Source organism: Oncorhynchus tshawytscha, linkage group LG33 (genome assembly GCF_018296145.1).
Source record: "Oncorhynchus tshawytscha isolate Ot180627B linkage group LG33, Otsh_v2.0, whole genome shotgun sequence".
Taxonomy (NCBI): Eukaryota; Metazoa; Chordata; class Actinopteri; order Salmoniformes; family Salmonidae; genus Oncorhynchus; species Oncorhynchus tshawytscha.
In genome coordinates, this window is record NC_056461.1 from 8,349,412 (window position 1) to 8,421,500 (window position 72,089).

The 72,089-nt window shown below is 43.1% G+C and overlaps 1 protein-coding gene across 1 annotated transcript; it reads left to right on the plus strand.

Annotated features, from left to right (window-relative positions):
* The first annotated feature begins 22,510 nt into the window (after positions 1 to 22,510).
* Positions 22,511 to 46,290, plus strand: npy8ar (neuropeptide Y receptor Y8a). Its single transcript, XM_024397165.2, has 6 exons — positions 22,511 to 22,660; positions 42,781 to 43,395; positions 43,527 to 43,768; positions 43,842 to 43,988; positions 44,378 to 44,594; positions 44,785 to 46,290. Exons 2-6 carry the CDS (start codon positions 43,087 to 43,089, stop codon positions 44,998 to 45,000), a joined length of 1,131 nt encoding a protein of 376 aa, XP_024252933.1. The 5' UTR covers positions 22,511 to 22,660; positions 42,781 to 43,086; the 3' UTR covers positions 45,001 to 46,290.
* Positions 46,291 to 72,089: the final 25,799 nt, after the last annotated feature.

Below are 72,089 nucleotides of genomic sequence, written 5' to 3' on the forward strand. Positions count from 1 at the left end.
TGATTCTTCACAAAAAAATACAGTTTTATATCTTTATGTTTGAAGCCTGAAATGTGGCAAAAGGTCGCAAAGTTCAAGGGGGCCGAATACTTTCGCAAGGCACCGTATGAATAGCACTGCTATGCTGTAGAGATTTGCTGGTACACCCATTTCAGGTAAGCAGGCTTCTGTCAAATTGAATAGTGTGAGTTGGCATACAGTGCATTCGGAAGTATTCAGACCTCTTGAATTTTTCCACATTTTGTTACGTTATTAAAGCCTTATTCTAAATTGATTTTAAAAAAATAGTTACTTATCAATCTTCAAACGATACCCTGTAATTTTCGCAAATGTATTACAAATAAATACAGAAATATCACATTTACATAAGTCTTCAGACCCTTTCCTCAGTACATTGTTGAGGAACCTTTGGCAGTGTCTACAGCCTCGAGTCTTCTTGGGTATGACGCAACAAGCTTGACATGCCTGTATTTGGGGAGTTTCTCCCATTCTTCTTTGCAGATCCTCTCAAACTCTGTCAGGTTAGATGGGGAGTGTTGCTGCACAGCTATTTTCAGGTCTCTCCAAAGATATTAGATAGGGTTCAAGTCTGGGCTCTGGCTGGGCCACTCAAGGACATTCAGAGACTTGTCCCGAAGCCACTCCTGCATTGTCTTGGCTGCGTGCTTAGGATTGTTGTCCTGTTGGAAAGGGAACCTTCTCCCCCAGTCTGTGGTACTGAGCGCTCTGGAGCAGGTTTTCATCAAGGATCTCTCTGTACTTTGCTCTGTTCATCTTTCCCTCGAGCCTGACTACTCCCCCAGTCCCTGCCACTGAAAAACATCCCCACAGCATGATGCTGCCACCACCATGCTTCACCGTAGGCATGGTGACAGGTTTCCTCCAGAATTGACTCTTGGCATTCAGGCCAAACAGTTGAATCTTGGTTTAATCAGACCAGAGAATATTGTTTATTATGGTCTGAGAGTCCTTTACGTGCCATTTGGCAAACTCCAAGCTGGCTGTCATGTGTCTTTTACTGAGGAGTGGTTTTGGTCTGGCCATTCTACCATAAAGGCCTGATAAAGGCCTGATGGTTGTCCTTTTGGAAGGTTCTTCCATCTCCACAGAGGAACTCTGGAGCTCTGTCAGAGTGATCATCGGGTTCTTGGTCACCTCCCAGACCAAGGCCCTTCTCCCCCGATTGCTCAGTTTGGCCAGGTGGCCAGCTCTAGGAAGAGTCTTGGTGGTTCCAAAATTGTTCCATTTAAGAATGATGGAGGCCACTGTGTTCTTGGGGACCTTCAATGCTGCAGAATTCTTTTGGTACCCTTTCTGAGATGTGTGCCTTGACACAATTTTTTCTCTGAGCTCTTAGGACAATTCCTTCAAACCGCATGGTTTGGTTTTTGCTCTGACATGCACTGTCAACTGTGAGACCTTATAGACATGTGTGTGCCTTTCCAAATCATGTCCAATCAATTGAATTTACCGCAGGTGGACTCTAATCAAGTCGTAGAAACATCTCAAGGATGTTCAATGGAAACAGGAATCACCTAAGCTCAATTTCAAGTCTCATAGCGAAGGGTCTGAATACCTATATAAAAAAAGTTCAATCTGTTTTTCATTTTTAATAAATGAGCAAAAATGTTGAAACACCTGTTTTTGCTTTGTCATCATGGGGTATTGCGTGTAGATTGATGAGGAAAGCAATTAATTTCCTACATTTTAGAATAAGGCTGTAACGTAACAAAATGTGTAAAAAGGGAAGAGCTTTGATTACTTCCCGAATGTATGTTTGACATTTGAACGCGTGAACATCTTTCATCACAGATACCTTTATGAACTACTTTGAGCTTGGATAAAGAATCATCAAATATAGCATACTGTACATCTTAGATACTGTACATCTTAGATACTGTACATATTAGATACTGTACATCTTAGATACTGGATGTCTTAGATACTGGATGTCTTAGATACTGGATATCTTAGATACTGTACCTCTTAGATGTTCTCTATTCAAGTTTCAAGTTTTAATGTCACATGCACAAGCACAGTGAAATGCCTTTCTTGTCAACTATAAACCCAACAATGCAGTAATCAATAACAATGTAATACTAAACATAACACAAGGTAGAACAAAAACACACGAGAAATAGAAATATGAACACGAGAAAGTAAGTAAGCATACTATATACAGAATCAGTCAATTCCCGTACCAAATTTACAGTGCACAGGGATACTGCGGTGATAGAGGTAGATACTACAGTTGAAGTCGGAAGTTTACATACACTTTGGTTGGAGTCATTAAAACTCGTTTTTCAACCACTCCACAAATTTCTTGTGAACAAACTATAGTTTTGACAAGTCGGTTAGGACATTTACTTTGTGCATGACACAACTCATTTTCCAACAATTGTTTACAGACAGATTATTTCACTTATAATTCACTTACAATTATGTCATGGCTTTAGAAGCTTCTGATAAGCTAATTGACATAATTTGAGTCAATTGGAGGTGTACCTGTGGATGTATTTCAAGGCCTACCTTCAAAGTCAGTGCCTCTTTGCTTGACATCATGGGAAAATCAAAAGAGATCAGCCAAGACCTCAGAAAAAAAATGGTAGACCTCCACAAGTCTGGTTCGTCCTTGGGAGCAATTTCCAAACACCTGAATGTACCACATTCATCTGTATAAACAATAGTACGCAAGTATAAACACCATGGGACCACGCAGCCGTCATACCACTCAGGAAGGAGATACGTTCTGTCTCCTAGAGATTAACATATTTTGGTGCGAGAAGTGTAAATCAATCCCTGAACAACAGCAAAGGACCTTGTGAAGATGCTGGAGGAAACAGGTACAAAAGTATCTATATCCACAGTAAAACGAGTCCTATATCGACATAACCTGAAAGGCCGCTAAGCAAGGAAGAAGCCACTGCTCCAAAACTGCTATAAAAAAGCCAGACTACAGTTTGCAACTGCACATGGGGACATCGTGCTTTTTGGAGAAATGTCCTCTGGTCTGATGAAACAAAAATAGAAATGTTTGGTCAAAATGACCATTGTTGTGTTTGGAGGAAAAAGGGGGAGGCTTTGCAAGCCAAAGAACACCATCCCAACTGTGAAGCACGGGGGTGGCAGCATCATGTTGTGTGGGTGCTTTGCTGCAGGAGGGACTGGTGCACTTCACAAAATAGATGACATCATGAAGCAGGAAAATGATGTGGATATATTGAAGCAACATCTCAAGACATCAGTCAGGAAGTCAGGAAGCTTGGTCGCAAATGGGTCTTCCAAATGAACAATTACCCCAAGCATACTTCCAAAGTTGTGGCAAAATGGCTTAAGGACAACAAAGTCAAGGTATTGGAGTGGCCATTACAAAGCCCTGACCTCAATCCTATAGGCAATTTGTGGGCAGAACTGAAAAAGTGTGTGCGAGCAAGGAGGCTTTTTGTGGGAAGCTTGTGGAAGGCTACCCAAAACATTTGACTCAAGTTAAAAATTTAAGGCAATGCTACCAAACACTAATTGAGTGTATGTAAACTTCTGACCCACTAGGAATGTGATGTAAGACATAAAAGCTGAAATAAATCATTCTCTCTACTATTATTATGACATGTCACATTCTTAAAATAAAGTGGTGATCCTAACTGACCTAAAACAGGGTATTTTAACTAGGATTAAATGTCATGAATTGTGAAAAACTGGAGTTTACATCTATTTGTCTAAGGTGTATGTAAACTTCTGACTTCAACAGTATATGTATGGCATAGGCAACAGGATATATGATAAACAGAGTAGCAGCAGCGTATATGATGATTGTGTCTCTCTCTCGCTCTTTGTCTTTCTCTCTCTCTCTCTCTCTCTGAGAATCTCTAGCAGACTTTATAATGTTCCTCTGTATGATTCGAAATCTGCCTAAATCTCACTCTGACTCACTCTGTAAAAGTACATTTCCAGAAACGGGTGGCTATCGACCACAACAGAATCTCAATGTGAAAATCAAACCAAAGAAGCAATACAAAATAATGTTTGAAGTGTGTTCAGTTTAATGTTTATTTTTTTCCCGGCTTCATTTCACTCACCCACATGCACACAGCGTGGTTGGTAATGTTTAGAGGATGTTTATTTTATGAGCATGGATATCATATCAAATAGTCTGTGTAGACATTTTGTTGACTATTTAGTTATCTATTTATCAGTCTTATGGCTTAGAGATCGAAGCTGTAAAGGAGCCTGTTGGTGTCACCATTACCGCTTTCCGTGTGGAAGCAGAGAGAACATTCTATGGATTGGGTGGCTGGAGTCTTTAACGATGTTCTGGGCCTCACACCGCCTGATTTAGAAGTCCCCGTTGGCAGGGAGCTTGGCCAAGTGATGGACTTGGCTGTCTGCACCACCCTCTGTAGCGCCACGTTTTTGAGAGCGGTGCTATTGCCATGCCAAGTAGTGATGCAGCCAGTCAAGATGCTCTCTACGGTACCAGCTGTATACATTGTTGAGGTTTTGAGGGCCCATGCCAAACCTTTTCAACCTCCTGAGGGGGAAGAGGCATTGTTGCTCCATTTTCACAACTGTGCGTGTGTCGACTTTTTTAAGTCCTTATTGATTTGGACACAGAGAAACTTGAAGCTTTCGATCTCCTCCACTACAGACCCGTCGATGTGGATGGGGCGTGCTCGCCCCCCCCCCCCCATTTCTTGTCGTCCACGATCAGCTCCTTGGTCTTACTGACGTTGAGGGAGAGATTGTTTTTCCGTCACCACATTGCCAGGTCACTGACCTCCTTCCTCCATGTAGGCTGTCTCATCGTTGCCGGTGAACACTGTCGTGTCGTCAGCAAACTTGTTGCTGGGTTTGGAGTCGTGCATGGCCATGCAGTCATGGATAAAAAGGGAGTACAGGAGGGGACCAAGCACACACCCCTGTGGGGCCCACGTGTTGAGGGTCAGCATGGCAGAGGTGATATTGTCTATCCTCACCACCTGGGGTCGGCCCGTCTGGAAGTCCAGGATCCAGTTGCAGAGGGAGGTGTTAAGTCCCAGGGTCCTAAGAATTGGTGATGAACTTGGAAGGAAAAATGGTGTTAAACTCTGAGCTGTAGTCAATGAACAACATTCTCGCATAAGTATTCTTCTTATCTAGGTTCCGTGAAGGCCTTGTGAAGTGCAATTGAGGTTGCGTCGTCTATGGATCTGTTGGGACGGTATGTCAATTGGAGTGGGTCTAGGGCAGTGATTCCCAACCTTTTTTAGTTATTGTACCTACAACTGAACTTTGCTCTGCCCGAAGTTCCCCTGAAGTATCCCCTCATGTGCATTTTACCATAAAGCCTATAGTCTCATGAGTTTTCTCAATTACCCCCTGTGGATAGGCCAAGTACCTAGTCCTAGTATCCCTGGTTGGGAATCACCAGTCTCGGGTGTCTGGGATGATGGAGTGATGTGTGCCATAACCAGCCTCTCAAAGCACTTAATGATTACAGATGTGAGTGCTACAGGGGGATAGTTATTGTGGCATGAAACCTTAGCATTATTGGGAACAGGAATGATGGTGGGCATCTTAAAACATGGGGATGACAGACTGGGACAAGGAGAGGTTGAAAATTACCCTGAATATGCCTGCCAGCTGTTTTGCGCATGCTCTGAGAATGAGCCCTCAAATACTGTCGGGCCCCGCGGTTTTGCGAGTGTTGATCTGATTAAAGGCCTTACTCACGTTCGATCACCCAGTTGGTGACGGCCCTCACACTCTGCACGATGCTGTTATTGTCGAAGCGTGCATAAATTGTATTGAGTTCATCTGGTAGAGAGGCAGCGTTGGGCGGATCACGGCTGGGTCATGCTTTGTTATCTGTGATGGATCGTAGCCTCTGCAACATGCGGTGGGTGGCGGAGCCTGTGTAATATGATTCCACCTTATTCCTATATTGTTATTTTTCTCGTTTGATGACTCTGCGGAGGTCGTAGCGGGACTTCTTCTACTGTTCCTGTCTTCAGCCGTAGCCTCAGGGTTGTCTGTGATAGGCCTGTGGCAACCCTGTCCTTTAGTTTAGCACCAACCTCTGTGTTAATCCAGGGCTTTTGATTGGAGAAGCAGCAAACATTAACTGTGGGGACAAGGTCACCTATGCATTTCCTAATGAAGCCGGCGATTGAGGTGGTTATCTCGTCAATGTTATCGGTGGGGTATCGAAACATATTCTAATCAGCGCTAGCCAAGCAGTCCTGTAGTATACTCTCTGATTCTGGTGACAATTTCTCCATGGAGGGAATCACGGGTACTTACCACGCAGAGTAAGCAGTCATGATCTGATTTGCCAAATTGCGGATGAGGGAGGGCCTTGCTTGCTTGTGGGCAGAATAACACTGGTCTAGGAATTTATTGTGCCTATTGGCGAAGGAGACGTGTTGATAGAAGTTGGGCATCACTTGTCTTTGTGACGTGGAATTAACATCGCAGGCAACCAGAAAAGCAACCTCCGGATCTACATTTTGTTTAGCTTGTTTATAGCCTCGTACAGCTCTTGCCAGCATGTTATTTTTCTTGTCCTGGGGTGGAATATATACAGCAGTCACGATAACAGCTGAAAAGTCCCTCGGGTCGGCATTTGACCATCCGGTATTCCAAGACAGGTGATCAATGGGGCAACACTCCCACTGCACTTGATTCAGCACACCAGTTGTTGTTGATGAAGAGGCAAACCCCTCCTCTCAATTTCCGTAACTCCACTGTCCTGTCCGCACGGCGAATAGAGAATCCATTGAGTTGGAAAGCTATGGGGGGCAAATCAGAGAAAATTGCAGTTTTGAGAGTCCCGTTGATGGAAAATCCGCAATTGGAGGTCATCCATTATTATCCATTATTATTATCATGTGACTGTATATTGGCCAGTAGAATGGAGGGGAGAGGTGGCCACTTTTCCCTTCACCTTAATCTCACCAGCATCCCCATCTCTATTCTGTTAGGAGTGTAAAATGGACCTGGATGGCTAGTGTTTTTTCTCTCTCTGTTTCTCTCTCTCTCTCTCTCTCTCTCTCTCTCTCTCTCTCTCTCTCTCTCTCTCTCTCTCTCTCTCTCTCTCTCTCTCTGAGAATCTCTTGCAGACTTTATAATGTTCCTCTGTATAATTCGATATCTGCCTGAATCTCACTCTGACTCACTCTATAATAATCAATTTCCAGAAGTGGGTGGCTATCGACCAGCACAGAACCTCAATGTGAAAATCAAACCAAGTTATTTTTATTATTTTCACGCTTCATTTCACTCACCCACATGCACACAGCAGTGGCGGTTGGTAACGTTTCTTGTTGTTGTTATGAGCCTTATTTCTATTACAGCATATTGGATGACGGTCATTCCTATTCCATTCACCCAGCTCAATGTAACATCGATAGGTTTAGGCTACTACATGATACTAAAGTGTTCCCTGTACCCATCATGGGGTTGCTACAACCTATCATATGAATGAAAGTTTACAACTTAAGTGCACAGGTCGAGATCATTTTTTGTAATAAAGGTGACAAACAGTGACTCATTCAACACCACCTTGCACACTCTTGCCTGCATCTAGCTGATCTAGGGTGGAATCATTAGTTCAATATTTGCAAATGAGAGTTTCTATTGGACTAATTCAGGTATGTTTATTCCCGTTTCGTTTCGTTGGCTTCCATTTAAGAAACAGTTTTCAACAGAATCGGCGGAATGAATACACCCCTGATATATTGTGAAATATGTTATGAATGTATTGTAATGTTTTTAAATTGTATAACTGCCTTAATTTTGCTGGACCCCAGGAAGAGTAGCTGCAGCTTTGGCAGCAGCTAATGGGGATCCATAATACATACCAATACACGCAAACACAGTTCACTCTAATAGCAGTCAAATATAAACATCATGATCATTTTGCTCATTGTAAATACACTGTACCATTCAAAAGTTTGGAAACATCTACTCATTCAAAGGTTTTTCTTTATTTTTATTATTAGAATAGTAGTTAAGACATCAAAACTATGAAAAAACACATGGAATCATGTAGTAACCAAAAATGTATTTTAGATTTTAGATTATTCAAAGTTACCACCCTTTGCCTTGATGACAGCTTTGCACGCTCTTGGAATGCTTTTTGAACAGTCTTGAAGTAGTTCCCACATATGCTGAGCACTTGTTGGCTGCTTTTCCTTCACTGTGTGGTCCACCTCAACCCACCATCACACCTTCTCCTCCATGCTTCACGGTGGGAACCACACATGCAGAGATCATCCGTTCACCTACTCTGCGTCTCACAAAGACATGGCGGTTGGAACCAAAATGTCAAAATTTGGACTCATCAGACCAAAGGACAGATTTCCACCGGTTTAATGTCCATTGCTCGTGTTTCTTGGCTGCAATTTCATAGGCTGGTAACTCTAATGAACTTATCCTCTGCAGCAGAGGTAACTCTGCGTATTCCTTTCCTGTGGCGGTCCTCATGAGAGTCAGTTTCATCATAGCGCTGGATAGTTTTTGCGGCAGCATTTGGAGAAACTTTCAAACTTCTTGCATTATTTCGTATTGACTGACCTTCATGTCTTATTAAAATAATGATGGACTGTCGTTTCTTTTTCTTATTTGAGCTGTTCTTGCCATAATATAGACTTGTTTTTTTTACCAAATAGGGCTGTCTTCTGTCTACCACCCCTACCTTGTCACAACACCACTGATTGGCTCAAACGCATTAAGAAGGAAGAAGGAACATTAACTTTTAACAGGGCACACCTGTTAATTGAAATGCATTTCAGGTGATTACCTCATGAAGCTGGTTGAAAGAATGCCAAGAGTGTGCTAAGCTGTCATCATAGCAAAGGGTGGCTACTTTGAAGAATTTGATTTATTTAACACTTTTTTTGTTACTACATGATTCCTTATGTGTTTTTTCATAGTTTTTATGTCTTCACTATTATTCTACAATGTAGAAAATATAAAAAAGTAAGAAAGACCCTGGAATGAGTGGGTGTGTCCAAACTTTTGACTGGTACTGTATAATTCCTGTTTGCAACTATCTGCGCGCTCTCCTCCTCTCACCTTTTCCCTTCGCTTGTGGACTTCAGTGCGCAACACTTCAGCTGTCCTTGACAAGGTGAAAAAACCTTTCCAAGCCAAACCTTCATATCATGACCGCTAACCACTACACGCAGCATACATCGTGTTCACATCATAGTCAACATACCTACTAGAACTAACGCGTTAGTAAACCCGCTATAATCATGCAATACAGTGTACAGTCAGAAAGCAGTTTAGCAGTTAACCGACGGGCCTCTGGGGTGATAAATTAATGAAACCAAAAGCTTACCTTGCCTTGGAAGAGTTCCAGTGTTGGTTAACCATAATCAGCTAGTGAACATAGCATCCCTCTCTGTTTGAGTAGGCTAAACTAGCTAGCTGCATTTGTAAAGTGAAAGTTAAAAAATATATATACAACCAAATAGCTCTCTCTCAATTTTGGAATAAATTCATTTATTCAAAACTGTTAAACTATTGTCTTTCTCTCTCTTTGAGTCAACTACTCATCACATTTTATGCACTGCAGTGCTAGCTAGCTGTAGCTTATGCTTTCAGTGCTAGGCTCATTCTCTAATCCTTTGATTGGGTGGATAGCTGCTAGAACTCTGATAGGTTGGAGGACATCCTCCGGAAGTTGTCATAATTACTGTGTAAGTCTTTTGAAGGGGGTGAGAACCATGAGCCTTCTAGGTTTTGTATTGAAGTCAATGTACCCAGAGGAGGACAGAAGCTAGCTGTCCTCCGGCTACACCATGGTGCTACCATGGTGCTACCCTACAGACCAGTCTAGGGGGTTTTGTATGTCTATGGTTGCCTAGATTGGTTCTCAATTAGAGGCAGCTGTTTATCGTTGTCTCTGATTGGGAACCATATTTAGGCAGCCATATGCTTTGGGTATTTTGTGGGTGATTGTTTCCTGTGTCAGTGTTTATGCCACACGGGACTGTTTCGTTTCCATTCACTTTGTTATTTTGTATTTCTGTTGTGTTCAGTTTTGTGCTATTAAAACATGGACACTTACCACGCTGCGTATTCGTCCGATCCTTGCTACTCCTCTTCAGACGAAGAGGACGATATCCGTGACAAGATGAAATTCACTGAGTAGAATGGTCATCCCCTTCCTCCTCTGTGGAGCCTCCACTGGCACACATATGCCTACATATACCTACAGCCTACTGATGGAACACCCTGATCTGTTTCACCTTGCTTTGTGATTGTCTCCACCCCCTCCAGGTGTCGCCCATCTTCCCCATTAACCCCTGTGTATTTATACCTGTGTTTTCCGTCTGTCTGTGCCAGTTCGTCTTGTTTGTTCAAGCCAACCAGCATTTTGTCTCAGCTCCTGCTTTTCCCCCAGTCTCTCTTTTCTCACCTTCCTGGGTTTGACCCTTGCCTGTCCTCTGAGCCCGCCTGCCTGACCACTCTGTCTGCCCCTGAGCCTGCCTGCCGTCCTGTACCTTTGCCCTTCCTCTGGATAACCAACCTCTGCCTGACCGGACCCTGAGCCTGCCTGCCGTCCTGTACCTTTGCCCTTCCTCTGGATAACCATCCTCTGCCTGACCGGACCCTGAGCCTGCCTGCCGTCCTGTACCTTTGCCCTTCCTCTGGATAACCATCCTCTGCCTGACCGGACCCTGAGCCTGCCTGCCGTCCTGTACCTTTGCCCTTCCTCTGGATAACCATCCTCTGCCTGACCGGACCCTGAGCCTGCCTGCCGTCCTGTACCTTTCTCCCTCTTCTCTGGTCTATTGACCCCTTCCTGCCTTGACCTGTCTATTTGCCTGCCCCTTTGGGATTATTCAACTATTGGTTATCCGACGTGGTCTGCATCTGGGTCTTACCTTCATATCTGATAACTCACACACATCTACTGGTGCATTTATCTAATTCAATGATTTCCCTATGGAACCAAATCTCATTCATCCCTCACCTTTACATTATAATAACATCTGTCCCACACATACGCTTACAGTTGACACCCCTGATCATGCTTTGTCAATCTCAGCAGGTGTGACTAGGCAGTGCATGTACGCATGCACATACATGAGAACGACCTGAAGTTCAAGTAATGGGTAGGACAGACGTGTTTCATGGCGTTAGAGAGAGGGGGAGAGAACATTTTTCAGATGGAGGGAGAGCAAGGTGTGATAAGCTTCTCTGGCAGTAGAAGATTGGGTTCACATCAAATCAGTTTTCTGATGGTTTGGAGAATATTCCACCAAACTTGCACAGAACATTACCATACATTTGGTGACACTTAACTCTTCTAAATGCAAATATGCAGTGAGCCAAGTAATCATAACTTCTTTTAATAGGAAATATTCAAAAATGTGTTTGGAGAACTGTCAATGTTTTGTGTTCTCTCTCATTCCATTTCATTAGAGACGACACCCAGCGACGCTCACTCTCTCAGCGGACAACTGTATGTTTTAAACATTGGAACGTTTAAGAATAAAACCCCATCAAAAACTTCCCAGCTAACAACCAACGTTCCCACAACTTCAGAGAACGTTGGAGATGTTTAGTCTCGTTAGGTCGTTACCTAACGTTTTCAAAGGAATGTTCCAGTGACGTGCAAGGACGGTTTCCAAGAGACCATCCCCTTAATGTCAGATCAGAACTTACCCAGAACGTGGTTGCCGTGTTCTCAGAATATTCAATATCAACATTCTAGACACATTTCACGGGAACAATGGAAGAACAGTCATGATGAAGGATGGAGAGAGAAACTATTATTCAAATGGAGAGAAGAGATGATAGCAGGGTGTGATAAGCTTTTCTGGCAGAAGAAGATTGGGTTCACATCAAATCACATTTCGTGCGCCTGCTCCCCCTCTCACCCCTACTTATCCCTCCATGATCCCATCTCTCCTCTCCTCTGGCTGTGTAATATTAGAACGTTGAGCTCCAGGCTGTGTCACTCCCAGGGGAAGGAGCTACGATGATTTCCCATCCTAGAGGTCTCCAACTGGGGCTCAGATACCCATCAACCAGCCTCTGTGGAGCGCTGGTACTGAGAGAGTATTACTAAGAGAGAGAAATAGAGAGAAGGAGAGAGAGAGAGAGAGAGAGAGAGGGGGGGGAAAGGAGAGAGGGGAGGAAGACAGAGGAGAGAAGAGACCATAGAGAGTCCTTCAGATCGATGAAGATGCAGCTAATAAAAAAACACAAATAATTTCTGAAGTCTTTTTAATGTCACTGAGAGAAAACGGTTGTTGTGGATGTCGTGTTGATGAGCAGAGATCAGGATGTGTGTGTGTGTGTGTTGAGATGATGGTTGGCTGCAGAAGTCCTGTCTGCTTGATTTCACACTCACAGCTGCAGGTGTTTCTGAGGGCCCTACGCTGCGAGGAGCAAGCGAGCAATTGCGCTCGTCACACACGCACACACGCACAAAGGCACGCATGCACACACGCACACACGCACAAAGGCACGCATGCACACACGATCATTAAACATTAAATGCGCTATTCATTATGTGGGTTGAATGCTGTAACAACACAGAATAAATACTATGAATAACAATGATTTGATGGTAGTGACTGCCCATTACTGCTTATCACTTAGAAAACACCATGCGTTCACATTACTTTCCTTTAATAATATATTACATTTTTTTAAATTTAAAGACTTTATTATTTCATTCCAAGTCATCATCTCATCTCTATAGAGCTTCTGCCTATGCACTATTTTAGGAGTTCTTCAAAGTAAATAGGCCATACCTTTATGACTGCCTAATGAATACCAATTATCAATCATTTTGACCATGTATTTTCAGGTAGAGATACCTCATGAAGCAACTGCTCTCTATCCCTCTTGATCACGCATTTTTCTGTCTCTTTTATGTAGCAGGCATAAAAGAAACATAGACCGGACAAGTAGGCGGGCAATGGATTATGGTCATTGTAGTTAATTACTGTGTTTTCTGCGCTAAACTATGTTGAATATTGGACTGTTAGAAACTACAACTTCCTACTACATTGCACGGTTCTGGCTTGATCTGATTCATCTCTAGAGAAACTGTGAAAAGTGCACATTGAGCTCACGGAAAAAAACACAAACAAAATGGAATTCAAATAATTCGACAGATGTCAGTCAATTAGTTGTTTAAAAAATGAAAAATAACCAAAATGTCAGTTAATTGCTCAGCACTAATGGCCAGTTTGTTTCATATATGAATAGGACCTGGAGATGATTGAGAATGTGTGTGTTATTTCTGTACCCTGATATGACATCACCCATCGCTGATATGGCCCTGTGTGTGTGTGTGTGCTGTTCGTCTCCCACCTTCATCCAAAGTAGTGGCTGATGTCACAGAGCGGACGCACACACGCATACATGCACACACAAAAACACACACACACACACACACACACACCCTCACGCCATCTGGCCTCTGATGAGATAAATCATCCTCTGTGTGAGTCAGTCAAAAGATCAAACCCTTATAATCTGTTGAAATTATCTCTTAAAGTCTGACTATTACTGTGGCTTGTCTCTGTTAAAGCCTTTGCAGACTGTACAATTTTAGCCATGTTATGCCTGGATTTTGCTGTCCAAGACAAGATGTCCATGTCGTGGGCAAATTCTTGGTTGTAAACGATTGTCGGACATCTTGGCTCGTTCAGTGTAACAGGGTTTAGGTCCGCCGATTAAGTACCACCACGTGTCGTCGTAGGCTCAGACAAAGTTCCGGTCGTGTCAGAATTTTTTGGCCTTTATCATGTAGTGTGGCTGGTGTTACAAGCTGATCCCGGTGACTGACCAATAGGAACACAGCCGGCACTGAGTATGCACACAATAATATGATTATTGTGAATGGTCAGATTAATATAATAGTTCAATTTAAACATTACTAGCATGCTGTGCAAGAAGAAGGATTTCCCTAATAATCTTGTTTACATGACACATCTGAAATCAGTCTACCTGTTGTGATTTTGATAAATGCGTAAAATCGCCAATCAAAATAAATGTTCCACCACAGAAGCCATGTTATTTTGGGGAAGCCTTCTTTGATTCTGAGTTCAGACATACAATGAGTGTACAAGAAATTAGGAACACCTACTCTTTCCATGAATCCAGGTGAAGGCTATGATCCCTTATAGAGTATCACAGTACGAGTCATAATACCCATAAAATCTAGTTGTCAAACAAGGAAACGGTTCCTATTGTTTTCCATCATTCATTTTTCCCCATGGGGGATATTAGAACCACTTCAAATAAGGGCTGTGTTTCTTGTAGGCTTGCCCTGACATGACATTTTGATAACTGTGTAAATCTCTCTAGGACAAGGTGATTTTTATCAATATATTAGTCTGTATTTACCCCACCAAAAATGCACAGAATATGGTCGCCATGTTCTCAAAATATAAGATATGACTAGTGTAACTTGCTCTCTTTTATTCTCTCTCTCTATTTCTCTCTCTTGTTCTGAGAATCTCTACAGACTTTAAAATGTTCCTCTGCCTGACTCTCACTCTGACTCAGTCTGAAATAACCCATTTCCAGAAATGAGTGTCTATCGACCACAACAGAATCTCAAACTTAAAATCAAGTTCCCGACCTGTTCCGGGGATGTTCCTAAAGACATGGTCCCGAATAAATGTTGTCAAGCCCATACATTTCTTTGTCTGTGGGCAAGGTTAGGGACACCCCACATACACAAACAGTGTTTCAACACAAAGCTTTTTCAACTTACATATTTGACACAATTTGACATACATCAGGAATGGGTAACTTTGATGGGGGGTGGGGGCCACAAAAATATCTGAACTCATCATGAGGGGACACAGTTGCTCATGAGTCTGCGTACCCACATGTGTGCACCCCTGACTTAATTTATTGATTTGAGGGTCTTCAAAAGAGGGACAGCGGGCTGCATTGCCGTGACCCAAGAGGTTTTTGCGTTCAAATCCCAGTTGAGGACATGTTGAATAATATTTACTGTACAAATTAACATGCACTATGTAACCAGGTGTGTCAAATATGTAAGTTGAAAGCATTGTATGTTAAGAGCACTGTATGTGGTTGTCTCTAATGTTGCCACAGACAAAAATATGTAAATAGACGATCTGTTTAACAATCAGGGCCTTGATGGCCTCGGCAAAAGTAACAAGGGGTGGTATGCAAAGAAACACATTTTATGGTGGAAAACGTTTCTTTGGGACCATCAGGGGACATCCTATAAACGTCTTAAACTGCCCCGGAGCAAGCTGGGAACTAGACAAAACAGAAGGCCTTATGTTCTGCACGTCATTGGTTACAGGAATGGTCTTGCAGAGTTCCAATGAATCGTGTCCAGAACCTTAATATTTATTATTCTGAGAACATGGTAACCACTTTCTGGGTAAGTACTGTTTGACATTAACGGAATGGTCTCTTGGAAACCGTCCTTGAACATCACTGGAACATTCCCATGAAGACATTAAGTAATGACCTAATGACACTCTTAAATGGAACATTCCCATGAAGACATTAAGTAATGACCTAATGACACTCTTAAATGGAACATTCCCATGAAGACATTAAGTAATGACCTAATGACACTCTTAAATGGAACATTCCCATGAAGACATTAAGTAATGACCTAATGACACTCTTAAATGGAACATTCCCATGAAGACATTAAGTAATGACCTAATGACACTCTTAAATGGAACATTCCCATGAAGACATTAAGTAATGACCTAATGACACTCTTAAATGGAACATTCCCATGAAGACATTAAGTAATGACCTAATGACACTCTTAAATGGAACATTCCCATGAAGACATTAAGTAATGACCTAATGACACTCTTAAATGGAACATTCTCGAAAGAATGTGGGAACATTTGTTGTTAGCTGGGATCTTTGTGTCTCGCTCACTCTCTCCCTCTCTCTCTCCCACCCTGTTTCCCTCCGCCCCTCTCTCTCTCTGTATTTCTCTATCAGTATGCAATCCATCTCGGAGAATCAGGAACTCATTATCAAAGTAAATTGCGAACAATTGTGAACAAAGGAAGCTCTACAATCTGCTTGTTTCATTTCTCCCCAAAAGTGGCTTTTTTGTCAGCATAGGCAGCACTTATTCTGAACAATGTGTAAACTCAGATTGCACAGTGAAAGGTGCTTCACTGGAACTTATATATAATATTAGCAATGATCCCCCCCCAATTATGTGGCCCCCATAGAGACGTGAGGCATTGTGTCCATACAGACACCTCAAAGAGAAAGTAGAGGCCTGTTGAGCACTGGCACAGGCACACTGATTCCCAATTACTCATGGTAGACAGGAACTCTACTTACATCTGCCTCAATGTAGCGTTTGTATAAGACAGCTGGGGTGGAACCAGCATCCCCAGGAATAGGGCAACCAAACCTGGCCTATAAAGGTGTCGACCTCTGGTCAGGGTTCACATCCAGATACATCACAAAAATGTATTTAGGTGAGAGAGTGGCTAGCTGACAGGTTGACATGATACCAAGGGAATGCGTCCCACAGGAGGGGATTGATCTGAGAGGAGAGGTGAGGGACGTTCTGTCCTTTTACACTTGATAAATATGGACCTACCTGCTCCTTTTACTGACAGGAATTCAATTTTCTGGCAACAGCTCTGGTAGACATTCCTGCGGTCAGCATGGCAGTTGCACGCTCCCTCAAAACTTGAGACATCTGTGGCATTGTGTTGCGTGATAAAACTGCACATTTTAGAGTGGCCTTTTATTATCCCCAGCACAAGATTCACCTGTGTAATGACAATGTTCAACCAGCTTCTTGAAATGCCAAACCTGTCAGGTGGATTATCTTGGCAAAGAATGAATGCCCACTAACAGGAATGTAAGCAAATTTGCACCCAAATTTGCAAGCAACCATCAAGAGTTTAAGAGCGTTGCCACAATCATGACTAGCCATTTGGTGAAAATAAAAGTACAGTGCATTCGGAAAGTATTCAGATCCCTTCACTTTTTTCACATTTTGTTACGTTACAGACTTATTCTAATGGGTTAAATGGTTTCTTCCTCATCAATCTACACACAATACCCCATGATGACAAATAAAAAATTGTTTTTTAGAAATGTTTTGCAAAAGTATTAAAATAAATAACTCCAATATCACATTTACATAAGTATTGAGACCCTCTACTATGAGACTCGAAATTGAGCTCGGGTGCATTGTCTTTCCATGGATCATTCTTGAGATGCACCTTTGCCAGAGATTATAGCCTAGAGTCTTCTTGGGAATGACGCTACAAGCTTGACACACCTGTTCTTCTCTGCAGATGCTCTCAAGCTCTGTCAGGTTGGATGGGGAGCGTGGATGTACAGCTATTTATAGGGCTCTCCAGGGATGTTTGATCGGTTTCAAGTCCGGTCTCTGGCTGAGCCACTCAAGGACATTCAGAGACTTGTCCCGAAGCAACTCCTGTGTTGTCTGGCTGTCTGCTTATGGTCGTTGTCCTGTAGGAAGATGAACCTTCACCCCAGTCTGAGGTCCTGAGAGGTTTGGAGCAGGTTCTTATCAAGCATCTTTCTGTACTTTGCTTCGTTCATCTTTCCCTACGATCCTGACTAGTCTCCGAGTCCCTGCCACTGATAAACATCCCCACAGCATGATGGGGATGTTTTACTGAGGAGTGGCTTCAATCTGGCCACTCTACCATAAAAGCCTGATTGGTGGAGTGCTGCAGAGATGGTTGTCCTTCTGGAAGGTTCTCCCATCTCCAAAGAGGAACTCTGAAGCTCTGTCAGAGTGACCATTGGGTTCTTGGTCACCTCCCTGACCAAGGCCCTTCTCCACCGATTGCTCAGTTTGGCAAGGCAGCCAGCTCCAGAAAGAGTCTTGGTGGTTCCAAGCTTCTTCCATTTAAGAATGTTGTAGACCACTGTGTTCTTGGGGAGCTTCAATTCTGCAATCCTATCTCATGGCTTGGTTTGGTTTTTCTCTGACATGCACTGTCAACTGTGGGACCTTATGTAGACAGGTGTGTGCCTTTCCAAATAATGTCCAATCAATTGAATGTATTACAGGTGGACTCCAATCAAGTTGTAGAGACATCAAGGATGATCAATGGAAACCGGATGCATCTGAGCTCAATTTCGAGTCTCATAGCAAAGGGTCTGAATACTTATGGAAATATGTTTTTTTATGTTGTGTTTTATTATAAATGTGCAAAAATGTCTAAAAACCTGTTTTCACTTTGACATTATGGGGTATTGTGTGTAGATTGATGAGGATATATATGTATATATTTTTAACCTATTTCTGAATAAGGCTTTAACATAACAAAATATGGATAAAGTGAAGGGGTCTGAATACTTTCCGAATGCGCTATAAAAGCTTTGTCGCTGGCAATACCTTTTATATATAAAGAAAAGTTGGCGAGAAAACGTCTTGGTTGGTTTGAATGGTGTATTGGTTCACTAAATGCTTTTTGGGGGGTGGGATTGTTTACTATACACTTTAAAGAGGTAAGATTTCAACTGTCTTCAAAGATGGGCTGGGACTATGCTGTCCTAGCTTCAGGAGGAAGCTGGCTCCACCATTAGAGTGCCAGGACAGAGAAGAGCGTGGATTGCGCTGAGTGGGAGCTGCCCTCTCATAGGGGTGGGAGGGCCAGGAGACCAGAGGTGGCAGAGCCCTGTGGGACACCAGTAAGGAAAGACACAGATCCTCTCTACGCAGTGGTGGAAAAAGTACCCAATTGCCATACTTTAGTAAAATTAACGATACCTTAATAGAAAATGACTCAATGAAAAGGATTTCAAAATCCTTATATTAGGCAAACCAGATGACACAACTTTCATTTTCTTGTGTTTTCACAGAGAGTCAGGGGCTGCAACACTCAGACATAATTGACAAACGAAGCATTTGTGTATTTTCACAGAGAGTCAGGGGCTGCAACACTCAGACATAATTGACAAACGAAGCATTTGTGTATTTTCACAGAGAGTCAGGGGCTGCAACACTCAGACATAATTGACAAACGAAGCATTTGTGTATTTTCACAGAGAGTCAGGGGCTGCAACACTCAGACATAATTGACAAACGAAGCATTTGTGTATTTTCACAGAGAGTCAGGGGCATTTGTGTATTTTCACAGAGAGTCAGCACACTGCAACACTCAGACATAATTGACAAACGAAGCATTTGTGTATTTTCACAGAGAGTCAGGGGCACACTGCAACACTCAGACATAATTGACAAACGAAGCATTTGTGTATTTTCACAGAGAGTCAGGGGCACACTGCAACACTCAGACATAATTGACAAACGAAGCATTTGTGTATTTTCACAGAGAGTCAGGGGCTCACTGCAACACTCAGACATAATTGACAAATGAAGCATTTGTGTTTAATGAGTCCATCAGATCAGAGGTAGTAGGGATGACCAGGGATGTTCTCCTGATAAGTGTGTGAATTGGATCAATTTCCCTGTCCTGTTAAGCATTCAAAATGTAACGAGTACTTTTGGGTGTCAGGGAAAATGTATGTAAAAAATATAAATAGTAAAGTACAGATACCGCAAAAACGACTGAAGCAGTACTTTAAAGTATATATTTTTTTAAACTTAAAATACTTTACACTACTGTCTCCATGTCACCTGGTAGGAGTGGCCTGCCAGGCAGGATGCAATCCAAGAGTGTGCAGAGCCTGAGACGCCCAGCCCTGAGTGGGTGGCGTGGAGGATCTGAAGATTCATGGTGTCGAAGGCAGTGGATAGATCTAGGACAGGGATGGGCAACTTTGATGGCGGTGAGGACCACAACAAAAATCTGAAGTCATTGCAGTGCATCTGTTTTACAGCGAATTCCATGCAATTCTACACATTTGACCATAAGGTGAAGAGAAATGTTTGCCGTTTTAAATTAATATGATATCTGAGTGAGACTAACTAACAAAATCAATGGGGACCCCCCAGCCGGTAATTTGACCATGATTACTAAGTTTAGATAGTTGGCAGCTAGACTAATTTACCAATCTAAAAACATTTAGCTGATGGGCTAATTGAGTGACTATCAGTGACTGACATAACCAGAGAAAACTACTGATGCACAACCACATTTTAAAATTGCACCTTGTGTATTCTACTGCTGTAACTTGCAACAGAAGGTCGAGACCCCAACTGACTTTTTACTTTCATGCATCCGAGGGCCTTCAAAAGGGGGGCCGTGGCCTGCCGGTTGCCCATCCCTGATCTAGGAGGATGAGAACAGAGGAGAGAGTGTCAGCTTTGGCAGTACGGAGAGGCTCCATGACACAGAGAAGAGCATGCTCAGCTGAGCGACCTATCTTGAAGCCTGACTGGCTAGGGACAAGAAAAATGTTCTGAGAGAGATAGCAAGAGAGTTGGTCGGAGACAGCACGATTCTTCCAAAACACTTGAGCGTGCTGTCTCCGACCAAGGAATTACCAGTCTGTCGTTTTGGACATCAGACTTTTGGTTTTTGAAGGTGGGGAGCAATTTCTGCCTGTTGAAGTCAGAGGGGACGTAGCCAGTGGCCAGGGATGAGTTGATGAGGGAAGTGAGGAATGGGAGAAGGTCTCCACAGATGGAAAAGAGTTTCCTATGGTGGAGACAAGAGCATGACATTTAGAGTGATAGAAAGGGCCTCTAGCAGTGGATACAGATGAATAGAAGGTAGAGAGTAGTTGCCAAAGCTACAAAAGAGCAAAATGAGATCAGCTGAAAATAACTAGGTAAAGGAGTGAGCGGTATGAAGCTTTCCTCTTTCCTTCCACAAATAGCTCAGCAGAACCATTTTTGTTTCAGCGACGGTCTTAGTTTTGATGAGACCGCCGTTGACACAGACAGTATTACCAAAAGCACAACAGTCAAATTGCACTGCCTTTTAATCCTGGTTGATGTGTCAACAATCGTCTGCAAGTTATGAGAGGTAAGCAGTTCACACACCAAGTAGGCTACTGCGAAGACAGGCAGCACTTAAAGTAGATGGTCCTAGTTAGCAAAAAGATAGTACTAGACAGAGGTGGAAAAAGTATCCAATTGTCAAACTTGAGTAAAAGTAAAGATACCTTAATAGAAAATGACTAAAGTAAAAGCAAAAATCCCCCAGTAAAATACTACTTGAGTAAAATTCTAAAAGTATTTGATTTGAAATATTCTTTAGGTATCAAAAGTAAATGCAACTGCTAAAATATACATAAGCATTCAAAGTAAAAGTGTTCATCATTTTTATCATGACACTAGACGAGACCCAAATGCAGACACAGGAGGCAGATGGTTGGAGTTTAAGATGTTTATTAAATCCAAAGGGAATAGGCAAGAGAATGGTCGTGGACATGCACAATCTGATCTAACCAGATCAGAGTCCAGGAGGTACAGAGTGGCAAGCAGGCTTGAGGTCAGGGCAGGCAGAATGGTCAGGCAGGCGGGTACAGAGTCCAGAACAGGCAAGGGTCAAAACCGGGATGACTAGAAAAAGGAGAAAAGGCAAAGCAGGAAAAACCGCTGGTAGTCTTGAACATACAAGATGAACTGGCACAGAGAGACAGGAAACACAGGGATAAATACACTGGTACAGAGAGACAGGAAACACAAGGATAAATACACTGGTACAGAGAGACAGGAAAAACAGGGATAAATACACCGGGCAAGACAAGCGACACCTGGAGGGGTTGGAGACAATAATGAGGATAGGTGAAGCAGGTCAGGGTGTGATAATTTGAAATACCTTATATTAAGCAAGCAAACCATTTTCTATATGTTTTAATTTATGGATAGAGTGGGACACACTCCAACTCTGAGAAATAATTTACAAACAAAGCATTAGTGATCAGAGGCAGTAAGGATGACCAGGGATGTTCTCTTGATAAGTGCGTGAATTGGACAATTTTTCTTGTCCTGCTAAGCATTCAAAATGTAACAAGTACTTTGCATGTCAGGGAAAATCTATGGAGTAAAAAGTACATTATTTTCTTTGGGAATGTAGTGAAGTAAAAGTAAACATTTTCTAAAATATAAATAGTAATATACAGATACCACAAAAGACTACTTACTTTACACCATTGCTACTTGACAACAACAAATGGAGACAACAATTATACTCAGATATCAGGAGTCATCTAGCTATAGAACAAAGCATGCTGTGTCCATCCCCGCTAAACTCTTTATTTCCCCCTAGTCTAGGCCTATGTTTGTCCCTCCCTAAGACTATCCAATGACAATCGGCTAAATAAGACGTGTCTGACTATTAACTACGTTTGACAGTCTCTTCTAGATAAAAGAAGAATATGCACAAATATGATGACTCATGCCATCATATGTAATTTGAGATTATTAGACATATTCACACCAAAGTTATCTTCCTCTTGATTTAATAATCTGTTTAAATGTCTTAGAAGAAATGCACGGTTTTCCCAAGAAGTTACCTTATTAACCCCCTCTCTCTCTCTCTTATCACAAGACTCGCTGCCGACTGCCCCCTACTTGTCTCCCCCCTGTTTCTCCCCATGCTCCTCTCGTTATAAAGCCGCGTTTACGCGCAGTGAGTCCCTCCACACAGCACAGCCCAGAGGCGGCAGCAGAGAAGCACCGATATATCACACACAAGAGAGAGAACGCATCTGTTCTGTCCGCGTAGCCTACAGCAGGTGACTTGGCTGAGCATTCGGAGATAGACACAAGGTAAATGTCCTCTCAATCTCATTCAGACATTTGGTTTCATTCTTCACCGAGATGTGTGTTGTCCAGCTTTGATGCGCCTGTATTCTCCGATGCTACCGTTTATTTATGAGTGTAGTTGATGTCTTCTTGAAATCTTGTGTTTTTTAAGATGTTGTCAATCACTTGGTTTCGGGTAGACAGCTGTTTCAGCACGAGGGAACCATACGGACACTGATAAAGCGTGAATGGTTCTCACTCAAGTACAGTGATCTGATTTACTGATAAGCTAATGAAGTATAGAGAGCAAGAGAGAGAGAGAGAGAGTTCCAGGCGTGCTGTTTACCCAGGCTACTCCTGAGAAAGGATCAATACCAGACATCGTGTAACTCTTTGTCTGTGTGTGCATGTGTGTGTTATAACATGTACAGTGTTGAAGACAGACCATTTTCAGTAAAACACATGTTTTATATCCTGTACAGTACAGTGTAAAGCAAACAACTCATTTCCCAGAGCAGGCCAAAAACATACACCATGAAGTCTTACACAATAACACAGCAGCTAACACTGCAGAATAGGACACTGAATATGGAGGGCATTACTGCAGTGGGAATCACTGTGTGTGTGTGTGTGTGTGTGTGTGGCAGCTATGCCATTAGTCATAGAGTCAGACCACAATAAAGTGGATTTGGAAAGTATTCAGACCCCTCCACATTTCAGCCTTATTCTAAAATTGGTTAATACATTGTTTTCCTCATCAATCTACACACAATACTCCATAATGACAAAGTGAAAAGATAAAACACAGAAATACCTTATTTACATAAGTATTCAGACCCTTTGCTATGAAACTCGAATTTGAGCTCAGGTGCATCATGTTTCCATTGATCATTGTTGAGATGTTTCTACAACTTGATTGGAGTCCACCTGTGGTAAATTCAATTGATTGGACACGATTTGGTAAGGCACGGAACTGTCTATAAAAAGGTCCCACATTTGACCGTGCATGTCACAGCAAAAACCAAGCCATGAGGTCGAAGGAGTTGTCCGTAGAGGTTCGAGACAGGATTGTGTCAGGTTACAAATCTGGGGAAGGGTACCAAAACATTTCTGGAGCATTGAAGGTCCTCAAGAACATAGTGCCCTCCATCATTCTTAAATGGAAGAAGTTTGGAACCACCAAGACTCTTCCTAGAGCTGGCCACCCGGCCAAACTGAGCAATTTGGGGGAGAAGGGCCTTGGTCAGGGAGGTGAAATTGAACTCTTTGGCCTAAATGCCAAGCGTCACATCTGGAGGAAACCTGGCACCATCCCTACGGTGAAACATGGTGGTGGCAGCATCATGCTGTCAGGATGTTTTTCAGAGGCAGGGACTGGGAGACTAGTCAATATCGAGGCAAAGATGAACGAAGCCAAGTAGAGAGATCCTTGATGAAAACCTGCTCCAGAGCGCTCTGAACCTCAGACTAGGTCGAAGGTTCACCTTCCAACAGGACAACGACCCTAAGCACACAGCCAAGACAACGCGGGAGTGGCTTCGGGACAAGTCTCTGAATGTCCTTGAGTGAACCAGCCAGAGCCTGGACTTGAACCCGATCAAATATCTCTGGAGAGACCTGAAAATAGCTGTGCAGCAACGCTCCCCATCTAACCTGACATAATTTGAGAGGATCTGCAGAGACATACGTGCCAAGCTTGTAGCGTCATAACCAAGAAGACTCGAGGCTGTCACTGTCAAAGGTGCTTCAACAAAGTGCTGAGTAAAGGGTCTGAATACTTATGGAAAATGTGATATTTCAGTAAAAACATATATTTAAATGAGCAAACACTTCTATAAAACAGTTTTTGCTTTGCAATTATGGGCTATTGTGTGTAGCTTGATGAGGGAAAAAAAACTATTTATAACATTTTAGAGTAAGGCTGTAATCTTAACAAAATGTGGAATAAGTCAAGGGGTCTGAATACTTTCCGAAGGCCGAGTATGTGTGTAGCTAAATGTATTTACAGTTTTATTCACGTTTTCAAGTACTGGTGACAAGTAATGCATTCTGAGTATTGCTTAGATTGTAAAGGACACTTGATTTGTGTAAAATACTTTTTTGAAGGTTGTACTGATTATAATGAGCTAATGTTAAGCTATTTGCCAGGTATGTGTGGAGCCATGTGTGTTGACATTATACAATGCATTCTGGGTGTCACGTAAATGTCGCTCTTTCCAAAGATATTATTATGAGGTGAAGGAATGGGTCAATCATCTCTCAAGTAAACTTCCCGGAAGTGAATGAAGGGACGTGAATGATCGTAGACGACACACCCCCTTCAACATGCACACTGCAAACAGACCAAACTCATCTTGTCTCCTCTTATTATCTTTGGTTGATACAAAAAAATAATCATGGTGGCGCGCACAAACTAGCCATCGTCGGATTACTTTTATTTTCTAGAAAGTATTTTACTCAATTATTTTGATCAATGTTAAGGTTACCTGTATTGTGTTTAATTATAAACAGTAATTGCTATTAGCTAATTTATATTGTGGTTTCTGACAGCAGAGAGTTATCTAAAAATGATGGCTTGTGTTACGTCAATCTCCCCTCAGTTAGTGCTAGGACTAATGTAGCCTACATATTCCGGTTTGGATGATTGTGTATGCCGTAGCTACTTCTGTGAATGTCTGAACATTGCATCCCCCAAAGAAACAGTATGGCTAGCTCAAATGCTAGCTCAAATGCCAGCTCAAATGCCGACTGTTGCCTCAATCGAAACTGTATGTTCTAAATAAGCCTTCTAATCACACCGGTTTGAGGGTACACTGCAGGGACCACTGTAGAATGATCACACCTGTTTGTCGGTATGTGTTGTGGTAAACCGTGGGGTGTTGGGTTGAGCGTGCAAAGATTGATACAGAGACAGGGAAGTTTTAGTCCACAAAACAACTTTACTAGGACAGAAAAAAAACAAAGAAATCACTTAGGTTTGGAGTGGTCCTTCTCCTCTACTTTTGCTTGGTGTCGGTCTCTCTCACAGTGTGCCACAGTGCTCCTTTTATTTGGCCTCCACGGCTGGTTGGCACTTTCCGCTAAATACCTCCACCTGGAGCTGTCCGTGTCTGGGTGCCCAGCTCCCGTATTCCCAGCAGAGTGAGCCAACGTCGCCTCACGTACCTCCAAGCCCTGACTGGGAGGGAGGCATGCTCAGGGCTAGGTTTGCATCCCTCCTGGAGAGGGCATCCGCATTGCCGCGCTGGGCCCCTGACCTGTGGATTACAGAAAAAGAGAATCGCTGTAAGGACAGGAACCAGCAGGTGACACCGTCATTCGTGTCCTTACCTCTTACCATCCACACAAGGGGGGCATGGTCAGTGATCAGGGTGAACTTCCTCCCGAGGAGGTAATACTTGAGGGTGTCCAGTGCTCTCTTCACGGCGAGGCACTCCTTCTTGACAATGCAGTGTTTCTTCTCCCTCGGGAGGAGATTCCTGCTGACATACATGATTGGGTGCTCCTCACCTTCCTCCTCTTTGGACAAAATGGCCCCTACCCCTGTGTCAGACGCGTCTGACTGGACCAGGAGGTATTTTAGGAAAGTCCGGGGTGACGAGTACCAGATTCTAACATAGTGCATCCTTCAGGGCCTGGAACTCCGCCTCTGTGTCCTCCGTCCATCGGACCGTCTAGTGTAGTCGTGCCTTCGTTAAGTCTGTGAGGGGAGAAGCTATTGCGGCAAGTTTGGGTACAAATCTACTATAGTACCCTACTAACCCCAGGAATGACTTCACCTGCCTCTTGTTTCAGGGGACCGGGCATCCCCTAATGGCAACACATTTTTTTCACATTTTCCTTCCCGATCTGATATTCCAGGTACTCCACCTCAGCGTAGACCAGCTTGCACTTGTGGGGGTTCGAGGTCAGGCCTGCATCCCTTAGTGCATCAACCACGGCCTACAACCTACAAAGATGTGACTCCCAACTGTCATCCAGATAAGCAGCTGCGTACTCACTGTGTGGCCGCAGGACACTGTCCATGAGTCGCTGAAAGGTCGCTGTTGCCCCGTGGAACCCGAAAGGCAGAACCCGGTAGTGGTATAGCCCCCCCGGGGTGGAGAAGGCATTCTTCTCCCGGGAGGCCACTGCCAGTGGCACCTTGCCGTACCCCTTCGTCAGGTCCAAGGTGCTGATGTATCTCGTCATCCCCAAGCGGTCGATCAGTTCGTCCACCCGGAGCATGGGGTAGGCATTGAACTTACTGACCTCATTCAGGCCCCGGAAGTCATTACAGAAGCGGACGGTTCCATCCGGTTTCGGAACCAGCACTATGGGGCTAGACCACTCACTGTGTGACTCCTCCAGTACTCCCATTTCTAGCATTTGCGCACTTTTTCTCCCGGATGTGTGTGGATATGATGTTCCACAAGATCCGTGCATATAGGCACCTCAGAGAACACGTCCATATTCCGCTGGACCAACTCTCTGAGCTCTTGTCGTTGGGTCGGGCTGAGGTCTTCGACCGAGGGCGGGCCCTGCTGTGGCCGGGTCCAGGTTACGCCTCATGTGCGTGCCATTTCTTCAGTAAGTTCACATGGTAAAGCTGAAGGGGTTTTCTCTGCCCCGTTTGGAGGACCTTATAGTTGTCGTCGCCTACCCACTCAACGATGTCGTAGGGCCCATGCCACGTAGCCAGGAATTTAATCTCCGCTGTAGGGATCAGCACTAAGACCTTCTCACCTGGTTGGAACTCTCATGGTTGGCCCCCCGGTTGTAGACATGCTCCCGGGCACGTTGTGCATGCGCCATGTGCTCTCTCACCACTGGAGAATCGCCATCATCTTCTCCTTCATCTCCTCCATATGTTCTACTACGCTGCGAAAGAGGGGTAGGCTGCTCTTCCCAGACCTCCTTGACTAGGTCCAGCAGCCCGCGGGGGCCAACGGCCATACAGGAGCTCAAAGTGGTAGTAACTCACGCACTGAAAACATCAGTTGGGGCAGCAGCTGGTCCCAGTTCCTCCCGTCTCTCTCTATGACCTTCTTCAGCATCTGTTTTAGGGTCTTATTGAAGCGTTCCACCAGCCCTTCCGTTTGTGGATGGTACACACTGGTCCTCACCTGTTTTATTCGTAACAGATTGCAGACATCTTTCATCACACGAGACATGAATGTGGTGCCCTGGTCCATTAGGATTTCCCACGTAATCCCCACCCGGCTAAATAAATGGAAGAGCTCCCGTGTGATACCTTTGGCTGCCACCGTGCGTAGCGGGATTGCATCAGGATACCGGGTGGCGTAATCCACGATTACAAGGATATATTGGTGTTCCCTCGTGGTTTTCACCAACGGACCCACTAGATCCATTGCCACCCGCTTGAATAGCACTCCTATAATGGGCAAGGGAACCAAAGGGTTTCTATAATGCACCCTCGGAGCTGTGATCTGGCACTCCGGGCAACTACGGCAGTAGTCCTCCACGGCGCGCTTGACTCCGGGCCAGTGGAACCGGTTCCCAAAACGCTCCCTGGTTGTCTCCATCCCCAGGTGTGCCCCAATCAGGTGGGTGTGGGCAAGCTGCAACACAGTCTGAACATACTGGCTGGGTATCAGTAACACGTCTTTTGTCTCCCCATTACGCTTTACTACCTGGTACAATAAATGATGGTTGATGGTGAAGTGGGGGTAGCACCAGTGGGGGTAGCGCCAGTGGGGGTAGCGCCAGTGGGGGTAGCGCCAGTGGGGGTAGCAGTGGGGGTAGCAGTGGGGGTAGCAGTGGGGGTAACACTAATCACTGGGTAGCGCCAGTGGGGGTAGCGCCAGTGGGGGTAGCACCAACCCCAAGTTACAGTACGCCATCCACCGCAATCACCTGGCCCCTAGCGTTTGGTGTCTTATAACTGGGATTGGGTTAGATTGGGGTCTTATAACTCAGTCCCGAACTGACCCGTGAGGATTCCCGTGTTGGGAGGTCCATCTAGGTCCTGCATCTCCATAAAGGGGAGCCTGAGGTCTTCCTCACACGGTGGCTCGCTTGTCGGAGCGAGCCTCCTGGTCCGACTCGGCCCAGTGGGTTGGGTTGCACAGGCTAACGTCCTTTTTCCTTTTCTTCCTACCTCCCTTGCGTCCCTCCCCAGGTCCCTCCTCCACAAGCGCCTGGAAGAGAGGGCAGTCTCGACTGAGGAGAATGGAGATGGGCAGGTCACACGCGCATCTGGCACTCCCCCCTTGGGGTGGTTATCCTCACTGGCACCGTTGGGTACCTCTTCATGTTCTCATGTACATAGGACACTGTCACCTCCTCATCCCCCAGTTCCTCCTTCCCCCCTCGTGTGAGACACTGCGGGTGGGCCAGGGTCACCATGCTGCCGGAGTCCAGCAGAGTGCGGACAGCTCCAGGTGAGGTGCCCCGGCTCACCGCACTCATAGCAGCGTCTCTCATCTGGGTCCAGCGGCCGCCGACGTCGTCAGTTTGGGTCACCCTCCCGCTTCACAGCCTCAGCTGATTCCGTCCGGGCCCCCTTCAGCTGCTCGCGCCTCTTTGTGTTGTTCTTCCCCCTTGCTGCCTCGCCTCTCTCCGCTCGGGCCCCTCTCAGCAGGTCCTGGGTGTTCTGGTGAATTTCCACCGCGGTCAGCAATTCCTCCAGGCTCTGGGGGTTCTGTATGTTCAGTCTTCTTCATCTCGTATGGCAGGGCCCGAAAGTATTTATCCAGGAGGAGCTTGTCAAGCATCGGGAGGGATGGTACTTCCATCAGTAGCCAGCCCGTGGTCAGGCGCACCAGGTCGCTCATCTGAGCACGGGGGGAAAGGGTCGGGTCAAAGGCCCAGTCGTGGCCCAGTTGTGCACAGCGTGCGAGATTGAACCCATAACCGCTCAGGATCTCCCGTTTGAGTCCCTCACAATTCGCGGCCTGGTCAACATTCAAATCAAAGTAGGCCTTCTGGGCCTTCCCAGACAGGTAGGGTGCCAACAGGCTGGCCCACTTGGGCTTGGGCCATCCTTCCCTCTGTGCCGTCCTCTCGAAGGTGCACAAATACGACTCCACGACTCCACCTTCCTCCCTTAACTGTACCAGGAACGAATTCGGGTCAGACTCCTGAGCCCTCCCAACCTTCAACTGGGCTACCTCCACTGCCAGTCTGCGGTTTTGTTGGTGCTGCTCCTCCAGTGCTTGCTCCTCGAGAGACTGTTGCTTCTGCTGGCTGAGGATGAACAGAGAAACATAGAAACTTGCAACTTTCACATATGTTGATGTTGGGTTGGTGCTGGAGATGATGAATATGAAATTTAAAAATGCCCCTTTAAGTTAATGGTTAATGTTTGGGATAGGGTTAAAACAGAAACAACTTGACAGTTAAGTTTAGGCATTAATTCTGACTAGTTAAGGTAAGGGTTAAGGTTAGGCATTAATTCTGACTAGTTAAGGTAAGGGTTAAGGTTAGGCATTAATTCTGACTAGTTAAGGTAAGGGTTAAGGTTAGGCATTAATTCTGACTAGTTAAGGTAATGGTTAAGGTTAGGCATTAATTCTGACTAGTTAAGGTAAGGGTTAAGTTTTGGAATAGGGTTAAAACAAAACAAATAAAAACTAGTGCCTAGCACTGGGATTGAACCCGCAATCCTCAGAGCTAGATTACTCCCATCCACAACACCCTTGCAAGCTGCAAGCCTACTTGATAGTAATAGCGCTCACTGTTGCCCCTAGTGGCCTGTATTGAAGGCACCTCTCGACATCCTGGGGACTTGGTTCTGGTGTGACCTGGCTACACACAGACACACACACACACACACACATTGTGTGGTGCCAGAAAAACAACCTCTCCCACAACGTGAGCAAGACAAAGGAGAAGATCGTGAACTACAGGAAAAGGAGGGCCGTGCACGGCCACATTCACATCGACGGGGCTGTAGTGGAGCGGGACGAGAGTTTCAAGTTCCTTGGTGTCCTCAAACTATCATGGTCCAAACACACCAAGAAAGTTGTGAAGAGGGCACGGCAATGCCTTTTCCCCCTCTCTGGATGCATTTGGCATGGGTCCCTAGATCCTCAAAAAGTTCTACAGCTGTAACATCAAGAGCGTCCTGACCGGTTGCATCACCGCCTGGAATGGCAACTGCTCGACATTTGACCATAAGGCACTACAGAGGGTAGTGCGTACAGCCCAGTATATCACCGGGGCCAAGCTTCCTGCCATCCAGGACCTATCTGTGTCAGAGGAAGACCCAAAAAATGGCCAAATACTCCAGTCACCCAGTCCTAGGCTGTTCTCTCTGCTACCACACTTTCTGTTTTAAGCTTTCTCATGAAGTGCCACTGAGGGACTATGGCTTGTGGATTATTGTAGTGAGCAGAAGTCAGATGGGTCTGCAGCTGTTGCTGTCTAAACCCCTGGTCCTGGAGAGCTACAGGCTTAAGTTCCAGCCGGGTCCAATATCTGTGCATTAGAGATGTCGACGATGAGTATGACGTGTAACTTCTCTAACGCTCAGGAAGCTCTGATTCAAACTCCCACTAGACAGCTCTGCAAGTGTTATAATGTCAAAATACCTTCGTTACTCACCATATATTGGGTTTTGCTGAGCTGAACTGCTCAACTACAGTATTTACTTCCTTTACTGACAATATATACTTCCACATAAATATGTGCAAGCAACTGAAAAAATGCCACTCCGGCTATTGTAGACTTCCAATCTGTGTATGGCGGTAACGAGTGATTTACATTGGAGTTGTCAAATAGGCATTTTTTCGGTCGCTTGTAAATGATTATTTAGACATTTTTTGGAAGTACATACCGGGAGGGTCACTAGAGACTATACTGGATTAACATAAAGAAGTGTTAGAAGGTTTACATCATACTGGAAGTAGAGAGTACCAATAAGTACCAGGAAGTACTCATGGTCTATTGCCCCATATTTAGTATTTTATTAGGATCCCCAATTAGCCACTACCAAGGCAGTGGCTACTCTTCCTGGGGTCGAAACAGGAAACAAAACAGAACAAATAAAATACATAATATAGATAATGCAATACATATTGCAGTACAAAATACAATAGAAAATATATAAAAATGGTTGTGTCTTCACAGTCCCTGTTGTGCCATAAGGGATTCTTTTATCTGTTTATCCCATCTGGTTCTATTGCTAGCTTGATTTACCTGGGGTGGAAGAGACCTCCATGTAGTCATGGCTCTATTTAATACTGTGTGTTTCCCAGCCTCTGTTCTGGACCTGGGGCCTGTGAAGAGACCTCTGGCTGCATGTCTTGTGTGGTACCGATGAGTGTCTGAACTGTGTGCCAACTGCTTGAACAGACAGTTCAGTACCTTTAACCCATCAGCACCTCGCACAAAGACCAATAGTGATGCAATCAATCTCTCCTCAACTGTGAGCCAGGAGAGATTGACGTGCATGTCATTGACATTCGCCCTCCGTGTACATCTAAGTGCAATACGTGCTGCTCTGTTCTGGACCAACTGCATCTTTCCTATGCCCTTTTTTGGCTGCACATGACCACACAACTGGGCAGTAGTCCAGGTGCGACAAAACTAGGACCTGTAGGACCAGCCTGGTCGATATCGTATATAGTAAAAAGGCAGTGCACTATATGGGGAATAAGGCTCACGTGGAAAGCACTATACTGCATGTGGAATGGTGTGTCATTTGGGACTGCATTTCAGTCTAAGCCAAAGCCTCTGTATGTGTCAGATCATAACTAATGTCATGCTGTTTCTTTACTGTTGTTCAGAACTCACAGTGATGTTCTCAGTTAATTATCAACCTAAGCCAATTGATATTAGATTCTATTCTGGGAGCTGTAACTTTATGAGTTGATATGAATAATAAACCATTTAGGACTCCTGGTGATTGTCATCAGACGGTAGTGTGTGTCTGCGTGTCTCTCTGTGTGTGTGTATTTGCACTTGTTTTCCTACATTATCAGGAGCCCAATGTCCTAACATTTCACCTTAATGTCCTGAAAAGGTCTGTAATCAATAACCTTTTTGAACTTTTTTCAGGTCCTGAATTTGTTAAAATGCTATTTTAAACTTAAGAGTTAGGTTTAGGATTTTGGGGTTAGGTTTAGGGTTAGAGTTTTTTGGGGTTAGATTAAGGTTTATGGTTAGGGGTTAGGTCAAATATGTTTGTTTTTCTTTGTAAAAAGAAAGAAGGTACACTCCAAAAAGTCCTGACATTTTCTGAAAACACAGCTGTGTGTGTGTGTGTGTTTGTGTAATACACCATATATATGAGATTGTCTTGAGACTCGTCCTTGTAGAAAACAGTGAGAGGAGAACAAGATCTCTTGAAACGCAAAGCAGTTGCATCTCATTTTGTCATATAGATAAGTACACTGTGAATTTAGCAACATGTGATGGGAGCTAAGGCTTTAATTCAGGGAGGGAATGCTCTACTGGCAATCTTCAACTGTACTGTTAGGCTGCCCACTTCCCGGCAACAAGGTGCATGATGTGTGGTGAATGTATTGTTGAAGAAAAAGTTGAGTCGAGTTGAGCAGAGGCGGTTTTAGGATATCCACACATGGGGAACATTTGTTAGCAGGGCCTTTAGAATTGGCCTTTAAAAATGCATTTGTACTTAATTTACATGATAGAAGCTGATTCTTTTTTTAAACAGAAATTACCGAAATGAGTTGCTCCTTTGACGCTGACAAACTGAGATCAAAGACTGATAGTATTATTGTGTGTATATATATACACATACAGTGGGGCAAAAAAGTATTTAGTCAGCCACCAATTGTGCAAGTTCTCCCACTTAAAAAGATGAGAGAGGCCTGTAATTTTCATCATAGGTACACTTCAACTATGACAGACAAAATGAGGGGGGAAAAATCCAGAAAATCACATTGTAGGATTTTTTATTAATTTATTTGCAAATTATGGTGGAAAATAAGTATGTGGCGTTCCTCATGAGAGCCAGTTTCATCATAGCGCTTGATGTTTTTTGCGACTGCACTTGAAAAAACTTTCATAGTTCTTGAAATTTTCCGCATTGACTGACCTTCATGTCTTAAAGTAATGATGAACTGTCGTTTCTCTTTTCTTATTTGAGCTGTTCTTGTCATAATATGGATATATATATATATATATTTTTTTACCAAATAGGGCTTCTTTTGTATAACCACCCCTACCTTGTCACAACACAAATTGGCTCAAACGCATTAAGGAAAGAAATTCCACAAATTATATTTTAACAAGGCACACCTGTTAATTGAAAGGAATTCCAGGTGACTGGAATGCCAAGAGTGTTTAAAGCTGTCATCAAGGCAAAGGGTGGCTAATTTGTAGAACACTTTTTTGGTTACTACATGATTCCATGTGTTATTTCATAGTTTTGATGTCTTCACTATTATTCTACAATGTAGGAAATAGTAAAAATAAAGAAAATCCCTGAAATGGTCATTACACAGATGCACCTTGTGCTGGGGACAATAAAAGGCCATTCTAAAATGTGCAGATGTCTCAAGTTTTGAGGGAGCGTGCAATTGGCATGCTGACTGCAGGAATGTCCACCAGAGGTGTTGCCAAAGAATTGAATTTACATTTTTCTACCATAAGCCGCTTCCAATGTCGTTTTAGAAAATTTGGCAGTACATCCAACCGGCTTCTTAACGCTACAGCATGCAATGACATACTAGATGATTCTGTGCTTCCAAACTCGTGGCAACAGTTTGGGCAAGGCCCTTGCCTGTTTCAGCATGACAATGCCACCGAGCACAAAGCGAGGTCCATACAGAAATGGTTTGTCAAGATCAGTGTGGAAGAACTTGACTGGCCTGCACAGAGCCCTGACTTCAACCCCATCGAACACCTTTGATTTGAAATGGAACGCCGACTGCGAGCCAGGCCTAATCGGCCAACATCAGTGCCCAACCTCACTACGTCTCAGGTGGCTGAATGGAATTAAGTCCCCGCAGCAATGTTCCAACATCTAGTGGAAAGTCTTCCCAGAAGAGTGGAGGCTGTTATAGCAGCAAAGGGGGGACAAACTCCATATTAATGCATGTGATTTTGGAATGAGATGTTCACATACTTTTGGTCATGTAGTGTATGTCTGACTATGTACCACACACATTGTGTGTTCTTTGATTATGACAGTCATTGAAATCATAACAATTTCAGATATAATAGAATGTGATTGTTATTTCACTTGCCCAGCTGTCCATATCCTTGACAATTCCACAACAGAAGAAGCGTAGGTTTATTTTGGCAATCATGCGCTTCACTCCAAAATGGCAAGCATGCATTTCGGTCAGCACAGCCTCCTTCTCCTCCTTAGTGAAAATCAACCTCCTGTCTGGCTGGCCATCCTTCCCCCGTAGGTACATGTGATTGTCCAACAAGTTGGAAGAGAAGAGTTGTGGAAATATTCAAGTCTAAGTACATTTGCACTGCTGTCTCTGTTTCTCTCTCCATCTCTCTCTCTCTCTCCCCCACCCCCCCCACCTCTCTCTGTTTGTGTAGTCTAGCTAAGAGACCTAGTTAAGGGCAGTTGGAATTATCATAATTGCTTCCACCTATCCATTTGATTGATCAGGTTTAACTTATAACTCGATACCACAATATGACAGACATATAACTTACTGCATGTATAGCTAGCAACATGTAGATGACCAACTAGCTAGATGGAAAATGGTTGTACGTAGCTAAATCCTTCCGGTTATCTAATAGAAGTTAACTGCTTAACGTTACCCTGAATTGTGAATTTCTGTTGTCAAGATCCGGGGTGTCTTCATAGTACTTCGCCTGGTTGGAAAGATAAAAGAAAATAATTGAGGTGCAAGTTACATACAAACAGAAAGCTACAATAACAGTTAGTTAGCTAGCTAACGTTAGCTAAATAAAACTGTCTGGCTAGCTAGGTGACGAGTTTAGTAGCTGGCTAGCTGACTAGGCAGGCTGAGCTAAATAAGTACAGTAGCTAGCAACGTCAATCTGAAAACAGCTAAAATTATTTCTTCCTATTTAACAATATTTTCTTATATAAAGACATTTATATGGTAAAGAAAGAATGTTCTCTTTCCAGTCTTCTCGGTCCTCCGAAGCAGTAGGTAGCAGGTAACAGTTAGTCGCCATCAAAAACACTGTCCTTGGGGAGCAATTCTGAGCTAATAATAATTTTAGAACTAGAACTGCCCGCGTCCTCTGTCCTCCATGACCGCTAGGTAAAATGGAGCCAAGCAATCAGCAGAGCAACGGATGCTTTGGTTCATTACGTAGACCGGTCAGAATTTTGCAAGTTCTAGAAACAGCCCTAGCAACAGCTCTTCTCTGTTCTGGCACCCAATGGTGGAACCAGCTTCCCCCTGAAGCTAGGACAACAGTCCCTGCCTATCTTCCGAAAGCATCTGAAATCCTACCACTTCAAATAGTATCTTAAATAATCCCATCCACCAGCAAATTGATCTGACCCATTCGGATCCTCACAGTACAGTCAGGACACAGAATATTGAATGAGTCCATGTCCAGCTGTAGGAAATGTCCATGTGTGATATTCGGAGTAATCCCAATATCATATATGTTTAAAGGACATATCTGGTTTGAGATTTTTTCAGGATATGGTGCATGTCCACAAAACTCAAAATATGCTTTGGAAATCTGTATTCTTTAGAATATAAAAAAATGTATATATATATAAAATGTAAAAAACATGTCATGTAAAGATATCCCCTGTAATGGACCGTTTTCGCCCAGTGACTAAAATGTAAGAGAAGAGGGGTTATGAGAGGAGATGGAAGGAGAAAAGAGGGGAGGTGTCAGTATTCTACCGTTTGAGAGAGAATACTCCTGGCTAAATTTTTGGCTGGGGTTAAGGCGGCGCTAGTGTCAAACGCATGTTAGTTTGTCATTTTGTCATGTAAAAACTGGTGCACTGGCATTTTCCAGCCCTAATATTTTCCAGCCCTAACGCCAGGTTCAGTAATTTACCTGTCTCATATCAGCTCGCTTGCACTCAGATAGGTGTGGTGGAAATATTTGAGGTGTGTCCTTAAAAGCATGTTCCAAAGTACTAATTTCAGACGGCGCTGAGCGCTGGTAACAGTTGGTTATGGCATGAATTTTGACTGCAGAAACGCAGACTATTCGGCTGTGAAGCCACTGCCCATATGTGCATGAAACAAGAGTAGCCCAATGTGCTTTTGGTGCCTGTATACTTCGTATTTAGAAACGTACATAAAAAAAAATCCAAGCATAGCCTCCCCTCCTCACAATGAATCCTTTTTTTCTGCCCAATGCAATCTCAAAGTAATCAAGACTGTCGATAATGGGTTTGGCTCCGAAGACCGCTTAAGTTAGAAAGGAGAGGTAGGCCCACAATATTTTAGCCATGCAGTTCCCGTTTTGGACGTGCGTAAAAAACCCTCCATGATGTAGGCACGTGTCCATGCCCATTATGAAATGAGCGATAAGTACCTTGGTGAATACCGGTGAACCTCGTATTTAGAAGTTATCTGTAACACGGAACCCAAACCGGCTGATAGAGCACGTGCACAAATTTATTTTGCCCCCCACACCAAACGCGATCACGACACGCAGGTCAAAATATCAAAACAAACTCTGAACCAATGACATTAATTTGGGGACAGGTCGAAAAGCATTAAACATGTATGGAACAGTATCTAGCTAGCTTGCTGTTGCTAGTTAATTTGCCCTGGGATATAAACATTGAGTTGTTATTTTACCTGAAATGCACAAGGACCTCTACTCCGACAATTAATCCACACATAAAACGGCCAACCGAATCGTTTCTAGTCATCTCTCCTCCTTCCAGGTTTTTTCATCTTTGAACTTATATGGTGAGCCATCTAAACTTTCATTGTGTTACCACCACAACCGGCAACAAAGTTCGTCTTTCAATCACCCACATGGGTATAACCAATGAGGAGATGGCACGTGAGTGCCTATTTCTATAAACCAATGAGGAGATGGGAGAGGCAGGACTTGCAGCGTGATCTGCGTCAGAAATAGGAATGACTTCTATTTCAGCCCTTGGAAACGCAGACTCTCGTTGGCGCGCACAAGCAGGGTGCAATAATTGAATAATTTTTTAACAATTATTTTGCGACGCTCGCGCCACGTTTCCGGTCTGGTCAGTATGTTATTAGGCCTATTATAACAAAGGCTGGTTCAACAGTAATGTGTGTCTTTTTTATCATTACATTTTACATTTATTTAAAAAAACTGCTTGTTTTTTGTTTAATGTTATTACAACCAAACCTATTAGGATTCACCTTCCTGGTTTTATGGTGACAAGGTCTGTGGCACACTTGCAATGCAACTTCTGGAGGTGTGTGAATGCGATCTGATCTGTAAAATGGTTGCAATTATGTTCATAAAACACATGCCTATTTGGGAGCAGTATAACGGTGAGTGGACATTCTCCCTTTCTGTTTATATTGGATCTTTGTCCAGCTACTGTGAACATTTTGGATATGCATAAAAAAGGTAATAGTATATGCCCACGGGGAGAAATGATGATGCCTGTAAGTGTTGCATAGCCTATTTAAAACAAGTTGTATTGTTTAGAATTTGATTGAGAATTTTGTTCTTTTTTATGCCTTATCAATAATGAATTTAATCTCGCTTATTGACAATGTTTGGCATGTCCATGCTCAACCATAATGCAATTTACAGTAGGCCCCTATATATCAGTGTGAATGCTATTGAGGCCATGCAATTACTTAGAACAATGTGGACTGCAAATGGGTTCAAGTGAACATATTTAGCATAGATAGGTCTACATTTTGTTATTTTGTTTTTGTAAGCAATTTAACTAACTATAACGCACTAATATTGGAATTGGAGTTGATTCCAAGGCAATACATAAAATACCATAAATTCACAACACATATTTCGCCATGGAGCACTTTTCAAATATTTCTGACACACTCCTGAACCTATATAGTGGGGAGAACAAGTATTTGATAACCTGCAAAATCGGCAGTGTTTCCCACTTACAAAGCATGTAGAGGTCTGTAATTGTTATCATAGGTACATTTCAACTGTGAGAGACATAAATCTAAAACAAAAATCCAGAAAATCACATTGTATAATTTTTAAGTAATTAATTTGCATTTTATTGCATGACATAAGTATTTGATCACCTACCAACCAGTAAGAATTCCGTCTCACAGACCTGTTAGTTTTTCTTTAAGAAGCCCTCCTGTTCTCCACTCATTACCTGTATTAACTGCACCTGCACAAGGCTGGGATGGGCTACAGGACAATAGGCAAGCAGCTTGGTGAGAAGGCAACAACTGTTGGCGCAATGATTAGAAAATGGAAGAAGTTCAAGGTGATGGTCAATCACCTTTGGTCTGGGTCTCCATGCAAGATCTCACCTCGTGGGGCATCAATGATCATGAGGAAGGTGAGGGATCAGCCCAGAACTACACGGCAGGACCTGGTCAATGACCTGAAGAGAGCTGGGACCACAGTCTCAAAGAAAACCATTAGTAACACACTACGCCGTCATGGATTCAAATCCTGCAGCGCACGCAAGGTCCCCCTGCTCAAGCCAGCGCATGACCAGGCCCGTCTGAAGTTTGCCAATGACCATCTGGATGATCCAGAGGAGGAATGGGAGAAGGTCATGTGGTCTGATGAGACAAAAATAGAGCTTTTTGGTCTAAACTCCACTTGCCGTGTTTGGAGGAAGAAGAAGGATGAGTACAATCCCAAGAACACCATCCCAACCGTGAAGCACGGAGGTGGAAACATCATTCTTTGGGGATGCTTTTCTGCAAAGGGGACAGGACAACTGCACCGTATTGAGGAGAGGATGGATGGGGCCATGTATCACGAAATCTTGGCCAACAACCTCCTTCCCTCAGTAAGAGCATTGAAGATGGGTCGTGGCTGGGTCTTCCAGCATGACAACGACCCGAAACACACAGCCAGGGCAACTAAGGAGTGGCTCCGTAAGAAGCATCTCAAGGTCTTGGAGTGGCCTAGCCAGTCTCCAGACCTGAACCCAATAGATCATCTTTGGAGGGAGCTGAAAGTCCGTATTGCCCAGCGACAGCCCCGAAACCTGAAGGATCTGGAGAAGGTCTGTATGGAGGAGTGGGCCAAAATCCCTGCTGCAGTGTGTGCAACCCTGGTCAAGAACTACAGGAAACGTATGATCTCTGTAATTGCAAAAAAAGGTTTCTGTACCAAATATTAAGTTCTGCTTTTCTGATGTACCAAATACTTGTCATGCAATGAAATGCAAATGAATTACTTAAAAATCCTAATGTGATTTTCTGGATTTTTGTTTTAGATTCCGTCTCTCACAGTTGAAGTGTACCTATGATAAAATTACAGACCTCTACATGCTTTGTAAGTAGGAAAACCTGCAAAATCGGCAGTGATCAAATACTTGTTCTCCCCACTGTATAGTGCTACCTGTAACGCTCGTCCTCTTCCTCTGACGAGGAGTAGCACGGATCGGACCAAAGCACAGCGTGGTACATGTTCATGACGATTTTTATTCAACTCAGAACACTAAAGCAAAAATAACAACGAGAATGATACGAAACTAAACAGTCCTGTCTGGTGACATACACAGAGACAGAAAATAATCACCCACAAAACACAATAGAAAACAGGCTCCCTAAATATGGTTCTCAATCAGGGACAACGATTGACAGCTGCCTCTGATTGAGAACCATACCAGGCCAAACACAGAAATAGCAAATCATAGAAAAACTAACATAGACAACCCACCCAACTCACGCCCTGACCATACTAAACAAACAAAAGAACTAAGGTCAGAACGTGACACTACCGCCTGCGATTAGAATTACCTACTGAGAATTACCTACTGAGGTTTGTTTAAATAGAGCCCTCCATGTCCTATTCCACTAGAACACCTATGGAGACACAAACGCTAGTGTGTGTGTCTGTGTGACAGGGTTCGTTGTTTTATCCAAGCAGGGAGTTCTGGGGGATGTTGGATGGAGGATATTTGCTTGATTATTGTCTTCCGCTGGATAAATTGTTTCCACTGAGTGACTCAAGACTCTTGTCTTGCACACACATTAAGAAAGACGCTTGGCGAGACTGAGACGTGTTCTTCAGACAGACAAATCCGATTGAAATCACTGGTTTGTTTTCTACCTTCTATAATAAACCAGCCGTATGCTGCTCATCAACCCCTACCTGCTGCTTTAATGACAGAACAATATCGTCAGACAGAAATAGAATGGGGAGAGAGAGAGAGAGAGAGAGAGGGGTTAGGAAGAGAGAGCGGAGAGGGAGAGAGAGAAGCAGGAGGGAGTTAAAGAGAGACAGAAAATAAGGAATTGGTGGTAAAAGATAGGGGAGACAGTGGACGACAGGAGGGAGTGAGGGAAGAGGCGGGGGAGTGTTAATTCTTGATGAAAGCGACTGGTCATTCGCGAGCAAAATATTCACAGCACAGTAAAAAGACCCAGTAGAGAGTAGCTAGCAAAACAGAAGAGATATTAACGTTGTTTTTCCTGATTAGTGGTAGCGATAAGTGTCTGAGTTAATGAGGCGGTGTCATAAACATGATGTATTGTCTTTTCAAAGTAGGTTTAATTAAACAGCTTTCTCAAACCAGGACACCGCTGGCCTGAGGGAGAGCGTAAAGCATGAACCAGATAAAGTAGAGGGCAGAAACGCTCACTGTGGTTGCTTACATACAGCGTGTGTGTGCACGTGCATATTTGTGAATGTTCATACTTGCACGCATGTGTGTTTTATATGCACGTGTGTTTGTGTGCATCCGAGCATGCATGCGTGTGTTTATTAAATGTGTCTGGGAGCGCATTGGTATTTTTAGAGAGGCCAGGGATTTCAGATCAGGGAACATTCTACTAGAGTTTATCTCTGTTCTACAGCCTACTCTATGTTTATGTTGTCGAGCCATAGCTATACTGTTGCATGTATCTACTACAACTGTCTAGACTAATTGAAGGAGACACACGGGCGTGCATGTATGCACGCATGCACACATGCACACAGACACACACACACAGACACTTATTTTAGGGTCATATTAAGCCGTTTGTCTCTAATGTTTAATCTCATCAGAGGAGCCAGTAACTAACACCATTAACCTGAGGGCAGTGTGTGTGTCTGTTCGTTTTTGCATCTGTGTGTGTTCCCAGTCTAGCTATAGTTGCCCACATCTCTCCTCTCCTGTGTGTGTGCTTGTTTCCTGTCCTAATGGGTAGTGTATGTATGATTGCATGACTACATGCCTCATCTGAGCTGCATTCTCTCTTTCACGCAAATGAGCCAGAAATGACTGTTGCTTTCCAGCATTTAGCTTTGTGTTTGCTTGTGTTTGCTTGTGTGTGTGTGTGTGTGTGTGTGTGTGTGTGTGTGTGTGTGTGTGTGTGTGTGTGTGTGTGTGTGTGTGTGTGTGTGTGTGTGTGTGTGTGCAACCTGCTGGGGAAAAAAGAAAGAAACAAAAGACATGAAAGATGTTCTGAGGAAAGAGAGATGATAAGATGATTACAGTGGTGTGAGGGAGACAGACAAAGAGGGAGACAAAGAAATAAAGATGAGAGAATGAGAGAGGAAAAGAGAGACAGTGAGAGAGAATCTGTAGTAATTGTCAGTCACACAGCGTTAAACAGAGACCTGCTTTCTTGAGGGAAGATAGACCAACATAATTATAGTTTCCCCTCTACTTTCTCCTCCTTTAATATCTATCCCTGAGCTCTTCAACACTGGCTAGAGACTTAATACATTTTATGCATATTAAGTGGACATTTTTATATATAGTGGACAATGAAAGCCTCCCTCTTATTTTCTTCTTCTTTCTTATTACTTATCTTAAGTCTTACTCTTCTCTCTTTTTCTCTTCAACTTTTTTCAACTTCTTTTTTTCGAATCTCAACCCTTCTCATATCTTCCCTGTCTTCATCTAAACTCTCTTTTCCTTTTTCTCTTTTCCTTTTTCATCATCCTCTTGTCCTCTCCTCTCTTCTCTCCTCTCATCTCCTGTTCTCTTTTCACATGTTCTCTCATCTTCTCTACATTCTCCTTCTTATGGTCTTTTCGAATGCTATATTCTCTTTTCCTCCATCCCCTGCCTTTAGTTTTTTTTATTTGTAGATTATTCTCTACTCTTACAGGGTAAATAGACTGAGATTATCTTCTATTGTCTGTTTTACATATAGAGACTTTGAGCTGATCCTGAGCCAAACCAGTCACAGTGTCTCCAGCAGACCGAGGGAGTGGGCTCAGCCAATCAAAGTGATTAGCAGACTCGGACAGCCAATCACGGCGACTCTAGCAACATGACGACCAACCAGCTGTGGCCAACTGAGAAGGGTATAGAAAGACTATAACTGCCTGTCTACCCCATCACCCTGTACCCCTCTACACCGCCTTGAACTCGAGCCCCCCATCAACTCCCAGTCTCTACCCCCTCAGAGGGAGTTCAGTAAGCACCCTCTAACAGCCTCCAAAGCCCTTCTTCCACCATGACCAATAACAGCAGCTCCCCTGGCATCTGGGAGACCACTGATTGGTCCGAGTCAGGCCAGTGCCCGCCCTCGGTGTGCGGGGCCACATTCCTTATTGTGGCCTACAGCACGGTGATCGCGGTGGGGTTACTAGGCAACGTGGGCCTGGTGTTCATCATTGGGCGGCAGAAGGAGCTGCGTAACGTCACCAACATTCTGATCGCCAACCTGTCCTGCTCGGACATCCTGATGTGTGTGGTGTGTCTGCCAGTCACCGTCATCTACACTCTGATGGACCGCTGGGTATTGGGGGAGGCACTCTGCAAGGTGAGAACGCAGTTCCTGCGCCTGTATGTTTGTTGGACAACCGTTCCGTGTTTGTTTGTCTGTAATCTGTCTTTTTTTTCTCCTCCCGCTCCCTCTCTTCTCCCTCATATATCTCCTCTCTTCCCTCTCAGGTCACTCCGTTTGTACAGTGTGTGTCAGTGACGGTGTCTATATTCTCCCTGGTGTTGATTGCGTTGGAGCGCCATCAGTTGATCCTGCACCCTACTGGCTGGTCCCCAGCAGCAGGCCACTCCTATCTGGCCGTAGGTCTCACCTGGTTGGTCGCCTGCTTAATATCCCTCCCCTTCCTATCCTACAACATTCTGACTGACGATCCCTTCCAGAACCTCACACTGCCCGCCAACCCCTTCAGGTTAGTGTGTGTGTGTTTGATTGTGCATGCCAGATGTAGCACTCTCTCTCTCTTCCTCTCTCTCTCTCCTCAGAGACCATGTGATCTGTATGGAGAAATGGCCGACAGATAGACACCGTCTGGCCTACACCACCTTCCTGCTGCTGTTCCAGTACTGCGTCCCCCTGCTATTGGTGCTGCTCTGCTACCTCCGCATTTTCCTACGCCTACGTCGACGCAGGTGACCCACACATGCACGCACACACGCAAGCAGGCACACACACACAGGACAGTCAAAGAATTGGAAAATGAAGGAGTCGTTCATAGTCAATGGAGTCATTGTGAAGAAAAGTTGAAGACGAATGAGTCTGCTTACTCAGACGCAGGTAATACATCAGGACAGGATTCAATGAATGGTAGTCAATTAATTACCAATGGTGAATGGGAGAATGAAATAAATGAAAGAGTGCAGTAGTAGTCCAATGATTTTCAAAGAGGATAGACAGTGAACAGTTAATGAGTAAATGTTAATGAAGTTCATGAGTACCTGGTATAGTGTGGTATAAATCCCATCCATCTAGTCCGTTCCTGTGGCCCCCCCAAGTCCATTCCTTTGTTTCTCCCATCCAGGGACATGGTGGAGCGGATCCGGAATGCCCGAGGAGCCCAGAGGATCAATGCTATGCTGGCGGCCATCGTAGCTGCCTTCGCCCTCTGCTGGCTGCCACTCAACGTGTTCAACACGATATTCGACTGGCACCACCAGGTGCTGCCCGCCTGCCAGCACGATGCTTTGTTCTCTGCCTGCCACCTCACTGCAATGGCCTCCACCTGTGTCAACCCTGTGGTGAGTGGACTGGACTAGAATTGAACTTAACTGAATTGAAATTAAATTAAATTAACTTCATTTTTATTCAACTGTATTGATACAAATTTTGGAAATGGAAATGTCATTACAAACGTGCTGGTGCTGTACATTAACACCTTTTCTGCACACACACACACACACACACACACACACACACACACACACACAGGTGTACGGCTTCCTGAACAGTAACTTTCAAAAGGAGTTGAAGGTTCAGCTGCAGCGCTGCCACTGTGGCTTGGGGGCGCCAGAGAGCTATGAGAATTTCCCGCTCTCTACCGTCGGCAGCGAGGGGATAACCAAGATGTCAACGCTGAACCGGGCAGGGTCAATGAGCACCGCGCTGCCTCCACGGGCCGAGCCCTGTGTTAGCATACGCAGCTAACGTCTAGCCAACAGAGTCTAGCCACGCTACACTACTTTCTACTGAGTAGTGTAGCGTGTACAGCTGTCAGACAGGGTGTAAACAACAAGGATACAGTTCATATCAAATAAGCAGCAAACAGACAAACCCTCAAATGAACAGAGCTGGCATAGAGCAGCTAACGCTACTGGACAGAGCTAGCGGCTGATGCTAAAGAGAGACAGAGTGGAAATAAGCAGCTGGACAGACAGAGCTAGTTGGCCCCAGTTTCCATGAGGTTCAGTCAATTTCTGAATTCCTATAAAGCATTGCAGGCCGAGCAGACTATACAGGACTGATGTATGCACTTAGCTAAAATAAAAATGAACGAACAGATCCATACAGCTAATCAACGGAGCAGCTCGTGGACAGAGTGCACACATGCAGCTACGCTAGGTAGCACACAGCTGGAGAGACTGCGACAGAGTGACAGACCCAGGGACGTGTGGGCTCTGTTTCCATGGTGACGGGGTATTTCTGAACTAAGTCAGTTTGTTCCCAGAAGAATTGTCGTCACCAGAGTTTGACATCATCCTAGGGTGTTAAGCTGCTGTCACGCCAGTCAGATGGATGGATGGACGGTCAGTCAGTCAGTCAGACAATTCCAAACTCAGGGCTGCCTTGAGCTGATATGACAGCTGTCTGTCTAACATCAGAATAACCCTGTTGACACTGACAGCCCTCCCTCTCAGTCGCTGTCTCCCTGTGAGCTGTTCAGTAATCAGAGAGATCAGTCTGAGACATGCTGATGAAAGAGACAGAGAGAGGGGAGGAGAGAGAGAGAGTCCCTGATGTTGCTTACGCATTGCAGACAGATCATACACACACAGAGCTGGCTGACCGGACTGTCTGGCTGGTCTACTGACTGTCTGGCTGGTCTACTGACTGTCTGGCTGGTCTACTGACTGGCTGGCTGGTCTACTGACTGTCTGGCTGGTCTACTGACTGTCTGGCTGGTCTACTGTCTATCTGTCTGGGTGGCCGACTGGCTGATTGGCTGGCTGGCCTACTGTAGATCTTCATCAATAATTTATGATTGTACAGAACAGTGGAAATGGATGTAAAAAATATATATATCATGATTTGAATATTTTTGCCTAAAAGTAAAACAAAATTCCACTTCTTTCCATTTGTGGTGAAAGTGCCAAGGCTCCAGCTTGATGTTGTGCATCTGTCATTTTATATATGGAGTGTTTTTGTTTTTGTTTTTGTTAGCTCTGATTTTAATGATCCAACCATATTGCTCATGTATAAAATTACTATTGGCTTTGGTGTGTGTGTGTGTGTGTGTGTGTAAACCCTCTTAGGTGAGTGTTCAGGATATAATCACCTCAGCCCTTCTCATTGGCTCCTGCTCCAGACATTGAGGCCTGTTTGGATCTTAACGTCAGGCAGTTTCCTGCTTCACTAGAGCCAATCATGTGTTAGCATGTAACTGCTGCTACATGCTAATGTGTTAGCTCTGGCCGGTCCAGAAACAATCCTGGACCCTAACTCCTGGGCCCTGAGTGCTGAACTAGAACAGGATCCCAGTGCAGATATGAACTCACCACTGTAGTACAGATGTCGGATTTTCATTTGATCACTCTTTTGTCCCTCTCTCGCTTGCTCAAACACTGAGGCACCAGACAGTATTTATTTCCCCCTACTGCTACTGTAGTAATAGTCCTATTACTCCAACATTCAAATGTACAAAAATGTATCTGAAATGAACCTATACATGTGAAAAAAAAAGTTTTATATAGCTTAATAACAAAAATAGAAATTGGTCCACTACGACATACAAGTGTCAAGTGTATCCGAAATGCAGCCGTACAGTAGGCTACACCCAAACTATAGTCTACTGTAGCCTATCAAAACGAATTGCACACATAGGCCTATAACATGAGATGTTAAGGTGAAATTGAGAGTAGTGAGGAATGGAGCGTTCTGCCGCGTAAGAGAGCGACTGATAACGAATACATAGGCAAAAAGGTTACGAATCAAATATCGAAATGTAGTTCAATTGTGGCATGGGGTGGTCTAGCAGTCAGGGTTGCTACCTTCAGTGCCGTGTAGGCGCGGGCTTGGTTCTGGCACACACCCTTCTGACACCCACGTCCTTCTGACACCCACATCCTTCTGACACCCACATCCTTCTGACACCCACATCCTTCTGACACATATCAAACCACCCGATTGACTTGATTTAGTTACACATTTCAAATACTTACACATTTCAAAGACACATTGACTTTTTTGTTTTAAAGAGACCATACCAGACACTAATATTTGAAAGACTTTTGTATTTAATGGGTAACATAAATAGGAATTATGAATATGAATATTAAATAATAACAGTAGGCTACACCAACATTAGTTTCCATTCGTACAAAGTGTTGGGGGTAAAATGCCACAGTCGATTTGCCGTGGTAAATGAGGAAACACTTACCTCACCCTTAGTCTGTTCGAAAAGGACTGAGGCCTGGGTTCAATCGGATCAATCGTTAACCGGAGAAAGCAGACACCCACATAGCCAATGCTTTGGCGTTGTTGGAGGTGGAACTGCACCGGAGCCATCAAATGGTGAGCAGCTGCTCTTGCAATCATTGTCATGAAGCCACACCTGCCACCCTTGAATTATGAAATTCAGAACGAGGAAGTGTACGCTATATAGAAATAATTGAAAATCATGAAACTAAATAATGAGGCTTTCTATCATCCTCATCGAGATGTATAGTACATCTGAAATTCCAGTGTCCCAACTTGTAAACAAGGCTGCATGGGATTTCTGTTAATGCGACTCCGTGCAGCCAATGGCAATGTCCGCTTTAGGTATAATCAGTGGTGCAGCCAATGGCAATGTCCACTTTAGGTATAATCAGTGGTGCAGCCAATGGCAATGTCCGCTTTAGATATAATCAGTGGTGTCTATTCATGGGTGCCAAGGGAAGCCAGGCTTCCCAAAATATACAGTACCAGTCTAAAGTTTGGGCACACTTACTCATTCCATAGTTTTTCTTTATTTGTACTATTTTCTACATTGTAGAATAATAGTGAAGACATCAAAACTATGAAATAACACATATGGAAGTAACCAAAAAAAGTGTTAAACAAATCAAAATACAGTGCCTTGCGAAAGTATTCGGCCCCCTTGAACTTTGCGACCTTTTGCCACATTTCAGGCTTCAAACATAAAGACATAAAACTGTATTTTTTTGCAAAGAATCAACAACAAGTGGGACACAATCATGAAGTGGAACGACATTTATTGGATATTTCAAACTTTTTTAACAAATCAAAAACTGAAAAATTGGGCGTGGAAAATTATTCAGCCCCCTTAAGTTAATACTTTGTAGCGCCACCTTTTGCTGCGATTACAGCTGTAAGTCGCTTGGGGTATGTCTCTATCAGTTTTGCACATCGAGAGACTGAAATTTTTTCCCATTCCTCCTTGCAAAACAGCTCGAGCTCAGTGAGGTTGGATGGAGAGCATTTGTGAACAGCAGTTTTCAGTTCTTTCCACAGATTCTCGATTGGATTCAGGTCTGGACTTTGACTTGGCCATTCTAACACCTGGATATGTTTATTTTTTAACCATTCCATTGTAGATTTTGCTTTATGTTTTGGATCATTGTCTTGTTGGAAGACAAATCTCCGTCCCAGTCTCAGGTCTTTTGCAGACTCCATCAGGTTTTCTTCCAGAATGGTCCTGTATTTGGCTCCATCCATCTTCCCATCAATTTTAACCATCTTCCCTGTCCCTGCTGAAGAAAAGCAGGCCCAAACCATGATGCTGCCACCACCATGTTTGACAGTGGGGATGGTGTGTTCAGGGTGATGCGCTGTGTTGCTTTTACGCCAAACATATTGTTTTGCATTGTTGCCAAAAAGTTCAATTTTGGTTTCATCTGACCAGAGCACCTTCTTCCACATGTTTGGTGTGTCTCCCAGGTGGCTTGTGGCAAACTTTAAACGACACTTTTTATGGATATCTTTAAGAAATGGCTTTCTTCTTGCCACTCTTCCATAAAGGCCAGATTTGTGCAATATACGACTGATTGTTGTCCTATGGACAGAGTCTCCCACCTCAGCTGTAGATCTCTGCAGTTCATCCAGAGTGATCACGGGCCTCTTGGCTGCATCTCTGATCAGTCTTCTCCTTGTATGAGCTGAAAGTTTAGAGGGACGGCCAGGTCTTGGTAGATTTGCAGTGGTCTGATACTCCTTCCATTTCAATATTATCGCTTGCACAGTGCTCCTTGGGATGTTTAAAGCTTTGGAAATCTTTTTGTATCCAAATCCGGCTTTAAACTTCTTCACAACAGTATCTCGGACCTGCCTGGTGTGTTCCTTGTTCTTCATGATGCTCTCTGCGCTTTTAACGGACCTCTGAGACTATCACAGTGCAGGTGCATTTATACGGAGACTTGATTACACTCAGGTGGATTGTATTTATCATCATTAGTAATTTAGGTCAACATTGGATCATTCAGAGATCCTCACTGAACTTCTGGAGAGAGTTTGCTGCACTGAAAGTAAAGGGGCTGAATAATTTTGCACGCCCAATTTTTCAGTTTTTGATTTGTTAAAAAGTTTGAAATATCCAATAAATGTCGTTCCACTTCATGATTGTGTCCCACTTGTTGTTGATTCTTCACAAAAAATACAGTTTTATATCTTTATGTTTGAAGCCTGAAATGTGGCAAAAGGTCGCAAAGTTCAAGGGGGCCGAATACTTTCGCAAGGCACTGTATTTTTGAGATTCTTCAAAGTAGCCACCCTTTTGCCTCGATGACAGCTTTGCGCACTCTTGCATTCTCTCAACCAGATTCATGAGGTAGTCAACTGGAATGCGTTTCAATTAACAGGTGTGCCTTGTTAAAAGTTCATTTGTGGAATTAATTTCCTTCTCAATGAGTTTGCTTCAATCAGTTGTGTTATGACAAGGTAGGGGGGGTTATATAGAAGATAGCCCTATTTGGTAAAAGACCAAGTCAATATATATGGCAAGAACAGCTCAAATAAGCAAAGAGAAATGACAGTCCATCAATACTTTAAAACATATGAAGGTCAGTCAATGGGGAAATCGTCACTCCTATCAAATCCCATTGAGAGCATACGTCATTGACAGAAAAACTTGAATTGTTGCATCCCGTTGTGTTGTCCTCCGGTGACTAGCTAGCCATCTAGCTAAAATTGTCATTTTCCTAAATTAGCCATGGATGGGGATAGGGATTTGAGCTTGTGGTTTTACTTCATTCTCAGCACTGTTCAATGATTATAACGAAACAAGATTCTCTGGTCTAATGAAACCAAGATTGAACTCTTTGGCCTGAATGCCAAGTGTCACGTCTGGAGGAAACCTGGCACCATTCCTACTGTGAACCATGGTGGTGGCATCACGCTGTGGGGATGGTTTTTCAGCGGCAGGGACTGGGAGACCAGCCAGGATCGAGGCAAAGATGAACTGAGCAAAGTACAAAGAAATCCTTGATGAAAACTTGCTCCACAGCGCTCGGTACCTCAGACTGGGGTTAGGGTTCACCTTCCAACAGGACAACGACCCTAAGCACACAGCCAAGACAACGCAGGAGTGGCTTCGGTACAAGTCTCTGAATGTCCTTGAGTGGCCCAGCCAGAGCCCGGACTTGAACCCAATCTAACATCTCTGGAGGGACCTGAAAATAGCTGTGCAGTGACACTCCCCATCCAACTTGACAGAGCTTGAGAGAATCTGCAGAGAAGAATTGGAGAAAATCATCAAATATAGGTGTGCCAAGCTTGTAGCGTCATACCCAAGAAGACTTGAGGCTGTCATCGCTGCCGAAGCTGCTTCAGCAAAGTACTGAGTAAAGGGTCTGAATACTTATGTAAATGTCATAAAATTCTACAAATCAGTTTTTGCTTTGTCATTATGGGGTATTATGAGAACAAAAAAATGATTTAATCAATTTTAGAATAAGGCTGTAACCTAACAAAATGTGGAAAAAGTCAAGGGGTCTGAGTACTTTCCGAATGCACTGTATATGTGTACATATAGGTAGGGGTAAGGTGACTAGGCAGCAGGATACTAGGGTCCCTAGTATCCCTAGTATTTGGTAGGGCTTGCAAACCATAGTTGGCTTGGCTGTGCATCCTGCTGGAAGCGTGCATTGTCCAACCTAATCCTGAAGGCTTGGTCCATCAATATAGGACTTTTCAGTCTCACAAGGCCGTGCTCCTTTGAATGTGTATTACCATGAATAAAACAGAATATTCATAATTGAAGTTCATACTGTATGGGTTAAATGGAATAGTAACTGAAATATGGACACTGACTATAGGCCTATAACCAATCACGCAGCATCATATAATATATAATATAATTATGCACTTCTTGCAGAAAAATTATACAGAAAATGCTAATTTTGTCTTGGGAACAAGAGAGGAGAAATATGATTCTTTTCAGCATCTCTTGAGAAAATGCAAACGCACATGTAATGTGTTATCTTTCTTTGACACTGTTATGCAAGCAGACAGTATTTCGACCACATAAAATATGCACCCAAGATGAACTGAAGTCTTTCATCATTTTCTCAGCTTTTTCATTTTCATAAAACCAGTCAAACTGATGACATTGGACATTATGCACAGGACCAATCTTTCCACTGTTTTGAAATTCTTGTTATTTCTCCCAGGTCCCTAAATGAAACAGACAATTTTACCTGTGTTAACTAGATTACTGATGCATTCATTAAATCAATGTAAAACATTATTCTGGTGAGGACTACTTTATTTAGTAGAGACTTCTGGGGAAACAAGTTAAGCTTTTCTTCTGTCCTATCTAACTCTAGTCCGACATACAAATGACTTACCAAATGTCGGAAATTATAATATTCCAATCAGATGAAAACATCATCACACAACACCCATGATATGCGAACCTGAACCTGCGCAGACTGTGAAAACCAACAGTAAACGGAATACGAAGTTTACATGCCACAGTATCCCGTCTAAGATCAGCATATCACTTATATGGGTTTCTCATGTCCGGATACAAGCTTTTTCGGGTTATTGTAAACGGGATATGATGTTTATATCCGTCAACTTAGAAAACAGAATACTTGAGTATCCTGAATAATAACAGGATATTGGTGTGCATGTAAACGTGGACATTGTCATCCAAACCCAACCCAACATTTACTCGTTGTGACTCACCCAGGTTCCAAACTCCTTTTTAGATGAGACTAACTTTATGTCAAAAATGATCCTATTTACAGTTTGTAGTCAATGTTGTCACTAGAATAAATGTTTCTGGCTCATTTTGATGCCACAGAGGCTGTTTTCAAAGGGATTAGTTATTTTTTAGGGGCTTTGAAAGACTTTGGTTGTAAGCAGGACTAAGGTAACACAGACATCTTTTAGGGCGCAATAATGAGGTAACCAATATGGTTGCAATTGAGATCAGCTGTGCGGGTTAATTTAGCTGTTATTGATGGTTTAACGAGACATCAACCGACGATAATCTAGTGCCATCAATGGTTTGGAATAGGCCTCTTGTTTTTTGATTATATTCTAATACACTCTTTATGCTACCCGTTAGCCTGTCCATTGTTACATACTGTAATGAAAGGTGTGAGAACCGATAATAGCCTACTGTTTGTGTTTCCCTGGCTGAGTTGATGAGCTGACTTGAGCCATCGGTTGATTGACAGATGTAGGCCTACTGTAGAACGATGAACCTTCCTCCAGTGTGGATGCTCGCCCATGTTTTATAGTTAGGCTATTTACAGTACCTTTAGAAGGTTTTCATACCCCTTGACTTGTTCCACATTTAGTTGTTTTACAGGCTGAATTCAAAATTGATTACATAGATTTTGTTTTTCTCTCTCACCTATCTACACACAATACCCCATAATGACAAAGAGAAAACCTGTTTTTAGAAATGTTAGAAAATGTATTGAATGAAATACAGAAACATTTAATATACACAAGTATTTACACCCCTGAGTCAATACATGTTAGAGTCACCTTTGGCAGTGATTACAACTGTAACTTTGCATCTCATGAACATTCAATGTTCCTGGTAAGAAACCCCAGTCTATATTTGGCCATGTGTTTCAGGCTATTGTCCTGCAGAAAACTGAATTTGTCTCCTCGTGTCTTTTGGATTGTAAACTGAACCAGGTTTTCCTACAGGATTTTACCTGTGCTTAGCTCCAGTTCATTTATTTTGTATCCTTCCCGATGACAAACATACCCATAACATGATCTAACCACCACTATGCTTGAAAATATGAAGAGTGGTACTCAGTGATGTGTTTTGTTGGATTTCCCCCAAACATAATGCTTTGTATTCAAGACATAAAATTAATTTCTCTGCCAAATTTTTTGCAGTTTTACTTTAGTGCCTTATTGTAAACAGGATGCATGTTTTGGAATATTTGTATTCTGTACAGGCGTCCTTCTTTTCACTCTTTCATTTAGGTTACTATTGTGGAGTAACTACAATGTTGTTGATCTATTCTCAGTTTTCTCCTATCACAAGCCATTAAACTCTGTAAATGTTTTAATCCCGGGGCAGTTTCCTTCCTCTCCGGCAACTGAGTTAGAAAGGACGCCTGTATCTTTGTAGTGACTGGGTGTATTGATACATCATCCAAAGTGTAATTAATAACTACCATGCTCAAACGGATATTCATTGTCTGTTTTTTTTTTACCATCAACCAATAGGTGCCCTTCTTTGTGAGGCATTGGAAAACCTCCCTGGTCTTTGTGGTTGAATCTGTTTGAAATTCACTGCTCAGCTGAGGGACCTTACAGATAATTGTATGTGTGGGTTACAGAGATGAGGTAGTCCTTTAAAAATCATGTTAAACGCTATTATTGCACACACAGTCAGTCCATGCAACTTCTTATGTGACTTGTAAAGCACATTTTTACACCTCAACTTATTTAGGCTTGCCATAACAAAGGGGTTAAATACTTTATTGACTCAAGACATTTCAGCTTTTCATTTTGTAATTAATTTGTTAACATTTCTAAAAACACAATTCCACTTTGACATAATGTGACGTATTGTGTAGAGGCCTGTGACACAAAATCTCAATTGAACGCAACAAAATGTGGAAAAAGTCATGGGGTGTGAATACTTTCTGAAGACAATATAGTTATGGTCTGGTGTGGATATCCCTTACTTTTAGTGAGATTTCCATTGCTAAGCAGTTATGGTCCGGCTACAGTAGCATAAGCCTACTGTACTTTCAGTTTGATGCCGGCATTTGAAGTCATCCTTATTATGTATTTTAAATGCTGTATTGTATGTCTTTAACATTTCATCTCGTCAAGGTTTCAAGATGTTGCATATGCATTTGAGCCTATCCAAAGAAAATGTTGTTGAGCTGAGACACTTTTCTTTGATGTGTAAAATAATCAGACTATTCATTTTACTTCCTGAAAAAAAAAAATTCATTAACTTGTGTGCCTAAATTAATTGAAAAATGAACGATCCAATTGTGGAACTTCTACACTCATTCAGTGTGTGAATCAAAAGTCAAAGGGAAAACTTGCAATGTATTCGAGACGTAGAAGTCCTCTGAAGTGTTTAATCTCCTACTCAAAATCTTCGACCTGAATTCCAGCATACAGAGTTTATTTTCTATTTCTTTGTTGGTTTTCTCTTTCAAAGGTGGAACATAGCATATATTGCTGCTTGCTAGGTTTGTTCATGTTCTATGAATCAGTTTAGCCTACCTTGTATTTAGCCTAATCAGGTTTTATGTTGGACGTGTGCTCACACTCAAATTGTTATTGTCCAATGATTTATTCTTTCTTAAAGGTATTTTTGTACATGTTCGTAATTTTGTAGCTTTTATTGTAGAGGTAGAACAGTGTTGGGAAGACGGGGAAGCTGGGGGAGTTGAAGGGAAGTGGAAATGTATTTTTTGCCTTGAACATATAATACAACTATTGATATTTAAAAATAAAAATAAAAAGATTTTCCCTGACAAAATAAAATACACATTTATTATAATCCACATAAGAATTCACAGGAGATGTGCTGTATCCTGCAGGCAGCCTACACAGACTACTTGAACTGGTGCCCAGCGGAACTGCAGTCTAAGGTACAATGTATGTAGCCCTGCTACTTTTATAGCCTCGCTACTGTATATAGCCCGTCTTTTTACTGTTGTTTTATTTCTTTACCTACCTACTGTTCACCTAATACCTTTTTTGGCACTATTGGTTAGAGCCTGTAAGTAAGCATTTCACCCTAAGGTGAATGAATACCTGTTGTATTCAGCGAACGTGACAAATAAACGAACGCCGCTTCCATTTGTCCCCTGGCGGCGATTCTAAATATTTCTTCAGACATTCAAATCCCCTTTTGCTGCGGGATTATTCTCCTTCTGTGACAAAAAGGGGTCAAAGTTAAGATCCGACATCTGTAGGCGTGCTACAGAGGGTCATATAATGTTGACGATGTTTCTATTCCACAGTCTATCTGGTCACGCTGTTGATACTCCTGTATCACATATTGATATAGCTCCAGTTCTCATGGTTAATCGGGCATGGAGGATAATAGATTGGAATCTGAATGTATTGGCGAGAGATGAAATGTTTACAGAGAGACAGAATGATGAAAAGAATACTACTGTAAAGTACTGTTAGTCAGACTGGTTGGTATGACAACCACAAGGAGTTGTCTTAAGCAGAAACGATCAGGCTGTAGATCAGAGGGGATAAAAGGATGACAGGTCCTGGATCAGATGGAAGAGGGTTAGATTGAGGGAAGCTTCTGTACTCTAGCTCCCAGACTTGAACTGTCATCCTTTCTCTCCACTGTATCTCTCCACTGTATCTCTCCACTGTATCTCTCCACTGTATCTCTCCACTGTACTCACATGCTTACTGTATTCTGACAAATTACTGTGCTGCTGTAAAAATACTGTACTGAGAAATATGGTACTGAGAAACCGAGCATTCTTATCCTGAAGTGTTGGGAATAACCCTGCCTCATACTTGTTGTAGATGTTCATATGTTGAAATAAGAATGCCTGAATTTGAATTCCTGTTTCAGAATAGATGTAATTATGGTGTAGGCACTTCCAACACACTTCACAGAGTCAGAGTACAAAACATGCCATGGAAAAGAAACACGACACACATGCACAACAGTGTGTGCACAACACACACGCACGCACGCACGCACGCACGCACGCACGCACGCACGCACGCACGCACGCACGCACGACACACATGCACAACAGTGTGTGCACAACACACACACACACACGCACGCACGCACGCACGCACGCACGCACGCACACACACACACACACACACACACACACACACACACACACACACACACACACAGAGGAGTTAAGACTGCCGCCACCAGCCGTTCAAATCGCACACAACAATTTGACAAGACACATTTGACTCAGCATCCCTGGATGATGTCCTTGCCAAGAATATACTGTTTAAACCATCAACTCCAAGGGCTAAACACCCACGCACACACACTCACACAGTGACACTCACACAGTGACACATACACACACGTAGCCATTTTGCTCCTCACAGCGAGGAGAGAATCACGGTTTATTTCTGGTTTCCAATCCTTTTTAATTCATCTGAAAAGAAGAGGCGCCAACTCTAGATATGTTACATTGTGTTTCTATCTGTGATATGACGATCTCCCCCTTGGTGCCCCATGGTGCATCACACTGTATGTTGTGGAGGAGTGTTTGGTAGGCTGATGCATGTTGCTGGTTAATTTAAGACACGTGCGCATGCACGCACACATACTCACTCAAAGACACGAGTTAAAAGATAACAGGCGGTTAAGACTGTATGAGTCACAACAACATAAACATAATCATCGTGTGTGTGTGTGTGTGTGTGTGTTGCATAATCACCACCCTCACTAATGATCACACACTCATACATACAGGGACCTTGACATAGATTGCAGGTACAGCAAACACAGACATTTAATGACACTACAGTGTGCTGGACATGACTACAAGACATCTGGACAATTGATGTGTGTGCTTTTGAGTGTGTCTGTACCATAACTTTCAGAGAGAGCAGTTTATTATGTTGAAGTGGACTGAGATTATTTTCAAATGCACTTTAAACCAAAAAAAAGAATGTTTATCTTACTTTTTCTTCTGTTTTCTGATGAACGTAACAGAGCCTCACGCAGATGTAGCCTCTGAACCAAGCTTTCTTTTTAGATGTCTTCATTGATTTCTAATATACTTTCCATTTTTAGATTTTTATGAGGCTGAAATGTTCTGTAAATGTGTTTGAATACAAGAGTCCAACCTGTATCTCTGTGGTTTTGTGTTCCTTCAAGGATTCATAGCTAAAAATGTTATTTTTTTGTTTTCCTGGAATGTCACAAGTCAGGTGAGGATACTCGGCTTGAGAGCGGGATGGATAGGAGTCAGGGCTTAGAGAAACAGGATCATCATGTTTGAAGAGAGCTTGTTGCTCCTGCTAGTATTCCTTTCCCTTCCTCTGTAATTCTTGCAGATCTGAGTCTCCATGGAGCAGATTACAGTGGCTGTGGAGTAAATCTGTGTGGGGGTTTTTTCTCGCAAATATGGGCCTGCTTGCGTGTGTGTTTGTGAGAGAGAGAGTAAATGTGTTTGTGTTAGGGTGTTACTCTCTCCTCTTTGTGTAGTCTGTCCCTAATATTTCAGTGGTTCTTTCCTCCCTCTCGCATGGCAGAAGATTTCATGGATGGCTGCAGGAATAGGTCTCTCACCTCACTGGTGTGTTAAACATGATGAGCGAGAGAGAGAGGCTAGCCATTACTGATGCAATGCAGTTTCCCTGACTTCACTTTCTTCCTGCTCCCCCTTGTCGTTCCCCGGGCCCCACACTCTGTTCTCTCCTCATTTATCTCTTGATAACTCATCCATAATTCATCATGTTATTTTCCTTCAAAATAAAGACAGAACATCAGAGATGTGCCAGACAATTTTTTTATTTTTATTTATCCTCTCTTTCTCTCTGTTCCCCCCTGTCTCTCCCATCCCCTCTCTGTTCCTCCCCCTCTCTCTCTCTGTCGTCCCCTCCATAAATACCATGACAACACCATGGTGAGACAGACACACACACCCACACACTCACGGAAACACACTGCCAGGTCTGAGTGTATGCCAACCACTGGCTTTAAAACATTGAAGCATACTCTTTTATAACCTTGTCTGTCTCTCTGTGTGGTGGTGACTGGGGAACTGGGCATGAGACGTTTGCACAGTCACCAGCGCACACACACACACGCACAACGCCACAGCAAAGATAACTGCATAGCAACTGTGTTAACACCGTTAACGCGATGCACACTTGAACTGTCCCCGACACTACGGTGGCCCTCCACTCATACTTGTTCTAATATCTGTCCACTTGCACATACCATAGATCGGTGTTTGTGTGCATAATGAATAAATCAGGTTTGATATATCCCTCAGAGAAGAACCCCCACAGACTGCCACTGCTGCTCGTTACTCCTCACAGTTCCTCCAGCCCCTGTTGTAACAGAGACACCTGGTGGTGAGAGACCCATTGCTAGACGAGCTCACTGATGAAAGCAGCACGTCAGCTCTGTACTATAGAGAACCCTTCAAAAAAACAAGAAATGTCTTCCAAAATAAATACTTTATTTTTCTTCTTTTTTAAACAATATCAGTCTCAGGTGGTGATTGTCAGTGTCCCATTAGGATAGAGTCCCCGCATCAATGGGAGACAACACAGTGCTAAATGTAAGCTTCATTCATATCACTGATTACTAATGGATTCAACGAACAAGCACATAATATACACATGCATCACTCATTAATCCTTCACTGTAGAGTAGTCTCTACTAGTAGAACCAAATCTCACGTGAGCGACATGCTGCACGTCTGTACACAATCAGACTGCTGTAGAGATACTGTATGTTTAAGGCTTCAACATTTACAGCAGTATGCCGGTGAACCTTGATCATTGAAGGGTTGGCAAAATAAAGCTAATGACACTCCTACCTTGCTCTCACACTCGTAATATAGACATCTTCCCGAGTTCTGTTTCAGTCGCTTTGTCTATCTATCCTTCTCCTTCACCAGTCTATCTTTGTCCTCCATCTGTCTGCTGAACTCCCTCAGCATCTTTGTCTGTGAGATCATGACATTCCTCTGTAACTCAGGTAGAATGATCTTCAGCAGGTTTCTCTCTGCTTCATCTCTGGCCTCTCCTTCATGGTTCTCCATGATCTCCTCAATCTCCTGTCTGCGTCTCTCCCTCCTCTCATTCTCTCTAAATCTCTCCATATCCTCCCTACTATTAGACTCTCTCTCTTCAGCTCCGTCTCCAGCTCTTTTCCTCTCTATCTTCTTTCACCTGTATCTCCAGTTCAGTGGGCCTTTCTCTGAGTATTCTGGTATCTTCCTCATATATCACCCCTCAACTTTAGAGTCCTGCAGCTCCCTCTCAACCCTCTGTCTCATCTCTTTCCTCTCTCTGTGTGTATTATTACTTCCATATCTCTGACCTGGGCCTCTGCCTCCTAGTATATCTGACTGCTGTAGAAACTCTTTCTGTTTCCTGCCTACATCTCCACTACCTGCTCCAATAACTCTGAGACCTGAGTGCCACGGGCCCTGTCCTTAATGTTGAAAACATGGTACCTGCTTCCACATTTCTCTACAAGCTGCTGGAGGTCCTGGCTCCCTGCTTGGCTTGGAGACTGTGCACAATGCTCTACTGGTAGGACCAGGAGGAAGGCCTGGGGTCCCGGGGCAGACAGACTGACACAGAGCCACACATCCTGTCTCAAATCCTCCAGAGAGAGTCCAGGGCAGATTCAGTCTGGAGTGTCCACCAGCACCAATTGTCATTTACATTGAATTATAAACTGGGTGGTTCGAGCCCTGAATGCTGATTGGCTGACAGCCGTGGTATATCAGACATTATAAACTGGGTGGTTGGAGCCCTGAATGCTGATTGGCTGACAGCCGTGGTATATCAGACCGTATACAACTGGTATGACAACACATTTATTTTTACTGCTCTAATTACGTTGGTAACCAGTTTATAATAGCAATAAGGCACCTCGGGGGTTTGGTATTGCTTAAATATATCATGTTTGGACAAAATTAGATTTTATTTAACCCTTATTTTACCAGGTGAGTGGACTTAGAACACATTCTCATTTACAGCAACAACCTGGGGAACAGTTACAGGGGAGAGGAGGGGGGATGAATGAACCAATTGAAAGCTGGGGATGATTAGGCGGCCATGATGTTATGAGGACCAGATTAGGAATTTAGCCAGGACACCGGGGTGAACACCCCTACTCTTACAATAAGTGCCATGGGATCTTTAGTGACCACAGAGAGTGAGGACACCCGTTTAACGTGCCATCCAAAAGATGGCACCCTAAACAGGGCAACATCACCCTGGGGCATTGGAATATTTTTCCTCCTACTGGCCCTCCAACACCAAATCGAGCAGCATCTGGTCTCCCATTCAGGGACCAACCCTGCTTAGCTTCAGACACAAGCCAGCAGTGAGATGCAGGTTGGTATGCTGTTGGTCAATATAATAATAACCTCACAATATAATAGTTTGACTTAGTTTCATAGTTATGTTGCTGTAGGTTCTGAAAAGTGCAAAACATTCAAACACTATAAATGGATTGGATTATTGGAGTGATGTGTGATGTCATGTCTGCTCATTAATACACAAATAGTGTTTGAATGTTTGTGGGACTTCCGCTTCGACTTCCTGTTTTAGTGAGAAAGAAGAAAAATTGGCAATCATGTGTGACAACCTACAAAATGGCTTCCAACACTCTACCCAGCAAACTGGATGCAGTCTATCACAGTGCCATCCGTTTTGTTACCAAATCACCTTATACCACCCACCACTGCGACCTGTATGCTCTAGTCGGCTGGCCCTCGCTACATATTCGTCGCCAGACCCACTGGCTCCAGGTCGTCTATAAGTCTATGCTAGGTAAAGCTCCGCCTTATCTCAGTTCACTGGCCACGATAACAACACCCACCCATAGCACAAGTTCCAGCTCACTGATCATCCCCAAAGCCAACACCTCATTTGGCCGCCTTTCATTCCAGTTCTCTGCTGCCAGTGACTGGAACGAATTGCAAAAATCGCTGAAGTTGGAGACATTTATTTCCCTCACTAACTTTAAACATCAGCTATCTGAGCAGCTACGCGATCGCTGCAGCTGTACATAGTGCATCTGTAAATAGCCCACCCAATCTACTTACCTCATCCCCATACTGTTTTTATTTTATTTACTTTTCTGCTCTTTTGCACACCAGTATCTACTTGCACATTATCATCTGCTCATGTATCACTCCAGTGTTAATCTGCTAAATTGTAATTATTCGCTCCTATGGCCTATTTATTGCCTACCTCCTCATGCCTTTTGCACACACTGTATATAGACTTATTTTTTCTACTGTGTCATTGACTTGTTTATTGTGTTATTGGCTTGTTTATTGTTTACTTCATGTGTAACTCTGTGTTGTTGTCTGTGTCACACTGCTTTGCTTTATCTTGGCCAGGTCGCAGTTGCAAATGAGAACTTGTTCTCAACTAGCCTGCCTGGTTAAATAAAGGTGTTCTCAACTAGCCTGCCTGGTTAAATAAAGGTGTTCTCAACTGGCCTACCTGGTTAAATAAAGGTGTTTTCAACTGGCCTACCTGGTTAAATAAAGGTGTTCTCAACTAGCCTACCTGGTTAAATAAAGGTGTTCTCAACTAGCCTGCCTGGTTAAATAAAGGTGTTCTCAACTAGCAAAATAAAGGTGTTCTCAACTAGCCTACCTGGTTAAATAAAGGTGTTCTCAACTAGCCTGCCTGGTTAAATAAAGGTGTTCTCAACTAGCCTACCTGGTTAAATAAAGGTGTTCTCAACTAGCCTGCCTGGTTAAATAAAGGTGTTCTCAACTAGCCTGCCTGGTTAAATAAAGGTGTTCTCAACTAGCCTGCCTGGTTAAATAAAGGTGTTCTCAACTAGCCTGCCTGGTTAAATAAAGGTGTTCTCAACTAGCCTTGGTTAAATAAAGGTGTTCAACTAGCCTGCCTGGTTAAATAAAGGTGTTCTCAACTAACCTGGTTAGCCTAGCCTGCCTGGTTAAATAAAGGTGTTCTCAACTAGCCTGCCTGGTTAAATAAAGGTGTTCTCAACTAGCCTACCTGGTTAAATAAAGGTGTTCTCAACTAGCCTACCTGGTTAAATAAAGGTGTTCTCAACTAGCCTGCCTGGTTAAATAAAGGTGTTCTCAACTAGCCTACCTGGTTAAATAAAGGTGTTCTCAACTAGCCTGCCTGGTTAAATAAAGGTGTTCTCAACTAGCCTGCCTGGTTAAATAAAGGTGTTCTCAACTAGCCTACCTGGTTAAATAAAGGTGTTCTCAACTAGCCTGCCTGGTTAAATAAAGGTGTTCTCAACTAGCCTACCTGGTTAAATAAAGGTGAACTAAAAATACATTTAAAAAAATGTGAAAATGCTTTTGGCCCCATCAGGTGGCTAAATAAACCTGGTGCAAGGTGTGGTAACTCTCTACAGAGACTTCATTGACTGCTGCTGCACACTACACAGCTGGCGGCAATTAGGGCTGCATCAGCAGCACATAGGCCATGCAGTGGCATTCACGTCTTAGAGCAGTGATGGGAAACCAAGGCTTTCTGAAGGCTTCGGCTCTTTCACCAAATTGTGCCAAAAACAATGTTACTTGGAGCTTCACAATCTGCAAATTAGTGACATCTGGGGGTCAGTAATAAATAGCAGCGTGTGAATATCAGAAATCTGTCTTTTTCTACAGTGTTTTGATCAACACTTTGTGGTGCTGTGTTAAATCGTTGGTTTAGTGGCCTGTAGACAGTTGGAATGCCAGGTTTTGCATCTTCCATCAAGTTTACTATTTTTAAAAAACGGAATCTAATAGCATTTTCTAGGATGGTTAAGACAGAAGCTTATACTAAACTAAATTAAACTAATGCTTTGAACAACAGTGCAGTGTGGTTTCAAATGTTCTAAATAGTGTGTCTTCAACAGGTTTCGACCACTAAACACAAATGCTTCATTTGTCAATTCCATTTACTGTTGATACTAGAATATTTAAAACCAAATACATTTGGACTTTTACTCAAGTAGAATTTTACTGGGTGACTTTCACTTGAGTCATTTTCTAGTGTCAAGTATGACAATTAAGTACTTTCTCCTCCACTGCTCATAACCACGTCCCTGAATGTTCCTTACTCTACCTGCTAAACTACCACATCAACTTTTATACAAAATCCTGACTATGTTTGTAAGTATTGTGTCCAGTAGGTCACCGTTTGAAAGCAGTTTGGAATAGAAGAAGCTCTGGAAACACGGCAAAATCAGTGGGATCTGGCATTTCACAATACACCATTTGAAAAAGCATGTGATCAAACGAAGCTTCGGACATCATTGATGACTTCTAATAAAGTGATGCAAACATCGGCACACTGCTTCAAAGTAACATGCTGACCACACCACTCGAGTAGCGTGCGCGAGCATTGCAAAATAAATGTGCACATACACATTGGCGGATTTAGGTATGGGCGACATTACACGCCACGTCAATGACATCTAGTCACCACCGGGGGGAGGTAGGGGGGAGCAGAGGAATCTATTAAATAGCGCACCTCTAACTTTGTACAGTACTAATGCAACTGGTCAAATCAGTCACACTACGAAATGCTACCAAGTAAACCACAATTCATTCATAATACTGTGAATATATAGTTTCACAGACATATTGTTGCGTTTATATACTGTATTTCAATGCAAATTCAGGGGCACTTCTGAAATATTTTGGAGCACCCTCTGGCACTGGCCAGGATGAGGAGCCTTCTACCTCCTCAGCCACACAGGCCTCTTCAGAAATGATCTCGGAGCCTCAGGATGAGGAGCCTTCTACCTCCTCAGCCACACAGGTGTCTTCACAAATGTTGTCTGAGCATGAGGAAAAAGACCCATTTGCTTCCACTTCTACCCAGCAGAATTCTTCAGGTGTGTGTGTGTGTGTGTATGTGTGTGTGTGTGTGTGTGTGTGCAACCCTGCATAACATAAACACAATAAATACTTTCCCTTTTGCAAAGTTTTAATTTTCCATATTGTCGGTAACGATGATGATTTTATTATTACTGGGTATGTATGTGGGATGTTCCACCACTATAAATGCTGTGAATAACGGGTGTAAACTAATGCCCATGTGCTCTCCATTAGAAACTCCTGTAGCAGCATCCCCACCAAATCCTGCTGCTGAGGATGAACCACTGTCTACAGACCCTGCTGACTGGCCTTCAGCTCTGACTGACAGAATTCGGACACAACTAGTTTGCAGAGGACCAAGTGAGCTACCACCTAACTTTGTTCTCCAGAGGAATGAGAGTGATGGAAGAAGTTGCCACCACCGGTATTTCAGGAAGACCTTGGTGAGTGGTGAAAAAAATCCCTAGAAGTTGGTTGGTGTATTCTGAAAGAAACAACAGCATTTTCATCTTCTACTGCAAACTCTTTTCTAATTGTATTTGGCTAGCTCAGGACTGACAGACTGGGAACATGCAAAGTCTTTGCTGACTTCACACGACAGCATTCCAGAACACCCAATTGATAAGCACGAGATGGCACTTATGGAGGATAAGATGGAGAGAGTTGTTGACACGTCTGACTGCTATTGTGCAGTCTCAGACAATTAGAAATCCTGCACTAAGGGGACACACAGAAACACTCCATCAAATGGAAAGTTCCTCAAAGAAGTTGAACTGACGGCACAATTTGATCCAGTCATGAAAGAGCAACTTAACCGTGCCTTAAAAGAGACCTCGAGTCACACCACCAGCTACATTGGCCAAATACAGAATGAACTCATTGATATGTTGAGCAGCGAGGTCATTTCAATAAGGGTGAGTGATTGGCAAAATGATTCTCTATCACTCTAGATTTGCACCTGAGATGTCAGCCTCCATCTGACGACTAGCAGAGCAGCAGGCGGTCTACACTCATTGAGAGCGGGCTCCAGATTCCTCCTGTGGTTGGCGGTTGCAGTACATATGCAGTGCATTCTGAAAGTATTCAGACCCCTTGACTTTGTCCACATATTGTTACGTTACAGCCTTGTTCTAAAATGGATGAAATAAATGAAAACTCTTCAGTAATCTACACACCATACCCCATAATGACATGGAGAAAACAGGTTTTTAGACATTTCTTTACATTTATTCAAACCAAAAGCCATGAGGTCGAAGGAATTGTCCGTATTGCTCCGAGCCCAGATTGTGACAAGGCACAGATCTGGGGAAGGGTACCAAAACATTTCTGCAGCATTGAAGATCCCCAAGAACACAGTGGCCATCATTCTTAAATGGAAGATGTCTCTCCAGAGATGTTCAATCGGATTTAAGTCTCTGGCTGGGCCACTCAAGGACATTCAGACATCCCGAAGCCACTCCCCTGTTGTCTTGGCTGTGTGCTTAGGAGCGTTGACCTGTTGGAAGGTGAACCTTCGATCCTGACTAGTCTCCCAGTCCCTGCCGCTGAAAAACATCCCCACAGCATGATGCCGCCGCAACCATGCTTCACCGTAGGAATGGCGCCAGGTTTCCTCAAGACGTGACGCTTGGCATTCAGGCCAAAGAGTTCTCCCCGATTGCTCAGTTTGGCCAGGTGGCCAGCCCTTGGAAGAGTCTTAGTGGTTCCAAAAACACACTTCATATAAGGGCTATGTTTCGTGTAGGCTCACCCTGGCATGACCTTTTGATAACCATGTAGATATCTCTTGGACAAGGTGACTTTTATCCATATATTCCACTCTATTTCCTCTCAGATTATTAAATAATAATTAGCTTCAAAGTAAACATCACGCAAGACTACAAATCCTTGTAAGCTCTTGCATGTCATCTCTAGCTAACACCTTTGCTAGCAGGTATTGTGTACATTTAAAGCTTGAAGAAGAATTGTCAATTTAAGGCCTTAGCAGCCTGTATGATTTTAGCCGTCTTATGCCACGATTTTGCCGTCCCAGACAACATTTAAGTTGTGGGGAAAATCTTAGGTCGTAAACGATTGTCAGACATCTTTGCTCCTCAGTGTGGTAGGGTCTAGGCCTGCCGATTAACTACCACTATGTGTGGTCGTAGGCTCAGACAAAGTTCTGGTAGTGTCAGAATCTTTTGCCCTTTATCGTGTAGTGTGTAGCGTGGCTGGTGTTACAAGCCGATCCCGGTGACATACCAATAGGAACACGATCAGCACTGAGTATGCGCACAATAATGAGATCATTGTGAAGTTATATTAATATAATAGTTTGATATAAACATGTACCATGCTGTGCAAGAAGAACGATTTCCCTAATTATCTTGTTTACATGACACATCTGTAATCAGGCTACCTGATGGGATTTTGATAAATTCACAAATAAACTTTCTACCACAGCGACCATGTTGTTTTGGGGAAGGCTATTGGATTCTGAATTCGGGCATATAACGCTTGTAAGTAAAAAACGATTTCTAAGATACATAGGCCTACTTTCAGTTTTTCCAAACTCACTTCACTCGCGTATAAGCGTTAGGGCCAGGGCCGATACCAGTATCAAGATACTTGTTAGAGTCATGGCAAGGAAACAAAACACAAAGCAAACTTCTTGAGGAAAATGGCCCTTATGTTGGAAACAAACATATTCAGAGCATTCTCTCAAGCTTTCAGAACGTTTGTTGTTAGCTGGGATCCCTCTCTCCCTCCCTGTCTCTCTTTCTACTTCCTCCCTCCCTTTCTCTCTGTATTTCTCTCTCAGTATGCAATCCATCTCTGAGAATCAGGAACTCATTATCAAAGTAAATTGCGAACAATTGTGAACAAAGGCAGCTCTACAATCTGCTTGTTTCATTTCTCCTAAAGGGGCTTTTTCACAGTCGGCAGCAGTTATTCTGAACAATGTGTGAACTGAGATTGCACAGTGAATGCAACTTCCCTGAAGTTTCTAAAGAACATTAGCAATGATTCCCCCCCCCACCCCAAATGATTTGTCCCCATAGAGACGTGAGGCATCGTGTCCATACAGACACCTCAAAGAGAAAGTTGAGGCCTGTTGAGCACTGACACACGCACACTGATTCCCAATTACTCATGGTAGACAGGAACTCTACTTACATCTATGAATAGGGCAGCCAAACTCTACTTACATCTATGAATAGGGCAGCCAATCTAACTCCTGGGCTATAAAGGTCAAGGTTTATAGTGTCCTCACATACAGGGAAGCTCCACTGAACAAAAATATAAACTCAACATGTAAAGTGTTGGTCCCATGTTTCATGAGCTGAAATAACAGATCCCAGAAATGTTCTATACACACTAAAAGCTTATTTCTCTAAAATAGTCCATCCACCTGACAGGTGTGGCATATCAATAAGCTGATTAAGTAGTTGGAGTCATTCAGTACTCAATTACCATCTCATTTTGATGAATCATCAATTCCTAATTACTGATTGGTTTGTTAATTGTTTGTAGATAGCGGTAGTGTTGTGTGTGTGTGTGGATGCATTCACAGACACAGCGATCAGCTTGTTGGGGGGTGAACTGGGAGCACAGTGCTATAGAGGTGGGACCAAGGAGATGGCAACAGAGAGGGCTTTGTCATGAGCCCTATACTACAAATCAGCTGAAGGAGTTAGCGAGGTAACTCTGGTCAGCTCTGAGTTCAACTTGGGATAACAGGTACTATGAAAGTGGCTCACCTTGTAGCCAGGTAAATTTGTATGGCAACAAATTCTTCAGAACTAACTTGCTCCAGGGCAGGCAAGCTTAAGTCCTAACACCATTTATCCTGAATAAAGTGTCTGAGCCACGAGTTGAGGACTAATGAAATGAAACACCCTCCCTCTCGGAAAAGATTGTGTCATCATACCCTTCGTTTGATGAAAACAAGTGATTCAATATTTTATTAATCAAAAAATTATCATGTTAAAATATCTATCACAATACACATTTAGTTAGGACAGCATTTGCTTTCCCAAACTGTATGTTTTTAGCGTGATTGTATTTTGATCGTTGTGAAAGGCAAACTCACAGCCGCATACCAACCATAGGCACATAACCCATAGATGGCAGTTTCCATTCAAGTCCAGACTGGTAGCCTTTGGTAGTGTACCCATGAGTTTAATAACAGTCAAATTTCCCGGGTTAGAGGTACCAAAACCCTTCAATGGGTTATACAGTATGTCTATGGCCCACAACAAAACAAGCTGTTCCAGAAGGATCGAGTGAGAAAAAGGTGCTTGTGATGAGCACACCAAAGCACACTAAAGACAGCGTTAACAATAATTCAAATCAAACTGTATTTGTCACATGCGCCGAATACAAGAAGTATAGACCTTACCGTGAAATGCGTACTTACAAGCCCTTAACCAACAGTGCAGTTGAAAAAGAGTTAAGAAAATATTTAACGATTAATCTAAAGTAAAAAATATATAAAAAATGTAAAGTAACACAATAAAATAACAATAATGAGGCTATATACAGGAGGTACAGCTATATACTGAGTCAGTGTGAGGGGGTACAGGTTAGTTGAGGGTAATTTGTACATGTAGTTAGGGGTGAAGTGCATAGATAATAAACAGCGAGTAGCAGCAGTGTACAAAACAATTGGAGGGGGGTCAATGTAATTGTCCGGTGGCCATTTGATTAATTGTTCAGCAGTCTTATGGCTTGGGGGTGGAAGCTGTAAAGGAGCCTTTTGGTCCTACACTTGGCGCTCCAGCATCGCTCGCCGTGGGGTAGCAGAGAAAACAGTCTATGACTTGGGTGACTGGAGTCTCTGACAATTTTATGGGTTTCCTCTGACACCGCCTATTATATAGGTCCTGGATTGCAGGAAGCTTGGCCCCAATGATCAAATCAAATCAAATGTTATTAGCCACATGCGCTGAATACAACAGGTAGACCTTACAGTGAAATGCTTACTTACAAGCAATAATGCAGTTGAAAAAATATGAATACAAATGAGAAATTAAAGTAACAAGTAGTTGAAGCGCAGCAGTAAAATAACAATAGTGAGACTATATACCGGAGCAGAGTAAATGTGCGGGAGCACCAGTTAGTCAAGGAGATTGAGGTAATATGGACAGTTGAAGTCGGAAGTTTACATACACCTAGGTTGCATGGCACAAGTCATTTTTACAACAATTGTTTACAGACAGATTATTTCCCTTATCATTCACTGAATCACAATTCCAGTGGGTCAGAAGTTTAAATACACTGAGTTGGCTGTGCCTTTAAACCAGAAAATTATGTAATGGTTTTAGAAGCTTCTGATAGGCTAATTTATATAATTTGAGTCAATTGGAGGTGTATCTGTGGATGTATTTCAAGGCCTACCTTCAAACTCAGTGCCTCTTTGCTTGACATCATGGGAAAATAAAAAAAATCAGCCAAGATCTTAGAAAAAAAATGATTGACCTCCACAAGTCTGGTTCGTCCTTGGGTTGCAATTTCCAAACGCCTGAAGGTACCACATGCATCTGTACAAACAATAGTATGCAAGTATTAACACCATGGGACCAAGTAGCCGTCATACCTCTCAGGAAGGAGACACGTTCTCTCCTAGAGATTAACATACTTTGGTGGGAAAAGTAAAAATCAATCCCAGAACAACAGCAAAGGACCTTGTGAAGGTGCTGGAGGAAACAGGTACAAAAGTATCTATATCCACAGAAAAACAAGTCCTATATCGACATAACCTGAAAGGCTGCTCAGCAAGGAAAAAGCCACTGCTCCAAAACCACCATAAAAAAAACAGACTACGGTTTGCAACTGCAAATGAGGACAAAGATTGTACTTTTTGGAGAAATGTCCTCTGGTCTGATGAAACAGAAATAGAACTGTTTGACCATAACGACAATCATTTTGTTTGGATAAAAAGGGGCTTGCAAGTCAAAGAACACCATCCCAACCGTGAAGCACGGGGGTGGCAGCATCATGTTGTGGGGGTGCTTTGCTGCAGGAGGGACTGGTGCACTTCACAAAATCTATGGCATCATGAGGCAGGAAAATTATGTGGATATATTGAAGCAACATCTCAGGACATCAGTTAAAGCTTGGTTGCAAATGGGTCTTCCAAATGGACAATGACCACAAGCATACTTCCAAAGTTGTGGCAAAATGGCTTAAGGACAACAAAGTCAAGGTATTGGAGTGGCCACCACAAAGCCCTGACCTTAATCCTATAGAAAATGTGTGGACAGAACTGAAAAAGCATGTGCGAGCAAGGAGGCCTACAAACCTGTCTCAGTTACAGCAGCTCTGTCAGGAGGAATGGGCCAAAATTTCCCCAACTTATTGTGTGAAGCTTGTGGTAAGCTACCCAAAACGTTTGACCCAAGTTAAATAATTTAAAGGCAATGCTACACAATACTAATTGAGTGTATGTAAACTTCTGGCCCAATGGGAATGTACTGAATGAAATAAAATCTGAAATAAATAATTCTATCTACTATTATTCTGACATTTCATATTCTTAAAATAAAGTGGTGATCCTAACTGACTGATGACAGGGAGTTTTTACTTGGATTAAATGTTAGAAATTGTGAAAAGCTGACTTTAAGGTTGTGGTTTTAGGGTTGGACCACTTTAAAACACACGTCATCCACATAATTATGTACGTATTGTTGTCAAAGATATGTGTAGGAAAAGCGTGAGATAATCAGCAACATTCAGTCCAGTTTATTGCCATCAGATAATAAAGTCTGATTGGTTCTTGAGGCTTGGCTCTGAACATTCTGGCTCCAAAGATCAGTGACAATGACAAAATCACCAACTCAAACTGAGGATCAACTTTGATCATAGATCACATTATATACTTTACTGTTACCTGCTGGCAATAAACTTTACTGTATGTTGGTGATTCTGATGCCAGTAACCACTCCAGCTCACTCCTGCTAGATTAACCCTGTCAGCCCTGCCATTCAGACCAGCAAACCTCTGGTTACTGGCCCACCACTCTAATCTTGATGTTACCACCACCCACTAGTGACACTCACTGTAGATAAGAGATGGGTGTGCACAGGAAAAGTAATAGCCTTTTTTTGTATTTATTTTACATGAATTTATTGATATACTACGTTTTACTAACTTCATAAGTACTGTTCAAGTAACAAGCATTGAACAATAAACACATGCATCACTCATCATTCCTTCACTGTAGAGATATGTTTCAAGTTTAAACATGAAACATACAGTCTGTGCACTTGGATTGATTAAAACATATCAATATTGTGGGGTAAGTACAGTGTCGTTCTCTCTCTGCCAATAGTAAACCTTCTCCAACACTGAGTAAAAGTCTCACTCATCTTTAGAGTTCTCCGTCTCTGACTCTCCCAGGTCGTCCAGCCTACCTGACACAACACCCCTAACAAGCCTATCCATCCTAAAAGTGTGCAGGGCAAGGTCACTAATCTACCTTGGTTTGGAATTTTGTTCTAAATTTCATCAAGACCTTTACAGACGTCCCTCCCCCTCCTTCTCTAGACCCAGTAGACAGGACCAGATGCTGACCGGTATTCCCCATGTTCACCATGACACACCACAGTTCAGTGGACAGTAGATCTGATCTGGTTCTACACATGAAGCCAACTTGATGAGTTTCTCCTGACCCAGCCCAACATAACTCACTAAGTGGAGGTCCCTACATGCTCTTTGTCCTCTTCAGTGGAGGTTTGGGGTCACTTCTCCCACTGCAACATACCACAGGACACTGGTCAACATATTGACTCATCAGAGACCCATTTAACACGGTTGTTAAATAATGTTGGATCTTATTTGGTGTCAACATTAGACATCATCTAAGAAATTTTCCTCAATAGAGAATAAACATTATCTTTCAGATTATGTGCATTTGATTTAATATTTTTGATAAATGTAGTTTATTTTCAGGACATCTCCTCCCTGTTTGTCAATGTGCTGGAAGTTGAAAAACAATTGCACTAAATATGCCCTTGTCGGGATACATAAGGTGAACATATCTAGCCTTGCAACAAGGGAAATAGCCTGTGTGGATAA

Coding starts and splice junctions, on each gene's coding strand:
- npy8ar (XM_024397165.2), top strand. CDS start 43,087: ATGACCAATAACAGCAGCTCCCCTGGCATCTGGGAGACCACTGATTGG. Junction 43,396..43,526: donor TGGGGGAGGCACTCTGCAAG/GTGAGAACGCAG, acceptor CTTCCCTCTCAG/GTCACTCCGTTTGTACAGTG. Junction 44,595..44,784: donor CCACCTGTGTCAACCCTGTG/GTGAGTGGACTG, acceptor ACACACACACAG/GTGTACGGCTTCCTGAACAG.